The sequence below is a fragment of the Accipiter gentilis genome, chromosome 14 (genome assembly GCF_929443795.1).
Source record: "Accipiter gentilis chromosome 14, bAccGen1.1, whole genome shotgun sequence".
NCBI classification, from domain to species: domain Eukaryota; kingdom Metazoa; phylum Chordata; class Aves; order Accipitriformes; family Accipitridae; genus Astur; species Astur gentilis.
Genome location: NC_064893.1, coordinates 30631733 through 30692680, shown reverse-complemented (window position 1 = coordinate 30692680; position 60948 = coordinate 30631733). Strand labels below are relative to the sequence as shown.

The 60948-nt window shown below is 47.4% G+C and overlaps 1 protein-coding gene across 1 annotated transcript; it reads right to left on the bottom strand.

Annotated features, from left to right (window-relative positions):
- Positions 1-1588: 1588 nt before the first annotated feature.
- Positions 1589-29568, bottom strand: SLCO4A1 (solute carrier organic anion transporter family member 4A1). The gene is made up of 12 exons (XM_049817125.1): positions 29554-29568; positions 15653-16615; positions 14488-14578; positions 13549-13670; positions 13111-13222; positions 8133-8287; positions 7232-7427; positions 6479-6644; positions 5697-5869; positions 5490-5554; positions 4796-4944; positions 1589-3977 (listed from the first exon to the last, which is right to left on the bottom strand). The coding sequence occupies exons 2-12, from the start codon at positions 16458-16460 to the stop codon at positions 3828-3830; spliced, it is 2187 nt and encodes a 728-aa protein (XP_049673082.1). The 5' UTR covers positions 16461-16615; positions 29554-29568; the 3' UTR covers positions 1589-3827.
- Between the last annotated feature and the right edge of the window lie 31380 nt (positions 29569-60948).

Below are 60948 nucleotides of genomic sequence, written 5' to 3'. Positions count from 1 at the left end.
GGGCAGGGAGCATGGGAAGCCAAAGTGGGGAGGGACAGGGAGGTATCAAGGCTCTTCTGCACACCTGGGCATAGAAGAGAGGCCAGAGCAGCAGGAAAAGGGTAGGAAGCTCTGCAAAATCATCTGTGTATCATAGATCGGTTTGGGTTGGAAGGGACCTTAAAGATCATTTAGTTCCAACCCCCCTGCCCTGGGCAGGGACACCTTCCACTAGACCAGGTTGCTCAAAGCCCCATCCAGCCTGGCCTGGAACAATTCCAGGGATGGGGCAGCCACAGCCTCTCTGGGCAACCTCTTCCAGGGTCTCACCACCTTCACAAGGCAATCCCAGGCACAAATACAGGCTGGGTGGAGAATGGACTGAGAGCAGCCCTGAGGAGAAGGACTTGGGGGTGTTGGTTGACGAGAAGCTTAACATGACCCGGCAACATGTGCTTGCAGCCCAGAAAGCCAACCGTACCCTGGGCTGCATCAAGAGAAGCACGACCAGCAGGTCGAGGGAGGGGATTCCCCCCCTCTACTCCGCCGTCATGAGACCCCACGTGCAGTACTGCGTTCAGCTCTGGGGGCCCCCACCATGAGAAGGACGTGGACCTGTTGGAGCGAGTCCAGAGGAGGCACACCAGGGTGATCAGAGGGCTGGAGCACCTCTCCTGTGAAGGCAGGCTGAGAGAGTTGGGGTTGTTCAGCCTGGAGAAGAGAAGGCTCCGGGGAGACCTTCCAGCAGCCTGCCAGTACCTAAAGGGGGCCTGCAGGAAAGCTGGAGAGGGACTTTTTACAAGGGCATGTAGTGATAGGGCAAGGGGTAATGGCTTTAAACTGAATCACATTCAAAGCTTTTATTTGCTGTAATTTTAAAAACCTCCAGGAAGCTTCCAAACAAACTTCACTAGAGAAAACCGGCTCATTGACTGCCTGGGGTTTTGTCTACAATAAATAATGTTCAGTTCTTCCTGCTTCGACTCCCTCCTGGGTGCTCATTTGTTTTACTTCCCTGTGGCTTTTCCTCAATATCACCCACTGTTTGTATTCTTTAACAGCATGAATCGTCCCTTAAGAAAACCATAGGTGACCTGGGACTTGGACCTTGTTTACATGCTGTATGTCTGGGAGAAACTCCATGGCTTTAACATGGTTGGTCTGTGGATGAAGGAGGGGACCAAAAGTCTTACCTTGCCCATTTCATTCTTCTTCCCCAGCAACGAAAAACCTCATTTTGCCTTCAAAAGCAATTATCCTCCATCTCAAGAGGAGAGGGTAAGTCAGCAGGAGACACCAACCCACAGGGTCTCAGTGTCACCTGCTGTCCCACCAGTCAGACAATGCTGCCTGCAGCCCCCGTATCCGCGAGGGGCTTTCCTACCACTACAGTTTAAGCACAAAGCTAAACCCAAACTCTCCTCCTTGAAGGCACCACGATGAACTGAGGTGAAGCCTGGACCCCTTGGGGTGGTCCTGACCCTGTTAGGTGGAGGTTCTGTGGCACAGGCTTCCCAGGCAGCACAGATCCAGCCCACCCCTGCCAAGAACAGCAGCTGGAAAAGGGCAACAACTGATGAAAATCACACACACACAAGTACCTGTGAAATACTGATTATATTTCTATGCTTTTATAGCAATATAATACTTCATATGAGACTGGGAAACATACTGTCAAACATTTTAAGTTACCTGTACACCTACATAACCTATTTATGGAACAGGAATGCCTTGTTGCTGCTTACTTAATCCATGACTTACCAGTCCCACAGCAACATAATAAATGCCCAGAATCCCACAAGCTTTTCTTTCGCTCTGGAAACAACACACTCTGATAAAGCTCATTTTATAAACACTAGAATTGCATTGCAATATCCATATATATATTAAGAAAAACTTCTACCTTTCATAAATACATCATACATAAAATATGTTCCCAAAATACATTCATGCATTTTCTCCATCTAAGATCCCTGCTTGTACCCAAAGTGTCTGTAAGCTGGGAAGGGCAATTGCTGGGCAAGGCCTGGAGACAGGGTCCTGTTTGCAGGGGGCTCCAAACCCAGGTAGAGGTTGTGAAGAAGCCTTTGGTGTTTGGGTGGTGTTGGGGTTAACTCCTGCATCAGTGGGTCTAATCCTGCTGCCCTGCAGAAACAGGGCTCTCCTGCACGCTGTGCCCTATCAAAGCTGCACCAGCTGCCCACATTTTAGCAGCCAAAAATCCACGCTCCCTCTCAACCCTTAGCACTTCTAGTTTTTCCAGCAGTTACTGGAGATACTCAAGTCTCTCCCAGTGCTTGACAGAGGCTGGGAAAGCAGGGCTTTGGAAGCGGGAAGGTCACTACCTGGCTTTGGTGGAAGGGGATCTGTGAATGGAAGAAGCTGCTTTCTTGACTGCTGTCGACCTGAAGATCGAGAACGCTCGCACCGCTGCCATCCCTGTCTGCAACAGCAACGGCTTCACATCTGCTCTGAGAGTCTTTGCTAACGAAGGAAACAAAGGCCTAGCCCGTGCCCATTTAGGAAAGCATACACAAAATATACAAAAACATCTATGAAGTAATTCCAAGTAGCAGCTGGCTCAAAAGGAGCGCCAGCGTTGCAGCTCAGTAATGCGGGTCCCATGCCCGTGAGCGTGGTTTATACAGTGTAGGACTCCAGGGGCCGGCCACAGCCCTCCCCCGGAGCTGTACCTGGATCGTGTGACTGTGCAAATACGGGCAGACTAAGCACTAACCTCGCCTGATCTGGGTTAAGAGGGAAACGAAACACACGCCCGCCCAAATTCCACTTTTTCCTCCCCTGGTCAATATTGCAAGTGCACATTCAAAGGTCATTTTGGGAATGCTGCCCTCTCTACTTGCAAGCAGGCCAGTTACAAGTCAGCATCCCCTTTCCACAAGGCAGTCTGTCATTAGGGCAAGCTATCCCTTAAGCTTAAGAGACAAATTAAATTCATTCTGACTTTTCTCATCTACCCAAACTCAATGTCTTTACAGAGTAACCAAAGAGAAGCATTGCATAGATCTGTATCTCACGTCTTCCTGCACCCAACAAACAGCAAGAAGTAAGTTCAAGTTTTGCAAAATACATTACAAAAGGCATCAGCTTTAAACAATGCAAGAAAAAAAAAAAAAAAAGAAGTGTCACCACGGTGTAAACTCTGCAATGAAATGAGGCAGTGAACGTACAGTGCTCGGCAGCTCTCGGGGATGGCTGCCTGTAGTGTACTCATGAATTTGCTAGACAAATCTCCTCTCAAACTTATCTCCCATTGCACAGTAATATGAATTTGCATAATTAGATAACCTGCTCCTGAACAAAAGGAGCGATGCTGTGTGTCACAGGAAGGAGGAGGACACTGTTGGGGCCATCTGCTTTGCATACAGTAGTTTACGGGCCAGTCATCCTCTCTGCAATGCAGACTGCAGGATAGCAGGGCTCTTTTCAGGCTTAGGAAGTCTCAACAGAAGTTTTGCTACAGTTGGCTTTACAACTGAGATATTAGGGCCCAGATCCTCTGGTGGTTTAAACCCCACATGCTCCATTGGAGTTACTGGTGCTTATTTCCACAAGTGGAGAATGTGGTCCTTGCTTGTCACAGACAGAGAATAAAGCTATGGTAGCCCTTTCTTAAATAAAATTAAATAACTGCATATGGCATCAGCGCACAATTTTAAATGTGCTTCTGCTGTTAGGAAAATAGCAAGCACACCAGTGGTTAATTAAATTATTTATCTTGAACTAAAAAAAGTGATACTACTATTAATTTAAAAACCCCTAGGGACTGCATAACACCTTCTCATCATATTTTTGAGACTGAGAAAGTCACTTGCACGCATACAACACTATATATCCTCTTCAGCCGGCAGCGAAGGTTTGTGTTCCTGGAGGTCGCAGTTGCCATTTTCAGATGCATCTGAGCTGCCCGGAGCTGACTCTGGTGGCGGGGGTTTGTAGAGTAGACAGGCGACTATAAAGAAGGTTGTCCCAAGCACCTGCAGCCATGAAGACATTCCATTACTCTCTGCTCCCCCCGCAAAACCAGGCACCTAGCCCTCATTTGGGCTGAGATTTGCTGACTAAGTTTTGGGGAAGAGATGATGCTGAAGGCCAGCCTGGGCAGCAGGCCAGCGGCACAGAGTCGGAGAGGGCAAAAATCTGAATTTAGCCAGCCCCATAGCAATGGGACGGTAAGAATTTGGAAAGCTGATCAGCCACCCGCGGACACTTGGAGCACAGTGCTGTGTGGACAGACACTGCCTGAGCCATTTGCTGGAAGGTTTTTGAAAGCCTCTTTATCACAGCAACTGCTAAACACTGCTATCTAGGGCAAGTGTTTGTTTGGGAGCAGTTAAAATGATGGTTTTCAGCTAATAAATAAGAAATATAGAGCTAAGCTCTCTTATTTTCTAGCAGTGATCAGGGAATGGTTATTTACAACCTGTCTACAATGCCATCCCTCACTCTCACTAACACACCGCAGTTGTATATTTTACTCCATTTCTAGAAAAAAAATCACTTTGGTAACTGTTGGGAGAAAAGGAGATATTTCAAATAGCGCAACAGAAGCTGTAAGCCTAGAAAGTAATGGGAATTTAAGAGAATTATGGTGCCTGGAGCTCCATTACCTGGCAAGAAGTGAATGGAGCTTTTGCCTTCCCTGAGAACATTTCTTGTGTGAAGGTCTAATTTGGGCTGGGGTGAGAAGCCCATCAGGACAACCCAATTTTGTAAAATTCTCTCCCAGAGCAAAACGCTGTCTGCTAAAGACCTGCTCACTTTATCAGAGAGTGAAGTTAACAGGCAGCATCACCTTGTAGACCAGTCCAGCGATGAGGGTGTATCGGCTCATGGCTGAGTTCTGGTAAACGTAGCAAGAACCTTGCTCGCCACACTGGTCCTGCCAGAGCAGGCAGGATTTATCAATCATGGACCCAAAGGCGATGGGGCCAGGGATGCCTCCTGCGGGAAGAGAGAGTGGACCTTCAGTTTGGGCAGCACATATGCATCAGCCTTGCAAGACGCAAGGTGCTTGCAGAAAAGCATCAGGCTCTGCTGCTACCGTGACTAAGCAGACTCATCCTGCAACATCTGTGCCCAGAGCCATAAGATACCCAAAATACACTGAATTTCAAGATCTAAGAGTCCAGCATGTCTTTTGACCATCCTGACCTACACGTTGCACAAGAGTCAAGAGACAAACACAGGAGCTTCAATGCCTCTGCTCCTTTTTTCTTAAAATAAGGACACATTGCACAAACGTTGCTCTAAGACTCCACCTGCGATACGTTACAGAATCCTTCATTCAGTTTGCAAACCCTACACAAAGGGAATTAGTTTTTTCTGAATGACAGCAAACAAAAGAAAACATCCTCCTTTCAACAGCATGTGTCCTACCCCCTTCCTTTTTTTCCAACCCAACGTGTTTTATTCTTAGGCAACAGCTTGGCGCACGCTCCACAAAGCCAACGGACCACACTGATGCCCAAATTCACTCTGTTCCATACCTAGCGTTCGTACCACAATCCACTGGATCCCGAGTGCGAATGACCTTTGCCTGTCGGAGACACACCTGGGGAACAAAAGGGGACTGTTTAAAAATGCTGCCAGGCTGCACGGCACCTCCCCACGGCTTGAGCCAGTAGGATAAAGCAGAGAGGTGGATATCAGGGCTTCTTGCAGCGCTGGTGGAGGATGAGGAGATCCGTGCTTACCGCAGAGTGGCAGTCAGGGCAGGAATGCTGCTCAGGAAGGTGAAGAGGATCACCACAAACATGAAGAGGAGGAGCAGGGGCCTTTTCGCACAAGAGGAGGTGCATTTCCCTGCCTCTGCGTTGCCAGGGCTGGGAAGGAAGGTTTTCTCAACGCAGCTACACTCGTGATAGACCTGGGAAACAAAGGCTGGTGGGTGCTTTGCCAAGGAGAGGACAGTGATAGACGAACCTCTAAAAAGAAAGATATTCAGGGAGGGCAGAAACCAGCCGGTTTCACTCCCAGAGCAGAGTGAAGCAGAAAGCAAGCTGCGTTCTTGACGCATCTCTGTTTCAAACCAGGTTATTAAATAAAAGACATTAACCTTGCCAGGCAGCCCTTGAACACTGAATGTCATCATTACCCTTCTTAAGCCTTTGTCGGTCTCTACGACCAACATGCTGGAAGGATGAGGAGATGCATCATGTTCACTGAAGACCCAAACTAAGGATTGGGGCAGGAATTAGGTGCCTACCGAGCTCCCTGCCTGCCTGGGTGATTTACTACAGTGAGTTTGATCCAGACTGAGACAAAAACGGTTGGACACATTGAGAGAAGGAAAGCAGGGCGGCCTCAGGGCACCTTCTGCCTTCATCCCAGGTGGTGCCCGAGAGCATCCATCCTTCATTGGGCTTTTACTTTGATTTGCAGCAAAGTTCAAACCTGTCAATGCTTTTGCAGAGCCAGCCAAATCACTCCAAAGGTGTGCCACCACCTTGTTAAGACACAGCTCTTTCAGACATACCTTCTTGCCGTTCCTGAGGTTTTCAGACACTTTTTTGCACCCGGCGTGGCAGGGAGAGTAATACATAATGCCATCACTCCCACAGACAGGGCTGTAGGTCTCCTGTAGGCAGCCACACTCGGCGTTGCAGGCTGCTGTCAGGTTTAGGTGGCCACCAGGCAAAGCACTAAGGGAAACATGGGAGCAGTCAGGGGGGAGACACTAAACAGTATTTTCCAGGAGGAAATGGGTAGAGCAAGAGAAGGAGAAGGTGGGACAGTAGGAAATGCGGTGGATCCCCAAGTAGCATAAAGCCAGGCTTGGGAAGGGTTTCATCTCACTCAATTTTAACCATGAACAGGAATCAATCATGCCCTGGAGTTGTCTCTTTCCCACAGCTACCAAGGGAGTTTAAGTGACCCACTCACAGGGAGACATCTCCATTTGGAGAGGAGATTCCCCCTTTTAGTCCAGTTTATCCCACTGGCTAGAGACGTGATGCCCTGTGAAGGCAACTGAAGAGCAGAGTATCTCACACTCTGGCACTGCTGATCTCCCCTCCCTCACTAAAGAGGAAGCCTCAACCAGATGCAAAAATTAGGACATCTATATTCTGGGTCTCACCCTCAGTATCTGCCTGCAAGACTGACAGGACATCATCTTGCATCACCAACACATTCACACACAACTACCACCAGCCCCACGTATTTGCAGTTATCCTTCTATTCTGACCAGGGCCACACAGCACAAGACAGATGGGATAATTGTTATTACCTTCCATCGTACATCTGGGTTACTCCTGCCATTGGCATGTTAGGGCAGTGAATAAAAAAAATGAATATAGCCAGCAGACTTGACACTGTGCAAAGTAAACATAACTTGATGATTCCTGAACAGCGGAGTTTAAATTTATTCACAAGGAATCCTCCCAGGAACGTGCCTCCCCCTCCGGCTGGCACAACCAGATAACCTGGAAAAAAAAAAAAAAAGAAAAAAAAAAAAGGAAAAAAAACCCCACAAGCAAGTTTAGAAATGTCAGGCAGGAGTTTTCATGTCTGAATACATTAACTGCAGTGTGTCTGCATGAGAATAACCCCTTGGTTGCTGTGTGGCTTCTTGGTGGGAGTTCAGTGGACTTCGCTACACTAGGTGGTCCTCCATAACAGCTCAGGTAATGTGACATGAGCTTAGTAAGGCAGCTTTTCCTGGCCAGAGATCTTAAAACAGACCCTTTGAGGAGCACATCATGAGCATTGATGCGTGTTGGACATCACTTCCTCAGTCTACGATATGGCAGCTAAGTGAGGATCTTCCCACTTTCAGGATGCTGACAAAATAAGTCCCCCAGTTCAGACAGTCCTCGTTAGAGAAAACATTTAATTAATGTTTTCTGGCAATGCACTAGAAGGAACAGACTACAGTTATTTTGCCTTCCTCTAGAGGGTAACAGATGGCTACAGAAGTGACACATTTCTTCCTGTTGTCAGTAGATAGAGCTCTGAAAATGCACTTGGTACAGATGTGCTGACGGGAAACGATCCTATCTAATAGCTGAAGATGATAACTACTCTGTAAACAAATTGCAAAGACCATTTGTCTCCATTCTAAATGAGCTACAGTGCTCTTATATTTGTAAGCAAAATGGGAAAACATTGCAAAAAACTGGTTTTCTTACCAAAAAAGGTAGCAGCTTCAGAGGCACTTAAACTAAACTGAGACTCCAAGAACTTGGGTCCAAATGTGGACATCCCAGCAATAAGGGTGGCTTCGGTCGCTCCTGCTAAGCAGAGGAAGATGAAGGTGGGGTTCTTCAGAAGCAGCAGTACTGACCTGGGAAGGACAAATATACTGGAATAGAATCACTGTGGCACATTTTGATTTTAGGTCTGTCCCCTAACTTCAAGTCAGAATGACCACATGTAAGATGAGGCAGCATCCCACCAAGCTGCATCTCTTCGAAAGAAAAAAACAAAAGGGAACTAATTGGAGTTTGAAAGAGCAGCAAGTTTCTCCACTCACACTTATCGAGTCCCACCAGCCAAGGAAGGATGCTGAGGACACCCTCGCTTCTCCCTATGTACCTGCACAGAGTAGATATTGGTGGTCTGGGGGAGATAAGTCTCCATTGCAGGTGAGGATCAACAGTTTGTCCTTAAAATCTGCTTTTATATATAAAGTCTCTCATGCACCAACTTGCTCTGGCTCTTGTTCCTACTGGGTGTTGTCCTGACTATCTTCAGGTATGCAACAGATGTGCTTACCATGGCCATCTTTTATAGCCCCGTTGGCTACAGCCAACCACCAAGGAAATCTGAGGAACATCAGCCAAACACCTAAAGCAGGAGGGAATAATCTGGGACTCTTCTCTGTGGACCTCATGAGGGCACCAGCTGGGCCTATTTATCTCATGTGCATGTTCAAAATGGAGATCACTTCAATGGTCAATCATTTCAAGGTTTTATTAGTCCCTGATGGCAGTTACTCCTGACTCAAACAACCAAAAGCAGGGAACAAAGTTGTGTTACATCCTCCCGTATGCACATGCTACTCATGGGCACCCACATCCTCATGAGAATAACAATCTCTGATAACCATGGACGTTTTGCAGCTTGGGGGAAATACCAAGCAAGCCTTTCTATATGGAGGAAGCACCTCGGAGACACCTTATATCCCACTGGGAAATAGAAAGCAATCTATCTCCCACAATCTAAGCACAGTTCTACTTTAAGCTTAATGTATAAGTTGAGCAAATACATTTTCTTTTCAACCCACTGGGATTTAGTAGAGAGCCATAGATATGCCTGAAAAATTGCCACGTGTCATTTATATGCAGAAAGATGATCCAGCAATGATTCCATCTTGGAGACACAGAAACGCCCTCGGGCACATGGGATGGTCTCAATTATCTCTCGCTATCTCGGATATTGGACTAAGAGGGTTGACACTGCTTTGCAGGGAGCGTTTTGTAACACACTTGAAGTTCTGCCACACGACTTTCCCCAAGCCTAGCCCGGACCAGTACCACAGATCATCTCTTTTCCGAGACGGGCACAACTCTGTCATCCCACAGTGACGGCAGTGACAGGGATACTGCGGGATGCTCGCTGAATTGAAAGGCAGTCACTTACCACCTACTGCTCTGGAGAAAATGTGAAATCAGAGAAAACCTACTGTAGTACAACTGAGTGAGAGACGTGCTGAGGCTCAGCATCAGATTTATGCAACTTTATCCACATAAAGTGGAGAATTTCATTATACCAGAAGAACAAAGAAGCTGAAAGACAGAAATACCACACATTCCTACACCTTGATTACAGGGGGCTTTATACCAACCATTGTCTAGTTGTTGGGATTAGTTTAATTTACTAAACTATTTTCCAGGAATGATCTTTTCAATTATGCTTTATTTGGAAGCACAAAGCCTAATCTCTCAGTAAGAAAACACTTCTTGTGGACCTCGTGGCTGATGTAGAAATGGTACAATGCCTTCACCTTTTTACAATTCAAGAGAAAAGAGAGAAGTTGAACCCTGGCGGTAATGTGACTTTGTGTCTGTTCGCCAAAGGTTACAGGCTAGACCTGCAGACAGGAAAATGCAGAGGAACTCCTTTCAGTGCTAAGAGTAAGGATTTACTCACATAACTTAATCTGTCTGTAGACAGAAGATGTAGTTGTGAGGAGCCACGGCATATAAAACCTTACCAAATTCAACACAGACCTTTTCATTACTATCAGTAGGATTTTAAACACACCCAGAAACCACCTAACTCTCGAATAGTCTCGACTGTCCTCAGTTCTTGCAGCCAAGGGGATCTCAGGATGCTCAGCACGGCCAAGAGAAGAATCCCACCAACTATAAAAGCCTGATCCTGTAAGTCTTTACTGATATGGGCACATATAAGTACTCTTTCCCTATGTAATGGTCCTGCTGAGTAGTCTGGACCACCTGTACAATCAGAGCCTGCTCCTCTGAGGAACACTTGCATGCCCAGGACACCCCAGACTGCAACAGAGTCCAGCCACAAGCTAATGAGCCATTACGGATAGAGAGATATTTATGCAATCTTAGAGCGTGTCAATGGGCACTTTTCCAGCACAAAACGACACCGACTGTCACGACCACTGAGGGGACGGACTAGAGCACATACATCCTGCAGGAATGTAAACCAACCTCCCTTTACAATGCACGGAAGCTGCCGTAAAGCCATGAGACAAACCAAAGTAGCCCCCTGCCAACTAATACAAGAGGGATGAGTGAAATATAGACGGTAGCTTCTCGTGTTGAAGATCAGGCCTTGACAGACCACTGAGTGATCCTCACAAACTCCATCCCATAGCTCGCTAGGACAAAGCCTCCTCTCCTGGCACAGCTCTGCGTGTCTTCTGTTTGAATCCCTCTACGCTGACAGCAGGGGTTATTTCATGAGAGCAATCATATGGAACCAGAGAAAGGAAAATGCTATTTTATCAGGCCTTTTCAACCCAAGAATTACAACAGAAGTCTCTTCAGGGCAGAGGATTAAGCTGCACGGGCTGCATTCCTGTAAGCTCCTGCTCTTAGGCAGCACTGTGAATACAGCAATTCATTAACGCTTAGAAAGGACATGATGGCATGGAATAGTATTTTATTTCATCAGTATTTCTGCTTATCTTTGTGAGACTCTTACTGTCCATACTGTGAGAAACTGCGTAGCACCCGATCCCTTATTAAAACAAAAGCAACAGTGTCCTTTGGCCTCACTCTCCAGCCTGGTCCATGTGCCCCCAAGAGTTGCACGTACAGATGTGATCTCCTCTTTAATGCAAGTTTCCAGAATAGCAAGCCTTTAAGGCACTTCCCTTTTATTAATCAAAAGCAGGGAACACAAAAGTCAGTTGGGTTTTTGTTTTCAAACGAAAACCACACTAAGGTCTGGACTGATCTGAATTGTTTGATGAGTTGCCCACCTTTGGGTATTTGTGCTTCAGCAACAAGGGGTGAAAGAAGATGCTCCCGGAGGAGAACTGCCTCCATACCTGCTGTCAGACAGCCTTCACCGAGAAACAGCGGGAGCTTTGTTCCAGATAAGCAAGAAAAGCATCAACCACTGAATTTCATCCCTCTCTGCTACCCTGTTTGTGTTGGTTTTAGTCATAACCTTATCATTATTTAAATGCAGGTTTTGAATTTAATTTCCGTGCAGAGAGTAAGCCATGACCTCGGAAAATGGCACCCAGTCAAGAATGCCATTTAATAACAGTATTGAAATCTGTTCAATGTAATATTCTTCATAAAACTGCCTTAACCCCTGGTAAACTTCCTATGAAGTCTCCAAGAACTTCAGACCTATGCGAGTAGTTGCATTGACACAACACAGATTGACTGCTACTGAACACTCCCGTACTGAGCACCTGCTTCGATCCTCCTCTGCCAGCACAAAGGCAAATACCACAACTAAAGTTCAGAAGTAATTGCTAGCAGCGGCACAGCATTTGGCAACATTGAACGTTTGCCTTTGCATGGGGCAGCTGTCACACATGGATGCAAACTCCTCCGTAAGAGCGGTCCTGGGAGAAACACAAAAAAGAAAAACCCACTTATTGACTGCAAGCTCCAAAAGGAATTGATACCCAGGTATCTCTGCAACATCGAGAGCTTGCACACCAGCTAAAGCCAAGCTGTAAATAAAGCAGCACCTCTCCCCCTGCCCTCCATTTATATACAGCTAAAAAAAATAATAAAAAATCCTAAAAGATCTCAAAGTTCCATAGCAAATGTTTCCAGGTTAAAAGACCACATTTTATTTTGGCCACTTGCTTGTTCCCACCCAGGATCCCTTTAAAACATTTCCTACCAAACCTCCTTTGGTGCAAGCGTGCTTGCCCACACCACAGAGCCAAGCAGCAGCCCTGTGATTCAGCGCGCTGCTCTGTCACTGCTTTGCGGGAGACATAAGAAGTAGTAACACATAAAAGGTGGCTGGAAGATGCAAAGGCAAAAGGGAAAAAAACCCAGAAAACTAAGAATAAAAGGGAAAGCGAACTGAAAGCTACAGTACAGGATATCTTGTTCCCTGGATTTGGAATAGAGCTGTAAGAGTCAGGGGTTTTGTCTCCTCTCTTTTCTCATTAAAAGGAAAAAACCGGGGATCTAACACAAGCAAAAACAGAGGAAAGGAAGAAAAGCCCCGAAGGGACGGAGAGGAGGAGACATTGGATGATACCCAGTTGGGCCAGGTGAGACCAGACACCAGCAGACGGGAAATAATAATGCCGCTGGGCAGAGGGAATGAGATGGCAATGCCTGTGCATCTCCCATCACCTCGAGGCTGGCACCAAGCCACTCTCGGTGATACTCGGCACATTGCATATGACTGCAGGTGGATCTTCACACACGGATGTGAGCTTCTGAAAACCACAGACAGGACCAGCCGCTTGTCCCCTGCTCTCCCACGCGATCCTCAGCACAATTTCTAGTTCAGCCCATTTGCTGAGACCCCCCAGCCGCTGACAGGACCCGGCGCTTTGCAATTTTCTCTGCGAGAACGCGTCATTGCTACGTTTGGAGATGGGCAAAACCTTTTAGCTAGCATCGGAGAAAGCAAGCTCAGTTTGGGCCCATTGTTCTTGCTTCTGGGGCTCCCTGAACCTCAGCCGTGGGGTGGTTTTCTCACCGAGGCAGATCTTTAACTGTTTTCCCGAAGTCCGGATCTGACGCTTTTTTGTGGCTGCCATCCTTTAGCTGATGAGCCTCTGACACCCTCATAACGATATACCGCTGGGATCCTGAAAACAAGAGGCAAACGGGAACAAGGAGCATGTGAGACATGGGATGCGGATGCTACCGAAGCGGTGGATTTGCAGGGGGGAAATGCAACGTGACATCCTCCCTCCGCCAACACCTGCAAGGGAGGAGCAGGGAAACAGGCAGCTGGAAAGCCGCAGGGGCAAAATCCATGTAGAAATTACAATTTCAACACTGGAAGCTCTTCCTCTGCCCTGGTGTCCCCAACTACACACATGCATAAGGATGCAAGCCCCAAGGCGAGCGTTGAGTCCTGTGCAGTCCCAGCCCCAATTCCCTCAAGCTGGGATGGGGGTGGTCCACGTACCTGGGAGGCGCTGGGGGTACCCCAGGATGGGGATGGAGATGAGGAGGGAGGCTGCTCCGGCCCCGAGGAAGCCTATCCACCATGCCCCAACCCACAGCGTGTTCTCCGGCGTGATGTCGACCCTGTAAGAAATGAAGCCGAAAGGACACAAGGGAGAGAGGTGGCGGTTTGAAACAGAGCAGGATGGCTCGGCGTGCCTCTAGGGGGGACACGGTGGGGGGACAAAGGAAACTGATGAGCTCTGGCGTCTCCCATGGCAATCTGCTGGGGATGCCACGTCCACCATCCCTCTTGCCATGCCACAGTGCTGCCTGCCTTACCAGAGAGCACGATGCTTAACGAGCCCTGGAAACTACCATTTAATTTTCTCCTTCTCTGGCTTGCATATTCGCTTCTCCCCATTTCATTTGCACTTTGGAGGTTGCTACGATCCTTGTTCCACCCTGGAGCCACCCTTTACAAGAAAGCGGGTGGAAATAATCCATTCCATCCCCTAGAAACCCGTTCCCCCTTTTTAACCTATTCATCTGCCAAAGAGCCTGTAAGGAGATAAGAATAAGTTACAAATACTAGGAAGCAAGGAGGGAGTAAGCATCCTGGCTGGGTGACCAGGAGGACGAGCAGCACTGCTGGTAGCATTGCCTCATCAGGGAACTCATTCAAAAAATTCACCTGCTGCTCATAGCCTCATTAGCGCAGGCAGTGCAGCGTGAGGAAGGATTTAAGCTGACAGGTTTGTCAGCAATTTTCTTCCAGCGACAGCACTAATGCAAGCCACCCCTCCAGCTTCAGCCCCCCCACAGAAACACCGCTGAACACCGTGGGCACGTTTCCACCCAGCCACCAGGTCATTTCTCCAGATTATTATTAATTTTTTTTACCCCAAAGGAAACACATAGCATAAAGGAAAAGGAACAAGATTATTTTTTAGCAACTTACTCTCTGCCAATTTCAGTATAAATATTTAGAAACATTCCTCCTACCAGATAACCCGCTGCAGGCCCAAGGATTGCAGCAGTGTAGAAAACAGCTGAAAGGGAAAACAAGCCGTGTTAGACAAATAGCAGCATTCCAGCCAGGGATGCTGGGGTGCTCAGCATCCCCTGCCCCACTGCAGCAGTCCAATTCCATCCGGGATGCTCAGCCTCCTGCCACCTCACACCCCTTTCCCTAAGCCACTGAGAAACAAAGCCAGTTTTAATACGTTTTCATCTTATGTCCCAGGGCAACTTTTGCATCCAACCTGGGAATTTTTATAGCATGGGGCAGGCAAAATTGGTTCAGTGGAAAGCCATATTTAGCAGGGATGTAGCTGAGCCCCCTGCCACATCCCAACTCCCAGCAGTTTGATGGGCAGTGGTGTTGTCTTCCCACTGACAATACCCAAAGTCTACACTAAATGTGGCACCAGCGGCACTTATTTTGGTTTGCTGCCATGGAAAGACCACCAACTTACTGATGATCTCCTTGTGATCTCCTTCTCTCCCTGCACAGCCTTCTGATACAACAGTATGGGCAGACTGCTACGTTTTGAAATGGCTAAAAGGTCGTCCCTTTTAGCAGTTTCACCAAATGGGACTGGAAGTATTTGGCAATTGCTGAGTGAGTGATCAGCAATCGAGAGCAGAGCGAGCTGAGCTTCTTCTCTTGGCTCTGCTTTGCACCAGCAGTATCTGAGCAGCCCAGCGACCATCTCTGCTGTCCTACGGCAATAAAGGGGTGATGTCCCCTTGCGCGGACAGGGTATGGCCCCATGGTTGTTTGCCAGAGATGCTAATGCCACACACGCACTGGGGCACGCTGGAAGATCTCCCCAGCTGGCCCCATGCCAGGAGCAGGAGCCACCACCTGATCTGCAGGGCATGCGTTGCAGGAGCAAAAATACCCAGCTGCACTTACAGTTCCTGCCTATAAATAATTAAAACCGCCCCATCAGCTGCCACTTCTCTCTGATTACCACCTCGCCCATTATTGGGAACAAAAGACCGGGAGCACCTCTTGTGAAACTGCTCAATGTGGCCCGTTCGGTGCCAAGGTTGATGGACTGGTTCTCCCTCTCATCACCCGACTGGTGGGTCCGGGCTGCCCCTCCGGCTCTACTCACCAATGTACACGGGAGAGTAGTTAGTCTTGACGTTTTCATCTAAATAGGTGACGCCGAGCGTGTAGAGCGGCGTGGCTCCCATCCCGTGCAGGAACTGCCCCAGCATGAAGACGAACCTGTAGCCGGAGAGGCTGGAGGCAACCTGGGCGCAGGGCAGGCTCTGGTTCCCCCCGCAGACACCCACCTCGGCCGCCGAACGCGTCTCATACCGTCCCGTGGTGAAGTGGGGCAAAGCAAAGAGCAGGGAACCCAAGCCCATGACCAGTACACCCCAACCCAGCCATCGCGGTTTGTGGCCGTTCCCCCCAAAATAGCTGACGAAGGTCAAGCAGACACATGCCGCGATGTCGTAGGAGCTGGCGATCAGCCCGCTCTGGTAGCTGCGGAGGTCAAAGCGTCGCTCGATGGAGGTGATGACCGTGTTGATGAAGCCGTTCACCGTCATGCCTTGCAAGAAGGAGGCCACGCAGAGGAAGAACAAGACGCCCTTGGACGTGTTAAAAAACTGTAAGCACCCAGGGGTGAACCCCCCCCAGCCACACGCCAGTTCCTCCCCGTCGGCCGACACGTATTTAATCCCTTTGCCAAATTGGGTGTCCTCCTCTCCGGGGGTGGCGGAGCAGAGGGGCTCGGCGCACGAGTCGGAGGATGCCGTGCCGTTGCTCAGCGGGGTCCCGCACGCCTCTCGCCCGCTCAGGGCATCGAAGGTCCGGCCGGCCTCGCCGGGAGGAGGAGAGGGGCGAGAGAAGTCGAGCGTCTGAGCGAAACAAAAGCCATTTTCTCCGGTCGAGTTCTGGGGCATTGCCATGAATGGGAACGCAGGATCAAGCGGCAGGTCGAGGTGGGCCTGGTGGCCGGGCTGGCTTCGCGGGGTGGCGAGGACTTGTCTATCCGGGAGGTGCAATTTTTTGGCACTTACATCAGTAGGGAGATGGCAAAGGTCTGAGCCAAGACCATTCTGATCTGTGAAGAGAGAACTTTTACACATACCTTTATACAAAACCATGCTCAAAACCCTCAAATATTGTTCCTTTCTTTTTTTTTTTTTTTTAAATAAGTATTAGCATTTCACTGGGCAGTTCAGCTGGATGTGTGCCCTCCACCACGGGGTCTGTTGGTCCCTCAGGTATCAGGGCACCATCAACATTACAGAAAAGAACAAAACATTCAAGAGCATTAAAAAAAAAAGCACCTTTAAAGACAGTCTTCCCGCTGGCTGAAGCCCCTTATCCCTCCTCCCAAAAAGACCCTGCTTAGACACCAGACCCTCACAACCTCTGTCCCTCTCCTTCCCCCTGCGGAGAACGGTGTGCACAGCTACAAGTTTCCCACTGTTAAAAGTCCTTTGGTCTCTCTTTCACACTCTGCCAATAACAGTTTATAATTATCCTGAAAAGTTTCCACAGTCAGACTGATTTTATTCCAAGCCCTCAGATCTGTTTACAACTATTCAGTAAAATCCTTTCTATAACTAATTAGACTACATGCCATTTCAGAGAGAGCTGGAGGGCAGAGGCAGCTGACTCTAACCTGATTACCGATGCAGACTGCCTTCTTTCAACCGGTTCCTGTGCATCGCAGCACCTGATCATGCCAGCGACCAAGAGTATTTTTTCTTAAACACCTTGGCTGAACTGTAAATGATGAAAACAATACGGTTCTCCCTTGAATACTGGCCTTAAGTGCTCGACAAATGCTAGGCAAGAACAGTTTTGTTCATAGAGAATCTTCAAAGCATCCAGTATTTCCCAATTATTTTGCCAATATCTGTTCGAGAGGTTCCTATAAAAATGTTCCTCGAGATGGCAATCAGCCTCGTCAGCAGGGAAAAGGAAAAAAGGGCATTTGTTTCCCCAATAAAATGAACCATGTTCAGATCACGGTAACCTGGGAACATCGCAAACTTTGATGAAGGAATTAACACTCATCTGCATGTTGCTGGAAAAACTTACTGACATTTGCCTGGTAGATCACGGCGTGCATGAGCACCGATGTGGTTGCCTGTACCGGCAGTTCCTGCAGGCACCGGGGCAGGAGGACTCGGCAGAATGTGATGCTTGGAGCAGCATCAAGGTCCTGCTCCCAGCCCAGAAGGGCAGAGGATAGACCACGTAGGCAACCAAATTTTAAACATCCAGGTCAGTAGTGCTACAACAGGTCTGGTCCTTAAGGTAACTTAAACAAACGAGATCCGCCTTTCATTGACAAATAATTCCATCTTAATTACCCTGTCTGGGGAGCAGAGTGCACAGAATATTTTGGGGTCCAGATTTTAGTAGGAATTTGATGATAGCACAGGGGCAGGGTGAGCTTGGTATCCAGAAGGGCACTGCTTTTCAGGTCCACGCTAGACCCCTCTGGGTAACTTCTACTTTAGCTGGCCGAGCGCAGTGCAGGAGAACTTTGATGTGGAACGTGTACATGCAAACAACTAACTGCAGGCATTGAAATTTTGCTGCAGAGACAGACTGTTGTAATGTGTTGGCACAAAAAGATAATGCCTTGGATGCAAGGCTATATTTTTTCACCTTTTCGTCCCTCCAACGTTCTTATGACTTTTACAGCTCTAAATCTGTTTTCTCATCTTTGGATGCAATATTGGAAACAATAAATAAGAGTGCTTTAGCACTCTAACTTTATTAAAGCCAGAAGTGATTATTGGGTACTGCATAAGGCTCTAAGGGGCGGAACTGCTCCTGTTACCCCGGTGTAAATCAAACGTGCCTCCTGCACAGCAGCCGGCTGACTTCAGCTGCACGCTTCCCATCTCAAACATAAGTCTGACGTTACATTTGACTGCACTTGTAAAGGAGGTTGTTTGGCTAGGGATTGATTTTGCTACCACTGGTTTCAGTACATAGAAAAAGCCCACCTCTGTTAGCTGGCTGATGCCAAGCGCTCCCAAACTGGCACACCTTCATCCTGGAGGAAACACTCCTACTGCCTCTTTACCAGCACTGGCCTATCTCCTTTGACACTTCATGAATATATATTGACATTTTGATATTTCGTGAGTCAGGAAAGAGATTACAGCCTTTCATTAAAGTTTCCTTTTCCTTGAAGTAGCAGGAGTCTGGGCCACCAGCCCCAGCTGACCACATCACCCTCCCCTTCAACTCTGGTTACCCTTAGTTCTAATTAACAGTAAACACAGGGTGAAACATTTCCAGGGAAGGAACCAGTCTTTCCTCCAAGCAGCAGATGTTTCCCCCACCCCAGAAGCCTTCTCTGCCCCCAAAGCTCCCGTCCTGGCCATCTCCCGAGGGACCTGGGCTAATGACTTGTACCCAGGTGCTGCGGGCTAGAAGCCCGTTCCTGCTCGGTGCTGTCCACCAAGCTGCTTTTTATCTCTTAAAGTATTTATAAACTGGCAGTGACATATTCACTGGGAATATTAGCTTTCATAGGAGCCATATGCCACTTTAGAGGACAAAATATAATCTTGAGGGGAAAAAAATCCCAACCAACTTCACGCACTTCCTAATCATTCTTATTCATCTCAGCCATCCATTTATTGCTTCCCATTCATCTCTGTTTTTAATGACGCAGCTGGTGATTTCTTGCTTACATTGAATCAGTCCCAATGCTATTATCTCGCAGCTATAGATTTACTCATTTCGCTGCAAGATTTTAACTTGGTTTTTTTTCAGCTGTACAGCTGGTTCCAGACTGCCCACATTATCAAGTCAACACAACAAAAGTAGCAAGGCAATGAAAGCATATGATTTGTATTTCGTGATGAAATCTGTAAAGACTTCCTCTGCTAATATTTAGCATTAAATCAATAGTAAAACTTACAAGCTTTTCATCAGGTGATCATTGAAAAAGTCACAGGACCAATTAAAAACATTTTGTGTCTCTGCCGAGGACTGCGATTAGATTAATGTAACAAATTAACTCATAACTGACATGCAAAATAATCCCATTTGCTGAAGCATGCCCAATAATAGTTAATCTTCCCTTTCACTCTATGGTTTTTGACTTTTATAGGGTATTATTGTGGCAAATAACATCTATTCATAACTTCTGCTTTCCATAGCTGAGCACAGTTTACGGTTTATGAGCAGACTTAATCATTTTTTCAATTCTATGGCATACATGGAGATATTTGCTAAGGAAGGGGAATGGGGGATTAAAAAATGATCAGAAAATGTACTGTAAACCAGGGAGAAGCAGCCCCAGGCAATGCTCGGTGGCTGCGCCGGGCGGTCTCAGTTATTCTCCCCGACGTGCGAGTGAGCCTGACCTTGCTAAACAGATACTTTGACTTTGGGAAAGTCCACATCCAAGTACCAAGCTCACGTTACTCCAGAAAGGGACAAATTCATCTGGGTTTGTACATTTAATTTCTCTTGGTAACACACACTGAATTTTTCTCAGATAGTTCAGCTTCAGAGGATTATCAGTATTACTTCTGTCATGGCTGATAAACACCATATGGATCAAGCGTAATCCACTCACTGGTTTAGGAATGGGGAGGCCGCCCAGAAGCGAAATAAATCCACGTCCCAGTCCTGTGAACGGGGCTTGCCCTCAGAGCGCTGGTTCAGTTAAAAGGAGATAAAAGAAAGCATGGAGTGATTGGGTTGTTCATGTGCAACACTGAACTGTTTTCCTGGCAGCTGAGGAACTTTACCCAGCTCACATGAAGTGTGAGCCTTGCATTTTTTAGCATGCTTTTAAAAAGCAACCCTTTGGTTTAGCGATACAGAGGATGCTGCTATTGCCGGGAGCGGCATCGGGACCAGCCTGTAGCTTTTCGTAAGCAATTCCTACAGGAACAGCATCGTCCTGCACACCCAGAAACATTTCAGGAATGAGAAACACACCTAAAGAGCAGGCAGCTGACCATATATCCAACGCTGTGCCCACCGTCAGTGCTGCAGGGACAGCTGAAGTGCAGGGGAGGAGGTATCTAGAAGCGGAGAGCGATAGGAATACCTTGGTTCATCCCTCATGTCAGAGATTTGTTTTTACATATTAGTCCCACCAGAGTCTGAAGAATGGAAGGGAGCTGTAGAAACTGGCTTTAAATTATCACATGAGCAAGGACACATTTATAATTAAATACATTCCAAATAGTAAAGCTTAGCACTCATAAATCCTTTGTATGTTTTCCAAGCACCTTCCATTCGCTGGCAAATTAATACAATAATATGCAAGAAACGAGGAAGGTGGCTTGGATAATTTTCAATTAGCTGCTTGAAAATGCTTTGAAGACAAATCTAGCCAGATTCTCTGACCTTACTTACTTGTTCCAGCTTATCTGTGCAAACACAATTGGCTGCAGCTGCCTTAGACCATCTTTAAAAACTTGCAGTGCCAATGCACAGAGCACATTTAACTGGGCCGCTATATTTTGCGATAGCAAAGATTAGCCAGACAAAAGATTCTTTTATGCTGTAATACCTAACTCCCTTTCCCTAATGTCACTCTTGCTTTAATATCTTTTTCCTACCCATGAGTTCAGTCAACGATGAGAAAGTTTTCATGCTGGCACAGTACTCCAGCCACCGTCACTGCCCATAGAGCTGGGTGTCTCCCTGGCTCCTCCAACGCACACACACCACCAGCATTTTCCCCAATATCTAGCCCTGCCCACAGCAGGGCATTGTTTTCCATCATTTGGATCCTTACGACCCATTTGAGGATGTTCAATATTCAGGATAATGTTTCTGCATGAGCCATTAGTCAGCTTTTCCCAATGATTACCAGTTAGTTCCTATAGGTATCCCCTCTTTGTTTCCATACAGAAGACGTAGATTCAGGCAAACTCTTTAAGATATAAGAATTGAAACAAAATGAGCAAAACCCAAATGAAGAATGTGAAACACGATTCTTTGCTGCTTCTAAAAATAAAAAAGATATAATATTTGCAATAAAAATGCAAAAAAAAAATGCAACATCCTGTATTACGCAGTGCAAGGATGCTGAGTACAGGATAAATATACTAGAATAATGCTGACACCTACTCTTTTTCACCCCCTGGTTTGATCACTATGAAGGCAAAAACAAAAAGGGAAAACCAGAGGAAATCATACCATGAAACTTTGTGGAAGCCATACCATAATATTGTACAGAATTATTGCATCCTCCTCCTAAACAGAGGGCAACAGTCATTGCTAGAGTATCAAAGTCTTTCCATAGGCTTTTTTCTTACATCGCTGCTGGATAACAGCCTTTTCATTGAGCTGTCTCCTTCATCTGGCTGCTTTTTTTCCACTGAATGATCAATTCATGTATTACACCAAGCTGCACGCCTCTTGCAGGGTATCGGGAATCTATTTTTGGCTTGATCGTAAAAGCAAAAGGAGAAACACAATCATGCTTGGGGCCAGAACTATTTATACCCTAACTCAGACCACTACCTTCCTTTCCACTGTCAACTATTCAAAAAACCTAGAGAAATTTGCACATTTCCACAACTGGTTTTTTTCCTCAGAACACCCACCATGCCTGTGCTACTGCGGACCGTGAGCAAGGAGCTGTTAGAAGTGGGTTTCACATGAACCCTCGCTGTTGAAGAACCATTCCTCCATGGAGTCTTAACGCCTTTTTCCTTTCAAATGGATCAAATAGATCAAAAATTGGAGGTGAAATACAAATCTTACATCCCTGATTTCTGCTGCAGCATGGGAAGAAATCTGTGTGAAATCCTGGAGCGTTACGCAGTGCTGGAAAAGGGAAAGGTCTGGCACGGGGCACAGCCTCCATGCTGTCCCTGGACAAAGGGGATTGGAGGTCAACTTCCAAATTACCTAGTACTTCACTTTTTCCTGAGACAAGATGGCCTTCCAACCCCTCTTCTCCATAGTAAGTGGACTTTCTGGGGAAAATCATCTACCACGAGGTCATATTGCTCTACCAGCCAACGACAGTCTTTAGCTTGAGCTTTCCATGACAAGTTCTCCAGCTCAACCCCATGTTGGTGGGCTGGATGCTCACCCGTTCCTCTCTCAAACTGGACAACGCAGAGCCGAAAGGGAGCACATTAGAAGAGCCAATGCATCCCAGAAAAAGAAATTTTCTGATGCTGATTGTCAGCGTCCCCTGCAACAGTCGCCATCCTTGGCAAGCGCAAGAGCATGCGAGTCCACAAGACGGGCAGAGGGTGGAAACCCTGCGTCAAGTGGGAGCACGAGAGAGACAGAAACTACAGGAAGGATTCAGCTGAGGGAAAAGTATTTCCCACACAAGCCCATGTTTTTTCCAGATCAGCAAGTAACAGCTTCCCCAAACAGCCCCCAGAGCACAAGCTCACTGGTGCACACCGCTTAGCCTGGATCTTGTTTAACATTCAGCGATGCTCTCTAATCCTCTTAGGTATTAGTCTTGAGATTCCTGCCAAGCACGGGAACAGCACAGCCTCCCAGACAGCACTTAAATGAACTCACTGCTTGAAATGGGTGACTCCAGCTGTTCATTTTTGGTTAACCTCAGATTAGCACCTAGAAGTCACTACGGCATGCAAAATGCAAAGTTAAATAACCCCAATTTCTGCGTCTCAGGTGACTCCCTAGGAAGTTGTTCTGCATTAAGACTGGGATTTCTCTCTCTTAATTACTTGTTTAAAGTTAAGTACCTAATTTGAGTTAGGCATTCCTATTGTCTCGCTGTTGCCCACTGCAAGGAGATGATTCCATTCAGGTTATCTACAGCCCTGAAGCCACATCTCCACAATCACTATTTTGTGCGTTACTAAATCACCCATTACTGCAGATACAATCTGGAGCAGGAACAGGCACATAATCATATTTCTGTTGGATTAGCCAAGCATATTACCCCGAGCTTATTCTGGCCTCATGTTGGCTACCACAACACAAACAATATTTGATCTAGCACAAAGCCAGATGGTGCAAAATTAACCCTTTCAGCACAAACCTGACGTGGCACAAGGGAGTTTGGACAAGATCAGCGTGCAGGCTCATGTAGCAGTAGGACTTCTGACCTGGTGTATGCAGCCTCTAAGTTTCCTGACACCAATTACTCCCCATCTGCCCTCCAAAGAGGAGCTAAAAAAAAGCACCATATTTCATCGTATTTCATCCACCTAAAATAAACACAATGTCAGCTTGCAGTTAATTTGCATTTGATCATGCAATACCCTAGATCTTGACACACTATGGTGTACTTGGGGACTTTTTTGAAAAGGGCACATCCCTATTATGTAATCGAGAGGAAATGATGACCACTTTCAAAGGGATGACTTCTCTTCATTCTCTGACTAAAAATCCCAAACCAGTACCATAACCACAAACTACAGCTACAACAACTACGAGTTGAAGGGTAGGAACCCAGACCCAAAGGGGAATGGGACAAAACACTAGATCAGCACACTGGCAGCGTGCAGGGCTGCTGACCACTGCCACCAAGGATGGGCAGAAGCAGCCAACCTGAAATGACACCTTCCTTAGAAACCTCAGATCCGTTTCAACGGCGAGTCCTTGTGCTGCAGGTTCCTACAGCAGCTACAGCAAACGTCTAATGTAGAAAGCACCGAGAATCTCAAGGATGGCCACAAACCACAACAGGTTGCAAACGGGCAGGTATACCTCGGCTGTGCTGTCCTCGGCTGCCTGCTTCTTCCATGTCTGGCTGCATCTCAATAAATAAAAATCCCCGCTGATCGGAAGAGGTGAGACTCCACTGATTCCTTAGAGAGATGCTGGTGGAAAAATGCTGAGCAATACTGTTCTGCATTAACAGGCCTCTCCAAGAAACCCAGCTCAGTATGAAACAGCAATCCCACAGACACACGCGTCAATATGCATACTAAGGTATAGAGAAAGATGCGTACACAGGTGAGCGCACGCTCTCTGCAAGCACCACGTGGTTTGCAAGCTGCCCCTTCGCAGGCTGGCATGTCTTTCATCTCACAACGCTCAATCAGGTCAGTAATTCATTCTTACTGCCAGAGAGCAAATTGCTGCCAAATGGTGTTTCTTCCTGAGATAAAGGAATAAACAGGCATATAATGTTCCCATTGTCAACCCAAAACATCTGCTGGAATTCAGAGGGGTTCGCTGTCCGTGTGCAATGTGGAGACGGCTTCTACTTTGTACCCTCCCTTTTCTCACGCATAAGGAATCGCAGCGTTCGACAGCAGCTGTTGGAGGATAGATTTACTTGGAAATCTGAAAACTGCCTTCAGGGGATCCCTGCTTCCACGCAGCAGCATAGTGGCATTTCCATTTCTGGCTCAGGAGCTTTTTAATTTTATTCGGTTAGGACCTGCTCACATCCTACAGCCCCCACCAAGGTGCTGCGAGAAACGGCCACAGCGGGATAACCTTGTTCTTGGTTATTACCTTGAATAAGGTCATTGAGGACTGATTTTTGATCAGTGTTCCCTAAGAAACAATGGGCCTGATCCTGCCATTGCTGTTTACCTGTGAGCAGTGTTGGCTCACACAAGCCATTCAAGCGGGGTTCCCGACATCACTCACAGAAAGTAAAAGGTAATTCAAGGGAATAAAAATCAGCTGGTTTGTGGCAGTAGGCAAGGAAGTCTTTTTATTGCCTCTTGAAAAAAGGCAATATTTTAAATTTTAAATTATTTTAAAACAAGAATATTGGAGACAGATAATCAGTGTACCACAGGCTGGATACCTACTTTTCACTCCTTTTAATTCAGTTTCTTCAGCGTCTTAAAATACTCTTTTCAAAGTTTTCTGCCAAAGAAGAAGAAAATACTCAACACTAAAGGGATCGCGTTGATCAGGTTACAGGGGGACTCCAGAAAAGACTGATACTGTTGTAACCAAGACCCACATCTGGCTCGAAGGATCTAAATCCTCCTCGAGACTGAATCCGTTCCAGCAATACAAAGAAGACCGTAAAGTTGCTTTGAAAGCACTGTGAGGAAATCCCTTTTTTGGGGGAATTCTTATGCTAACATAGAGCTCCATGGCATCTGCCCTGTCCTTGATTATGCTGAAGCAGTGCAGGATCAGATCGGTCACGGAGGGAAGGCGTTAGCAAGCCCTTCCAGCTAGGGCAAGGTAGAGCAGCCTTGCAGCTGCTCCGACTTGTGGCCAGGACAAGGGCTGAGCTTCTGTTTTCCACGGGGCTTTTAAAGCAAAGGAAATCTTGAATTAAACTTTCAAATCCAATTTCTTTGGAGTATGGTAAGCTAAAAAGATTGGTGCAGGTTTCCAAAGAGAGACTACGTGGGAACAGAAAATCTAAAGAGCTCGTGTCCTTCAGATGTTTTACAGACTTATTTCTGTGTCATGGGTTGGTATCATTTATCAGAACTCTAGAATCTAAACTTATTTTTTTAACTCCTAATGCCATCTCGAAAAATAAACTCCTACCTCATAGCATACCCAAAGCACTTGAATTCACAAATATAAAGCCATAGCTATAAAAATGCCAAAAAGTACTTTTTCTTGGATTTTTTTTCAGCCAGAACATTGCAAAGTCAAAGTATTTTTGGGGAAAAAAAAGTGTTTGGCCTTGCTTTTTCAACATGAAAATGACTCCCTAACTCCTTCAAACCACTGGACGACAGTTAAACAAAACTTGTCAGCATTTCATTCTCTTTTTTGAAGCCACCAAGCCAAGCTCTGAGAATTCAAATGACTGAAGATTATTGATGCCATACAGCAATATACTTTATCCATTAACAATAGCAATCAAATTCAGTTTTAGTGTAATTATACATATGTCAGTGGAATAGCACAAGAGAAGAAATGGGACTAGTGTCTTCACTGCTCCAGGCATTTCAAAATCTGCTGGAAAGGCTCAGCACTTTGCTGAACAAGGCGAACAAGAATAAACAGAGTATTTCCCACTGCTAACATATTCCCATTGCTCAAGCTCATTTACAGTCTAGAAGTGGAATGACATTATTTTTGACAGCAGCAACACAGTAGTACCCCAGATTCAGGGGCACTTCTGCCTAAAGAGAGATTTAAGGTTAGAATAACATTACTCTGTTAACATTAAACACTTCACTGCCTCATCTCATGCTCTCCACTGTACTAACGAGAGGTCTGACGCAAAATCTATTAAAGTTAGTGGCCCTCTCCGAGCGCTTGTCTACAATCACTCATCACAGCTCCCAAAGTAGGATGGATGCTTTTGTCCGGGATTCATAAACCAGATGAAGTCCTTGACCTCTCTCAGAGCATTTTTTTTCCCAGAAAGCGTTTGCAGAAACTCTTTGTTCTCAAATCCCCCAGTTCAGCATCACCACTCGTACGCTGGGAGGTCGCTCAAGGCCAAGACGGAACAAAACTAACTATAATCACGGGGAAGTCTAGCAATAAATCAGTTTTGAAAAGGGAAAGGAGAGTGACTCCAGGATAGAAGCAGCCCTTGCATCGAGAAGGCTGGGAGAGCCAGGGAACCTGCCAAAGCACAGGCACAGGGAGAGCCGTGCTGCCACCGACCCCACGGGCAAAGCCCCTGATCCTGCCGGTGCTGTGGTCTGGGCTACTACTGCTCCCAAATTCTGCTTCTCTGCACAAGGATCAGCCCCCACGGGGCCAAGATAACGCGTTTTTTTAAAGTTACTAGGGAAGCACAATATGCTTTGGGGTGGCCACCGAAATCAAGACCAGAACTCCGATGCATTTCAGGACAGCCCACGTCCCAACCAGCCTGTGCATAGTTAACAAGTCCCGCACATTGCTTTAACACAGGGACCTCGCTTTATTATGCATAAAATCCAAAGGGGGAACCTTTTCCCTGAAATCGTACTCAGCATCTCACTGACCCACCGGCAACAAGCCGTCAGCTCTGCTAAGTGGTTGCAGAGTCTTGCAAGGCTTTTCCACTGTTCACCGTTGCATTAATGGGATTCTGCCGAACACGAACGTCCCAGGCTCAGAATAATCAACTTACAGGCAGCGGCTCAAAGAACCAGGTGAGGAAGACAAGAAACCCAAATGGTAAAGCAGAATATTTGGCAATCTGGCATAACGAGCGCCTTCACCTGTGCGTTGTGACCAAGCCCGTAGGCAAAGGCAGGTTTCTGGGCTTGGTACACTCAATTAAAATAAAGCAAAACAAGCGCTCAGTGATGCTTTTTGGGGTGGACTGAGCAAAATAAGCAGCGTAAAGCAGAGCCATGATTCACTTTTTGTGCTGCTGCAGGGTGTAAAGCCCCAAATCAGGGAGCAGGATCCTCCCCCGCATGCTCCATGCTGTAAAGGCACACACAAAAAAAGATTAAAGCTGCCTTGAGGAGTTTGCAGTCGGAAATCATGAGGCACAGAGCAGCTGGATGCTGATCTCCCTAAGCCGGTGGATATTTCTTTTGTTAGTGGCTGATCCCATCTTCCCCCTTGCCCGCAAATCTCTAATCTTTGTAAAGATTTCTAGTAAGTATTTGCTCAGGTAGTTCTGGTTTTGCTGGCCAAGAACGCCTAACCCTCACAGGAACTGCTCCTTCCCATCTCACTTGTCATCCCAGGGCCACGTTTAATGTTTTTGCCACTGTCACTTTGTGGGTTGGATGCACACGTGCAAGGCAAATTAAGGCAATATCAGCGGAGCGGCTATTTCACAGGGCTTCAGACAACGCCGTCACGCCTGGACACGCTTGTTGCACGCCAGCACACGCTTGTCGCACGCCAGCACGGTTTCGGCCGAGTCGTGGCAGGGCAGGTGGCTGTGGTCTGTCCCTCACAGCCCACCCAGCGCAGAGGGCTGCTGCTTCAGTTTCTGATCATTTTCGGTAGCCTGCAGGCTAGACCTCTTTGCATATAAATAGCAACTTTTTTTTTTTTTTTGTCTTTTCATTTTTTGACTAACCCTCTCTCCCCACTTTTCATCCTCTTTCTCACATTTATAACGGCTCAGAGCATCCTTCTCTAAAGATCTCTTTTGCGTTCGTTCTCCCTCAAATGCTGTTTTGACGTGTGTTTTTACAACCAAGCGGCACTATAGAAAGTAGGAGCGCAGAAATTAAAAAAAAAAGGAGGTGCCAGACTGGGATAACTTCACGTTTGTAGCGTGTTGCCTGGTAAAACCAAACAGCCTATAAAATGGTAATAAAACATTAATGCAACAAACCGATGCGATTAATGCCCACTTGTGCCTTTGGAGCTCTCAGAACTGAAAAGCAGGGTTTTATTATAACAATGCTTTTGATTTATATCACCTGGACAAATAGGTTAGTAAAAGTAATATAGGTCAGGTGACGAAAACGCTCCATTTCGTTTCAGCATGCCGCCTGCTACTTCCTTCTCTAACTTAAGTTACTACCCGCTCGAAATAGGGACCGTTTTGTCATTAACACAGATTTTACTTGCTGTAAGGATCGTTTTGCCCTGCCACTTTACTAGTTTTTCTTATTTTCCGCCTTTTCTCCGCATCTTCTTCCCACAGAAAGGCAAGATTTTGATAAAAAAACCCCAAACCAACCAACCAACCTACCCCAGTGAATCAGTTCTAACGAATTTCAGTGACAAGGTTTTGAAGCATCACCGGCCATCGCTTGCAGACGGAAAATCTCTTCAGTTTCATTATTTCGGTAACTTTTCCCCCCCTCTTTGACACAAGCCGGGCTTTTCCTCATCAAACCACCGATCCCCACACAAAAGCCCGGGGCTGGAGCGCTGCCCTGGGACCGGCCACCAAACACTTTACCTCAAACCCGAGACGACCCCCACCCCCTTCCCTCCCCGGGGGACCCCCGGCAGCCCCATTTCGGGGCTTTTCACCCCGCTGAGGTGGGGGGGGGGGGGGAGCGCCGGATGATCCGCGCCCCTTCCCGCCTCCTCGGGGCTCCCCACAGACACGTGCGGCACCGCCCGGTAGGTCCTACCATGCTGAGGGTTATGGGGGGGGGGGGGGGGGGAGTCGGGGTTCGCCCACCCCTCCCCTGCGCTGCCCGCCCCGCGCCCCTCCATCCTTCCCCCCCCCGGATCCCTTGGTCCCGCCGCCGTTACCTGCCGCCGGGCGCCGCCGCTTGCCCTCTCGCCTCCGCCCCCCCTCCCCGCTCCACAGCCCCCGCCAAGGGGGCGGGCGCCTAGGCGCTGACGGACGGGTGTTTCGCCCAATCGGCGGTGGATGCTGCGAGCGGGCTGGCCAATGGCGGGGAAAAGTGAGGCTAAAGCGAAAGGGGGGGGGGGGGGGGGAAGGGGGGGGGGAGAGGGATGGACGGGAGGAACCGGTGTTTGGGGGGGGAGAAAAGGGGGAGAGGGATGGGGGAGCGAGAAGAAACGGGGTGAAGAGAGAGCGGGGAGGGGGGGGGGCAGGTGCATCTGATGAAAAATGCCCAATTTCCCGCCCTGCTGCGCACCTGGGGGCTCGCAGCCCCCCAGGTAGGGTTCGGGTTAACCCCCTTAACCCCCCCCCCCCCCCGTGGTATCCCAGTCTTCTTGAACCCCCAGGATGATCAGGGAGAAATTAGGGTTATGAGGAAAAACTGTGGTGGAAGGAGCAGCCTGGGTGGCTGTGGTGGCAGGGAGCGATGGGAGGGAATTTAATATTTTTTACCTCCAGCCATCGCAACGAGCTGACCTCGCATAAAAGGCAGGGAAAGCGCGAGAGCAGGGGCACGGGGGTTATTTTAATCTGGGCCTCAAACGCGGGTGTCGTGGCATTATTTTTAGGGGTGCCGCGGAGTGCCAGGCCGGTGGGTTTAATGGTCGCTGGAGGAAGAGCAGCTCGGCTCCAGAACCGAAGGATCTGGGCGGAAAAGCGGTGGAATTATGCCGAAACCCCTCGATTGGCGTTAATGTTTTTGTTCAGGCCTTTTTCTTGGCTCTTTGGGGACTTGCTGTCGCTGCGGTTGGTTCATAGGCGCAGAAAGGGGGGGGGGGGGTCCTTGTGTTGTTACACTGATGAGTCTCCGGACCAGCACCCACATCTGAGCACCCAGCACCCTGCAGGACATAAATCACCTGGGTGGGAAAAATCTCAGCAGATGTGACCCCTGAGTGTGTGAGGGTCTAACCACGCAGCTCTGGCATGCCTACCAGGGCAGCTTTTGCAGCCCCATTTCTTACAAGAGCTGTTTCGCATCACTTGGGAATTTGGCCTGTTTCTGCATGTTCAAAGATAAATAATTCAGGCACTGTATGTTTAGCTCTTCAAAGTGCAATCAGTTCTCCATTATCCAGAGCGCGCGGAATAAGCTGGGTAATGGAAAGCCCCAGCTAACACCGTGCAAGGCGGCGAGGAAGGCAAAAATTTGGCCAGAGGTCTGGCATCCTTGCTGTGCCCCTTGGAGGTGGATGGACATCTTGCAGGTTTTGCTTTCCCTTACTGGGCTAAATTGGGAGCTGTTGAATAAGCTTTTAAAGCAAAACTAAATGTGGGAGAGTCTGCCGTTTGCGACATGCTGCGGTTAGGAAAACCAGGAAGCTTTTGCTCCATGGGCACACGCTGATGTTGGTTTATTATATATGAATCGTTTCCTGTGCGCTGAAGTTAGGGCATTGTTTTGGCTGGTGCTGTACAAGGACTGATGTGTAAGGCCCTGTTTCAAACCGTTTATACTTTAAATAAACAGGGTGGAAAGGACGACAGATGTGCGAAGGTGAAGGGATGCGTCAAAAGCATCCGAGCTGGGGAAGCCCCCCCCCCCGTTTCCCGTTCAACCATGCCAAGCTGCATTCATCGCTGGCTCCAGCTTCAGGGTGATGCATCCCTGCTCCTCAGCTCTGCTCACTTCTCCACATAGGTTTTGGTCCATCCTGCCTTTGGTGAGGTTGTCCTCTTTTACTTAAATTTTGGTGATTTTTTTGTACAGCATCTCAAACTATGTTACCTCTTGGGTGAGGGAAATGTCAAGATATGGAGCTTGTCCTATGGATTTGCATGAGCTAATAGTAACTACGATAACGTGTCTAAGCGAGATGGCATGGCAGGGAAGGACAGAGGTCACCTGGAAGATATCTGTCTCCTACAGAAATCTTTAAAAGATGCTGGGCAGTGGCATGGCAAATCAGTCTTGCCATCTCTGCTGATTCGCTTGTAAATGAAAAGGAGTCTGTCCTGGGGGCAAGTTTGGTTTAAACTCCGTTTTAAAGCACCCCCGGGGCTCATCCTGCGTGGGCCAGTGCACACCTTACTGTGTGAGTGGCAGAAGGCTCCTCCAGAGCCCGGCATCTTCCCAGAACTGGGCTTATCCTAAGGATCTTTGTAGCTGTTTTAAGGGATAGGAGAAGCTGGAGTTAATCTTGGGACCATCTCCTTTTGCTCCCTTGCCCGTCAAGCTCAGCCAGACTGGATATGGAGCTCTGCTAGGGGCTGATGCTGCTGGTGGCTTCCCTTTTAAAATTGAAGGGGATGAGGTTTTTCCTTGGCTGGGGCTTGGTGGTGGGCACAAAGGTTGTTTCTGGAAGGATGGGGCCATCTCTGCCCCCATCCGTCATTAGAGCTGAGAATTATCAGGGCTGTGACGGTAATAAACAATGACAAGGAGACTGGTAATCGTATTAGTAGTATTTTTACTAACATTATAATCATTATATTGTTGTTATTATATGGGTTACTATCTCCTTGGGTTTGGGAGGATCTGAGCTTTTTAGTTTGACTGGAAGCCTGATTTTATGGGTCATGTTAACACTTGCAGATATACCTGCAATGATTTTCATTCAGTATTTCACACCGGGATGGATTTATGATGTGTTGTACCTCTGTCACAAGCTTTGAGAGTGTCAGGAGCTCTGGGCTGCCGTTTTTTATAAATCTCCATAAATCATTAAAACTCTGGTTTTAATGAATGCAAATTTAGTGCCACAGAAGGGAAGTTAGTTGGCTGGAGGCGCTCCCAGAGCTGGAATCGCTCCGACACCAGCAGCTGTTGAAAGATGTTTCTTCAAGTTCAGTCCTGTAAGCCACGTGGGACCTGAGATGATCATGACAATCTTTGGGCTAAATCTCTGCAGACATAAACCTTATTAATGCCCATCAAATGAAACTCATTTTTCCAAGATCCACAGAGCTGACTAGGAAAGAAGGGGAGTTGTTGTATATTCATCATGTAAAGTCCAGTTCTGGGAACGTTTACATTTTTAATATAGTTAAGTGTACATGTATTTACAAGATTAGGTTAACATAGTAATAAACAATTTATTTAAAGACATAATGTCTAATACAGATTTCTGGTGCCTGAATGATCATTTCCTAATATCACTGTTATAAATACTGCCATGATTCACATCTCCTGTTGCAGAACAAGCAACATATCTTGGGGAAGGAAGTACAGAACTGGATTTTTTCCTAAGAGAAGACTTTTTTTAGACTTTTATTATAACTCTAATTTGAGCCAGAAATTCATTCACAGGAAACACATAATAAATAACGAGTAAAGGTGGGATTTTTCGAGAGTGGTGGCTAGTGCTGGCTTGCAGTGGGAAATGCACTCCTGAAAATCCCCCCTGGGATTTTTACCAGACTTTGTGTTATCCTACCTCTGTAAGACCCTGTTGGTTTTGCAAACTGGAGCATCAGAATCCATCCTGCTCAGCACTGCGAGCTGCATTTATTATTACAAGAGCAAAGGATCCTGTAAATGAAAGGATGAGGTAGGAGGTTTAAAGCAAACTCTTGCACAGCTCCTGATTAAACAATGGCAACCGTTGCTGGAGGGCATTGCAGAGCTGAAAGTGTAACTGTTCGAGGAAGGATTAGACAAATTCATGGGTGACACACGCTCTGGCAGCTGTTAAACCCAATAATCTCCGTGCAAACCTCTAGTTCGGGATGGCCCCGAGGTGCTGATGGCCGGCGGCCAGGGGAACATCATGAGAGGCAGCGATCCCTCGCCGTGTGTCCTGCTCTCGCCCTCTTTATAAACCAGCCAGTGACAGCACTGCAATACCGTACCTCTGGGTTATTTGGAAACTGTGTTAGGAACTTTGCTGCTCAGCAGGTACAAAGTGTGATGTGTTAATTTTAAAAGAGGTAAGGGAGAGCTGTAGCTTCTCTTTGAAAGATTTCTGAAGGGTCTGAGCTCTTTTTTCTCAGGTCTTTTCCATTAGGTGATGCGCAGACCCTGCAGCCTTTCTTTCCTAAAATAGAAATAGAAGTGATTTCTTGCACTCCAATCAAGTTTTATTTGAATGAAATATGACATTACACTGGCAAGAATCATGGAAAAGGCCATAGACGGCATCATCCGAAGAGAAGACACGTTGAAGCAGAGTGCAGCAGCCGTGGGTATGTTCCCATAGAGTCTGAACAGTACGTGGTGCCTGGCAGCTCTGAGTTAGCCTCAAGGTCATTTCAACCTTACGACTTAAAAGGGAAATTGTGACTGCGATTATGGCAAGCATAATGTTTTTGTAACTGTTGCTTTTTGGCAGAAAGCAGCCCAGATTAGCAAAGCCACCCCATGGGAGTGTGTGTTCTGGGTGCAGGCGAGGCAGTGCTGTTACCATAAACACCCGTGGCCACACTCCGGTCCGGCTCCGCTTCTCCGGGCAAGCTGTCAGGAGCTTGAGGGGTTCCTTTCTCCATGCCCATGTGCTGCACCGTGCACAGGAGCTCCTGAGCTGGACGTGGGAGTCCTACAGAAATGCAAACAGTAATTAATAATACCAATAATTACAATCCAGATCATTATTACATGGGTCATGCCCAGCTCCAAAATTTAAATTCTTTGAGTGTAACTAACCTGCTAAATTCTTATTTAGGAGGGACTATAAATCGTGGCCTGTCTCCTGAGATGAGGGCTGGAACAAAGCACACTCCGCACCCTACCTTCCTGGTTTGCAGGACCTGAAGCTCCACGCTGGGACGAAGATCCCCACCTCGGAGAGCTGCAGGTGTGGGTGCAGCTGCAGGAATCCCCCGGCTTGCGGAGGGAGCAAGGGCAGAGATGTACCCCAATCCCACTTTTCCTCTAGCTCGATTCACTTGGCGGGGGGGGGGGGGGGAAGCTGTGAAGAATCATCAGAGAAAAACATATAAAACAAGAGCAAATATTTGTGGTGTCGTGACAGCATTGCTCTGTTGTACCAAGCAGCAGTGCAAACAGGAGCGTGGGGAAAACCACCTGTACTGTGGTCTTTGCTCCTTATCCACTTGCTGTGCTTTTGGCACTGTGTCTGATGGGAATATTTACTCTTCATTTAGCTTCAGCACAAACTCCACCGTACCAAGGAAGAGCACGCTGAGCTCTCACAGGGCACAAGTGAGGCGGCAGCATCCCAAATAAGATCCCAGCAATGCCTGTGGTGCGTGGGAAGCGGTGCAGAGCATCAGCACAAGGGTTTGGGCTTTGGCTCCAACTGAGTTGCCATGGTCAACACTGCATGTTTGTACAGCAAGAGGAGATAATATTCATCAGAGCAACACCCTTCCTTTTTACGTGTGTTTTTTGACGTGTAGTCGCCATTGAACTACCCATTTAACACCGCTCTCTCTTGCTAGGACGCTAGAGAAAGAGGTTATTTTCAGTCACCAAAGGTTTTACTATATTTTTTAATAAATCCTGATGAAAAAACAACATTATAGCTGAGGCGTGAACTTTTAATGACTTTATTTCGTAATCTTTTTGAAGATTCCTGTTGAACTAACCGAGTCTTTCAACACTTTTTGTTGTTGGCTTAAAACGCTGGCAAAAATGTTGTTCCAGATCTCACGTACTGTGCTATTTGCTGTGCCCAGTTCCCCCCTGCAGATTTTGGTAAATGTTGCCATTGCAGTGTAATGAAGTGCAGACACTTATTGACAGTGATATCATCTGCCCATATGATCTGGGAGATGGTCACAAGCATCATGTGTTTGTGAAGAATATATTCCAGCATGATATGTAGCATGCTTAGTTAGCCGCATTGGAAAGATTTCCAGATAGCTATTGATTTTCCAGTCCTGTAATTAGTTCAGAGATTACGAACATAGAAAATATTGCTCCAGAAATTGATTTTTTTAATTGTTCATAGCACCAAAACTGTGGCATGACTGCGAAGCATGTCACATGCTTCCTGCAGATAAAGACTTTGAACTTTGGAAAAATATTGCACCTGTAAACCCAGAGGAGAAATCACATGGCTAATTCTGTTGCTATCTCAGGTAAGGCCTGCATCCCACTAATTCTGACTGATTTTGAAAATCCATCCCTATAGTTCCTCTTGCAGGATTCAAGGTCTACAAGAGAGATCGGACTCTGTGTCTGCAAGGCCAGATTGCATCCCGGCTGGGAGCTGCCCCTGCGGGTCAGGATCAGGGGAAGCATCAGCCATCCCCCATGGTGCAGAGCCCTCCATCCAGGGATGCCCCAGTGTCCTGGGGCTGATGTTCACCCTCGTAATAGTTTTCACTTAATCGGTGCTCTGTCCTTACCATCACGCGACTGCCCCTTGCCCCCCCGAAGAGGTCACAGCCCCACGGAGCACATCCCACGTATTTCACCCGCACATGCAGCCCTCTGTGCTCAGCTGCGGGCTCAAAATGCCCCTGAGGAGGAGGTAGACTCTTCTGCCCACTTTCCAAATTCATGGAGCTGCTTTTAATCACCATCACGAGGGTCCGCATGTCTACTGCAAGCTAGCTACCAAAGGGCTCTGGCTGCAACCTGCAGCGACGCAACATTTCCCAGCAAGGCTGCCTTTTACTAATCCGCTGGTCCATTCTGGTCTCTGTATCTATGCTTTATAAGTTTGAGCTTTACGCTCTATATTGCTGCTGGAGCTGCCTACTAGTGCAGTAAATGCCGTGTGCGCACACATGTTGCGCCAGACTCTGCCCCAAGCATTCGTCAGGGCTGATGTTTCACGGCTAGCTGAGCTCTCCTGAAACACGTCCTGTGGACCACAGCTTGGGCCATGCTCAAATCCTTTTTGCTTTCCTCCCCCTGGTCCTGCAGCAGCAGGAATTCAAGGCTCAGCCTCACATACTGGAAAGGTTCACAAGATACAGCTTTAACTTGGTGACTGCCACGTGTTTCTCGTCTGAAGCGACACTTGCACGTGCCGTTTCCTTGTTATAATTAAAAGAGAAACTTAATCAGCTCGACTTCTCCTCGCTGAAGCAGGCCTGACTTTGCGTTTGGTGTGCTGAAAGCCATTAGACCGCGACAAGCCACAGCAGCTCCTGCAGTCAGCAGGGGCCAGAAGTCGGTCTCTGGTGTCCTTGTCCCTCCAGTCCTGTGTCATCGCAAGGGTGCACCGTCCCACCGGTCGCTTTGTAGCTCCTCTCGCCAGTTAGTGCTTTTTCTGGTTTGTAATTCTCTTCTAGGACTGTGAAGGGAGAGATAAGAGAGGAAAGGGATATAAAGACTGGGAGCATAGCGAAGCAAATCAGAGTTACTGCAGTGGTCCCGAGTATTTCAGATTTATTTTTTTCCACTTGCTTACCCAGCGTTTGACATCCGAGGAGGACAGGGAGCAGCAGGCAGTTGGCTGAGGGCAGTAGCTTCTCCCACGAATGTCCACAGCCAGAAGCAGATATACGATTAACCATCTATTGGAGATGCCCTACGGCTGCTCTGACCTTCATCCCCGCACGTCCCAGATCCGTGCATGGACAGAGTGAGGTGGAACCCCAGCCCTGGCCCCCGCTGCGGCAGGAGATGTTCCCACCCGGGGCTGTCCCCAGCAGTTGGAAGCTCCATTTGCACAAGCAAACGTGCCCTGGACCTGCCAGGTCTGGAATGTCTATTTTTTTTTTTTTTCCATTGCTTCCAGGCAACATTTTTTCATCTGTAATTATCCACTGAAGAAAGACGTCTCTTCTTTGAAGGGGATTTTTGGGTCTTCCCCAGCAAGGTGCACGAGCCGGTTAGTGCTTCGCACTGGTGACTCAGTGGCCTCGTTGCACACACAGGATGGGGCGGCTGTTGCTTACGGAAAATAGGAGTAGTTATGTCCAGTAAAAATCACAAACTTCCTCTCCAAAGAAGCTGTTATTTCTAACAGTATAATGACAGATATTTTCTGTGGAGGCAAAGCCAGGAGACTGCAGCAGATGCAATAAGAGCACTGCAGTTAGGGTGGTTATTGGAATTATTTCATCTCATTGCCCAACTGTGCCTGGCATTAAACAAATCAGTTGGGTCACTTCTCTAAAAAGCTTGCAAATTAGGAAGGTGGGGCAGACCACAAAATCCCCCAGAAAGATAATTTCCAAGTTACAGGGATTACATATTCTGCCATAGTCACACAGGCAGTCAGAGAATTTGGCTACTATGGGATTTCTTCCAGAACTTGTGAAATCTCAGGAAGGAAGAAGACTTGTTTATTTTTAAAAGCCCCAAACCTTACAATAATAAAAATAGTCAAACTGGGCAATGTGGATTTGGTTGAGAAAGTGCTTCTGCAACTATATAATTCCCAAGCATACCCAGTCCCAGCAAGACCTTGGGAAGCACCTCGGGGAATGGGAAGTGCTGCAGTGAAAGTAAATTTAATAAGACATTAACGAACCGGGCACCCTCCCCTCCCTCGCCCACAGCAGCTCCCGAGGCAAGTGGCATCAGACCAGGGCACAAATTCTCCTCCTGCATGTGCAGTCATTGCACCAGCCCACTTTTAATCTTTGCAGGAAAATGGTATTGCTGGGAGTCTCATTACATAAGAATCCTATAGGAGAAAGGTGTGGAAGGAAAGGAGGAGAAAATACTGCTTTATTCTTTACCTCCCAAAGCAATTATTGGGGTCAACCGGCTTCCTGGGAAGCAGGATTTGGGGCATGGATGAGAAGGGAATTGCAAGCACTTTCCCCACCTCCCTCTGCTCTAGGACAGGTGGATAGGAAGAAAAATGAAGTATATCACCCTAAGAATATGTCTAGCCTTTGTGTAAGTGAATCCCCCTTGCCTGAGGGCGGAGTGGCCACTGCTGGGATTGACGGAAAGCACCAGGCAAGCATCAGTCCCCCCAAACCAGGCAGTTTGGGGGCTAGGCAATACCTAGGCATTTGGGGGGTTACCCACTGTCTCCCCGAGTTGGGAGGATTTGCAGGATGACCTGCGGGCATTTCTCAGTTCTCAACACCTCTCGGAATTCCTACCGGGATAAGGTCGGGAGCAGCTGAGTTAGCCTAGTCTCACTCTCCCATCTAGTGGTAAAACAAGGAAAGGTGGTCCAGGCAGAAAGACAGACATTTATTTTAGCTTTCTGGGGCTTTTGGAGAGGGTATCATAGTGGGTTCAGTTAAATTCATCTTCCCCAGCATGCTGGGGATTGGGAATGTCACCGACCTGATCCAGAGGGAAACGCAGCAAGATGCAAAGGTTGCTGTGGGTCGTTCCCCAGGTCTAGCGGGATTTGAGGGACCTCTTCTCCCAGAATAACTCACAAAGGAGAGACATCTGCACACTGATGAATACACCCCAGGTAAACCAGTGTGGCTCTAAAAGCATGCAATTCTTAAGCAAAATGATGTCTCCTAAACCCCTCGTGGCAAGTGGGAGGCAAAAAGCTGTAGAGCAGCACGAGAACCGCAGCGTCCCATAAATAACCTCTTACCTTCAACTAGCCCTCTCCGCTGCTCCGGCCCCGATACAGACACAGCTTTGCAGTTTCCCCCCCAGCCCACCCCACACGCAAACCTCACAGCCACCGCTCTGCCTTCCTGGAAAGGCTTCCGAGGTCCCACGAAAATAAGCACGGGGAGGCACAACCTGCAAAGGCTGATTGTACGGATGAGATTAGGTACCCGCAAGCATCACGCTCAGAAAACGCGCTGTCGGAAACGTGGGCTGTGCTCACCGAGCGTGGCATGCAGAGCCTGAAATTTCAGCAGTGCAACAGTCTTTAAGACCTCTTTAAGGAGGTGGCTAGGGGAGGCTGAAGCAGGGCAAGCTGTAAAGCTGTGTTTTATTTCAGCCAGACCCACAGAGCTGCATGAGAAGGGTTTCATCTCTCCCACAAAGCTTTAAGACGCTTAAGCTGATTCAGGCTCAAGAAATCCCAATTTTTTCCATGAGGAACTGGTGCAGAATGAGCTGTCAGTGACTAGCCCCATGGGGATGTCACTCCCCAGGCTGGAGAGGTGCAGGGCTCAGGTCCTGCTGTCCCATATTCATGATGCTGCAATTCCCACTCCAGTGCCCAGAACTCTGTTCCAGAGACCCGAGATGCAGAACGGATGCACTCTTACAGAAGATTCATGTTGTCATGTCAAATCGAAGAATCATGGTATTTCCTGGAAGGTTAGATGATGTTTCATTTTCAGCAAATAAGGTCAAAAGCACAAGGGAAAAAAAAGTAATCTCTCATAGATCAGCTGTTTACAAACCCCAGAGGTGCAAGTGCTTGGCTCACATTGCTGTTCATAAAAAAAATTGCCTTCCTGGAGCAGCACACTGCTAAACTTGGCTTTCCCAGGGTGTCACCCACATAGTCTGCAGCGTGAATAGACTCAGCTAGAAAATGATAACTCAGATGAGTACGGTACTCACTCCCACACTGTTGGAATATAAAACCAAAAATAAAACAAAAAGTGCTGGGCAGGTTTGGGAGGGCAGGAATCAGGTAAAATGGAAATCTTCTGCAGGAGGAAAGCAGTGCTCTGGGTGGTTTCTCAAACAGCACCCACACGCTGCTGGAGGGGGGACGCAGGTTGGACCCATCGTGGGCAGGAGCCGGTGATGGGGCCAGATCACCTCGGGGGATGCTTGAGGCCGTGTTGGTGTGTGCTTATTGGGATGGGACATCGTTGGGCTGTGCCCAGCGTGGCTGGGACCGAGGTGGGTGCTGGCTGAGGGTGCTGGGCCCCCTGTGCTGGTGGGGTGCAAGCTCAACCACCGCATCCCTCGGATACTCTGCGTGTCGGGAGAGGGCAGCCTTCACCGCAGACGGATGCGGCCGGGAGGGCGAAAGGCATCCGCAACCAACTGGTCCAGCACAGCAGGAGCCGTGGCTTTTAAGAAAAGCTTCAATTAGAAAGTTTAAACCATGCCCAGTGCGGAATAGGGGGTTATGCAGATAAAGAAGGCACCTTTCTCTCCTGAAGACTCTGATGTTGCCAGGAGTTAAGCGCTTTCCCATCTGCATCCTCAAGGATGTCCTGAGATGTGATTCACGTGGCCAAGCTGGTAGAGCAAAAGGGCCCCTGGAGCAAGGCTGGCCGTGACCTGCTGCTCCAAGAGCCCCTCTCCAGCAGACTTATAGATATACATCAGGTTTCCCTTCTTCACTGCAAGCTCATCTACATGCGGCACAGACCATCAGGCTCATCCGTTTGGCTGCATGTGCCACAGCCTGGGGACCCGGGTGGGACATCCTGGGCTTGCATCTCCGGCAATGCAAACCCTCCCTGGAAAGCGTGTTTGCTGCTACAGCAATAAAAAAAGGTTAATGAAAAGACAAGCTGGAAACGTGGAAGCACAGTTAATGCTACGGCTGTGATGCTTCATTTGCGCTGCAAAGAGGAGATAAGTTCTGCCTCCCACTAGAAGTGTCACCAGGGAAAATTATTCCTTCCTTCTGTAAATGGCATCACATTGTTTTTTCTTTTCAGCTTGCTGCCAACTTGGTGTCACGGTCTATTTTTTCATGAAAATAATCTGGTTACCTGGCAGTGGTGGTACCCGCCATCCAGCCTCCCACCCCCCAGACAAGATCAGTACAAAAGATATTCAAAAATAGATTCACCTAGGAAGGAAGACTAAATAAGGACGGCTCTTAGCTTGTGAATAGCTAATGAAGACCCACTTAGCAGTCTTGGCATCTTCATCAGCTTCAGCGGATGATCGTTGATTGTGTGTCTGCAGCTACTTTATTCTTCTTTGCTCATTATACCCAGGTCAAATGAAACACACACAAAACCGTGGCAGAAATGATAAGAGCCGATGGAGATGGCCGTAGTGGTGACCCATCGAACTGGAAAATTACCAGTTAGGGTTTTTTTTTATAGCCTGTTACATGGAGCTATTTCATCTATCAGCAAGAGGTAGGTCACTTCTCATCACCAGGGGTGAAATCCAACTCATCACCTTGTCCTGCGTCTCTCATTAACAAGGGATGAATCTGAACAGTCCCGCCTGGGGGACCCCTTGGAGAAGCACCAGCCACGTATTTTGGGGGCTGTTTAGGATTCACCACCACACTAACATGCTGGTATTGCCCAAAGGACTTGGGGCTGTCTGCACCAACCTGGGTGCAAAGGCTGTGGGTGAGGATTGAAGAGGGTGGCAGGGCTGCTTGGCACCCGGCTCTCACCCTCACTGGTCCCTGCACCGCTCTCCTCATCCCAGAAAGACTTTTCCCTCTTAGCAAGAGGTTTTTCAACTGTTAGAGCCTAGTGAAACTTATAGTGAATAACCTACATCAATACACTATCATATAAACATAGTGAATCCTCTAACAGGATTTTCTTCTTAAGTAACTTAGGACACTGATTTCTCCCTTTCCCAAAACCAAGCCTGAAGGGCTCAGGGGCTGCAAGGTGAATGATGTTTTAATACTATATTTGCTAATAACCTGGGAAAGAAAAAAGGGAACGAAAGAGTAAAAAAGAAAGAGAGCCAGCCAGATCCTGCCTCGCCACAGGTACCCATGTCTTGATTAGTTTGCCACAAAACTTGCGGCAATGGATAAATATGGAAGAGGGGTGCTGTAACATGAAGTGCCTTTGCCGGAGAACTCGGCTACAATGTGGATTACCCTGCTATAAAATCTGCTCTATTTCTACTTGTCTGATCCAGCCCCAAGACCTCATTGACGGTGATTACTCCCAGACTCTTCAGTCTCCGCTTCTTTCTGTTCCTAACCCAGCAAACCATGCTCTTCTCAACAGTTCTGGGTCAGAGGAAAATGTTGGTATTAGGCTACCTCTATTTTATGGTCTTTTAATTATTTCCACCTCTGTGATTACACTAATTAGCTAACTGGTTTCTAATGGCTATACAGTAGCTCCCATTACACTTTCATTAATCATGGTGTTAGCTAGTCTCGTTAAGAGTCCCTGATTTTTTGCATTATGATTTGAAATTATTCAGTGTAAAAGTAATCTGAAGGGGGGAAAGAATTAAATAGGAATTGACACCATCTTTGCCAGCAGCTTGGCAGAGAGCCTTTTTGATATATTTAGAAATGTTATGATTTACAAGAGCCCGCCAACCATTTACTTAGTGTCTATAAAAAAAAAGGGTAAGCTTGAAGTTTCCAAATCACAACTATTAAAGGCTCCTTCCCACTTTCTTTGATTCAAGGCTGTTGACGGACACATTCAAACGGGATCAAAACCAAAACAACTGACAACACATCTCCTTCAGCCTGATAGCTGTAACCGAGCACTTACCACAGCTACACCATCTCTTCATCACATGGCAAACGCAGGACAACACAGAAATAAAGATCTAAGAGGAGGTTAAGTTTTTGCCACTGGAAAAACATTACTCTGACAGCTCTCAAGACCTTCCTATAAATCCTCATCCATGGAGACTATTTGATGTGCTAAAGGACTTCTTAAAATAATCAAAATTAAGAACAAAGCGGCCCACATTGGGTAGCTTAAATACATGCACAGGGGAACGTTTGCCACTGTGGTTACAATGGGGGAAAAAAAATTAATACCTACTTAAGAGGAGAAATTCAAACACAGATCAATTAATCCTGCCAGCCTGCTGTGTCTTGGGCAGGGGAAGGACGATGGGTGAGAAGACCCAGAGATCTGCAAACTGCCCGCAGAGGAGGCCGAGCTGGAGTCACCCCTCGCAGACAGCGCTGCCCGTCCACGCGAGCCCTGCCCGGGCAAGAGCCGTTTGCTTTGCTTCTACTTCCAAGTGCGATCCCGCAGCTTCCCTTTTCCCTCCACTGCAGCCACTCTGGGATTCCCTGGAAGACACCCCTGCCTGCACCACCACCATCACAAAAAATCCTCCAAGGAGAGGCGTGCGGGCAGGCACGGTTCTGTCCATCGGAGCTCACCCCCCTCCCAAACCCTTTGAAAGGCAACAAAGGCACAAATTAGAAAGAAAACAAAAGTGGGTTCTTGTACATCAGACCTATTTCAGCTATCCGAGAGCTGAAAATTGATCACGTTCTCTCCCGCTAGAGATGCTACAGATGCATGTCACCAGCGATTCTCGCTCCCTTTCCCCATCCTGGACCAATCCTGCACATCGACCCTTTCTCAGGAAAGCAACCTTCACCTGCACAGCATCCCGCAGCCTCTCCAAGTCACGGCCCACAGAGAATCACACGCACCAGGGCAACAAACTGGCCTGAAAAAGCCATTCCCAAAAGAAAGGGTGCAGGTAACAAGCCAGAGCAAACACAGGAGGCTACCTTGCTAAATAACGGCACTTAAATACTGTTCTCCAGGCAGGAATTAGCACTTTGCTCAGCTGTTTGTGACCTTCGTCAGCACCTTCAGCACAGGTGCTGCTGATACCTTCAGCGAGAGCCTCTTCACCTGCAGTTATCCCATGCTGGTTTTTGGAACAGGACAAACTTTGCTCATCCTGCTCGCTCCCAGAGAGGACAGGATAACAGCACTGCACGGGGATTACTAACTAAACCAGACCTTGAGCAGCAACTGCAGCATTTCAGCTACTGCAGAAGGGTAACCATTGGCTCCTGTGGGTTTTTTTTATAGCAGCAACCTCTCTATTTAGTTATTTTGGATCTCTGACCAGTAGTCTTCATCCGCTGCAAAGCTGAGCTCTGAAGAAAGATGCCTGGTCCGGCTGCAGTGTGGGGCCCTTCCCCTGGGCATGTCAACCTGGGCGCTGCGTGTTGATGAAGAGGGTGGCCAAGCCCCAGTTCAACGAGGTGCTTCAGTACATCATAATTTTAGTGAGCGTTAAGTAAAACATTTTTAGCAGAAGGGACAAGGATGACGTTGCTCTTGCCTACCAGGGCTGGCTTTGAAAAGGAGGGAGAAGCAGGGATCCTTCATTTCCTGAAACTAAGAGGCTGAAGAGCCCCCCTGACAAGCAAACCATTAAAAAGAAAAAGTAACAATAATACTGAGCAAAATATTGCTTCAGGGAAAAATTTCTGCTTGGTTTTAGCACAGATGTTGATATTGCACACTCAGAAATGGCTGCGTGGAAACACATTCACAGTGTGCTATTAGATGGTGCACGAAAGCAAAGAGCTGTGCTTGCATGGGAGAAATTAAAGCATTTAAAAATTAAAAGACATTTAAAAGATGGTTTCTGAAAGGCATTTTCTTCTCTGATAGAGAAGTTATGAGTAGAGAGACTGCGCTTCCCCAAACCACAGCCCCTTAAAGCCAGAGCCTGGGACTGCCTCGAAGCACTTGTCCAACCCTTCACTTCTCTGCTTCCACAGAAGGGAGCTCTGGCAGGAACCAGCCGTCGCCTCTGCAAATTCCCGTGGGAGCTCCTCTGCTCGCGGCGAAGACTGTGCCAGGCTCGCCCCTGCAAACCAGCCTCGGCTGGGGGCTCCTGCCCACGGCAACCTGCATCGCCTCGTTTGCAGACGTGCGTTCGTGCGCTCGGGAGCAAATCTGGAGCGGGGGGATCTGCAACGTGCCAAATTTCCCCCGGGTGAGCCCTTCTCACGCTGGGAGCAGGCACCCATCCTGCCTGACGCCTGCACTGCTGGAGGTGCTCTGCGTGTAAATTCAAAAGAAAGCTTATCCGTACAGCACCCTTACTACCTCCACAGGCAGATCCCACAAAACATAAAGGGATGCTTTTCAAATATCATCGTTTCAAAACCTGAAGCCCTTGGGAGGAGGGAATCCTGAGACCCATGGGATGAGGGAGTCGCAGGCTGAGGCTGAGCGGAGTTTTTCGGGCATCGTGCACCTGAAGGAGCAGCAAGGCTCATGCACAGAGGTGATTTCTCTACACTTTGCATATTCCCTCTGTGCGCCGGGCTGGGATTTTTCATTTCATCCATAATTCATATCTTGCTGCAGCGATTCTACGGAGGCAGTACAGGACCTCAGCACCATTGATAACAGGGAAAAGAGAGAGATGCTTTTCGTGGCCAGACAGCAAACTGTAGAGCTTGGGTCCAACAAGCACCTCCACTTTATCCCAATTGCCCTGTAGGCAAAGATGCAAATAGACAGTGAAATAAAGGCTGCGGCTGGGTTCAGCGAAGGATGAGCTGCCTTGCGTGTACAGCGTGCTAAAGGGTGCAAGAAAAACCTCCGCATCGCGGGAGGGCCAGCCCGGCTCGGAGCTGAGCATCCTTTGCTCTTGAGTCGCTGGCAGCCGAGGCTGATGATGGCAACTGCAAACCCCCCGTTCAAACCCCCCGTCTTGGCTCTCTTTGTAGCCAGGAGTGACTGCGCACGACAGCCGGCAGCACAGGGCTGCTTATTCCTCCAACCCCGACCTGTTTTACACAGGCAAATGCCATCGCTAACCAAACTCAGATGCCCGTGCACCATTACCTTTTGGGACCAAGTTGCTTTTCTTTTTCACCTGGCTCCAGCAGCGCTGAAGGGTGACAATCTTTGCTGTCACCGTGCTGCTCCGGCCGTATCACGTATACGAAACAGGCTGCGCTCGCTCCCAGGGCTATAAAGCTTCCTCCTGTAACCCCGCTGCCTTTCCTCTCCACAACACACAGACTGAAAAACCCAGTTTGTCAGAAACCAAAGTGTTTTGTGAGATTAAAATGTAAATGTCGCGCTCAGCTTTTCAGAGGGGGTTTGGTATTTTACTTGTGACTCTGCGAGGAAATAGATTTCTGATAACTCTGCGGAACTGCTGCTGCCCAGCCGCTGCTGCAAACAGCCAAAACCTTAATAAATAAATCCTCTGTCAGCCAGCTCTGAAAACCAACTTGCTGGTGGTTTGGAGAAATATTGGGAATTTCAAAGCAGCTTTGCACAAGGGGACCTCTAATTACAGCAGCGTCTCCTACGCTGCCTGGTTTTCCTTGGGTTTGGGAGGAGAGGGTGACTGCAGAATACCCTCTTTGACAGTGCTGGCAATAAACACTGTATAATAACTTTTTACTATTTTATTGACTTGAAAATATGGGGAAAGGGCCATGTCACATCTCATGCTTCGCACTAATTGTCACCCATGAATACCAGGATAGGACGTAGAAAGGGAGCGTGAAAATAATTCACATGAAATTCATGCCTGGCTTGGCTCCGTTTTGCAGGCTCATCTCCGAAGGACACCTGCAAAAAGGTCTGGCTGAACCCCAAACTAGGTCCTTCCTAAGGCAAACTTTTTTCTTATCTTTCCATGACGGGTCCAGGTCTCTTTTCTCTGGACTCTCCGACTCTGCAGAAACTTGCATCGCGCTCAGCATTCACTGCCATGCACGGCTTTGGCTACGTGCTGACAAATACATGGCACCGTGGTCTGTGAACTGTCCAGGCACCTTGTTCATCCAGGCTGCTGTAAACACCGATAAACTTAAGGAAAAAATAATCGGGAGGAGTTTGTTGACTTTCTGCTGACCACCAAAGCTCTCGGCCGCCCGCCAGCGTGGTCAGAAGTGAATTGCTGGGATTTTTGCATCCCCAGTTCTCACATCTTTAGCACGCCAAGGTTGCACCTTGGTATAAGAAGCTCTTGGCTTATGGCTCTCCGTTGAAAACTATGACCAACATTAATATTTACAGCTTTATTACCAAAAAGCATCATGAGTTTAATCTTTCTTGCATAATACGTGTAATAACCTAAATACGACTGCTGCACAACTTGACCAGCAGCACTCGGAAATGATCAGTAAGTCAGGCATTACTCACAGGATTAATTTGGAAAATAATTTCAAACAATTGAGATGTATATGAAAATGAACAGACCACACAGTAATAGAGCTTGAGCCTGATCTGTAAACTTAGCTACTCACTTTTTATCCCTTAAGTAAACTGGGAAGAGTAATGTATTTATAGCCTCTTGACGTAAGTAGCCTTGCTGAAATATTGTATGTAATAAATATTCTGCCATCTCCGACAGCCTATAGGACAAAGCGCTACCAAGGTACTGCAGAGGCAAACTCTACGTGGTTAACGAGTCCTGGTGAGCTGCCAGCCAGCTGAAAACATCGCAAATGAGAGAAAGCAATGAAAATATAGCCTTACTGTTAACGTAGGACAGAGTTTTATTGACACAGCCGCAGTGCAAGGTCATTGGAAAAGGTCTTTCAGCCTTTCAGCTTTGCATGGCACCTTTAAACGTCCCTTCCCACCATCACCTTGGAGTTTGGTCAGCTTTATCCCAACGTCTATTGTTTGTCGATTATTTTCTCCACTGTTTTTTTCCCTTTCTGATGTAAAGAAAGATCATAAGATCTCGTCCCTTTTTCCCTGACCCGTGCTGCCAGCATTGCTTTTTATGGAATTACAAATTACACAGTGCATCCGCATTAAAACAAAATGTGTTCATCACCGTTTTTAAATAAGGATGTCATTTGTAAATGCTTTATTCATAATTAATGGAATTATTACTGGGTGCAGCCGCATTCTTCATCCATGTACTGTAAGATATGTTGTAAAGTGCATTAGTAAAAAGCTTTATAGATGAGGATATGACAACCCGACTGTGAAGCACATTATGTGATGTACTGTAGCTATTGTAACAATCTTTATGCAAGATTTTAAGCTATCAGTCAGCCAGGGGCTGATTGATAGTGTAAATGTTAATAATTAATAATAGGATAATGTTGATAACTAATTAATAGTAAATGATGAGTATGGATTTTTTTTAGTTAGTATTATGCTAATATGCATTATTCACTCAATCATAAAATCATGTTAGAGATGAGAAAGTCTCTCTAGCTTTCTCCGTCCGTATCACTGATGAGTCAATGCTGCTCTTTCCTCTCATTTCCGAAACAGCTCTTTTCATCTGGCTTCCTGCATGAAATCTATTTGTTAAGAAGTATGTTTTAAAACAAATTTATAGCTCTGTATATGTGTGTACCAGAGCGATGTGTAAAATCGTGGCCTTCGGGACACGAGTGCAAGAAACCTGCCTGCTGTAGGCGTGGGAGACCCACGATCTGAGGGACCCTTCGCTACGTTTACAAGGGAATAGTTTAAAATGAAGGAATTGCCAGGGCAGGTTTCTTTCACTTACGTGTGGCATCCTCCAGCAATTTAAAGGCATCAGCTACGGGAAGGTCCTTGGGCCGATGAACAACCCATAACGCAGGGAGGGTGTAAGGATGGAGACACAGAAGAGAGAAGCGAAGACCTGTAAGATGGCTCAATCAACGGTCACGTCATTTTTTTTTCTGCTGACATTATCTTTTTTTATATATGCTAGACAGGATGAAAGCGGACATTACGTCATGTCGGGTGAAGTCAATGTCTGTTTGCCGCCGGGCACCGACTGCTCAGAAGACGTGAGATGCCAATAGCGACCTCCAAAATCAGGATTTGGAAGCGGATACTGTGTAATGGCCCCTGGGACGCGCTGGATTCGAACGCTCCCAGCAGGGAGATCTCCCTTTCTCCACCCCAGCAGCGGCTGTCTCCATCGCCCAGCTCACAGCTGCCCTCGCCGGACCAGATATATAATTTTGCCTTCTCCGGTTTCAAAGACTAAGATGCAGGAGAGCTCCTTCCTGGTACTCAGCGGGTTTGTGGATAACCTAAGCCGAAGGCATCAAATATACCGAGCTCGCTGGCATTTTCCCGTCGGCACGGTCTCCGACGAAGAGGGGTGCACTCCACGCACCCCCGTAATGACGTTTTAATTCCTTAAACCATGCTAATACCCACCCAGCTCACTGGCAATGCACGAACACAGCTCATTGACTAGTGCGAGGGCAGTGTTTAGGGAGAGCTAAAAAGTGCTAGTTAGTGCAAGAATTCTCTTGTTAAGGAAATTAATAGTGGCAGCTTTTTCTTAGAGACATGAGAGTCCTCGGAGCTGATCCACAGATTACCTTTCTTAGCCCTTTTCCCTCCCCGCCTCTCAGATTTTATGTTTGCCTTTTCAACGTTTTTATTTGAGACAAATCCGCAAGCGTATTTTCGGGTGGATGTCACCAGGATCCACTTCCTCCTGGCCCACAGACAGTCTGTCTCTTATCTCACTTACATTAGTATCAATTATTTACAGCAGGAATGCTAAATCATGAAAACGAAGTTGCAGCAAAGCTCTGCCTTGGCTAAGTACCCCACAGTGTTTGCAGCTGCCCAAGCCCCTGTGCTATTTGCACTTAGCCTTGCAAAGCAATGGCCACGAATTTTTTTCCCCCTTTCACAGTCACAGATAAAGGCAGTGTCTGGGCACCCACAGCCCATGTTCTTCGTGGGGGTAAAACTCATACAGGGAATGCACTCAGCAACTTGTCTATAGGGAAATCTTTTCTATAGGTTTTGGAGCAGCACAGCTCCTTTGTGTACTTGCCAGAAGGTTTCCTTTGCTTCCCCCCCCCCCCCCCCTCATTCCACAGAGGTTTTGTGACACTGGAAACTAATGTTTGGAGGAAGGAGACCATCTGCCTGCCCGTGCAGCCCACGGGTGATGGAGCTGACACCCCAAAGCAGGGTGCAGCCAACCTGCCTGGGGGCTCGCCATCGCTTTGCGGCACTGCACCGGTATTTTTGCCGTTTCCCTCCTCCTCCTTCCCACGGGTATGATCTCTCTTCTGGGACCCCATAATTTGGGGGAAGAAGCTCCTTCCCCACTCGTGGCAGCCAGTGCCATGAGGTTGGAATGGGGCTGTCGCGCTGGCACGCAGTCACGGATGAGCTCCTTAAACAGCCGAGTGCCTAAAGGATTTTTTTTTTTTTATGAATAGTATTTAAAAATGAATAACTAAAATCGCAGTTAAATGGGGATGTTATACAGCTTAGGACAGTATAAATACAAATGTCTGAGCTCTGCTCACGTTTTTACTCTTCGGATCCAGAACAGCAGAAGTACTTTACCTCTGTTGGTAAGTGCACCACTAAGTGAGGTGATGCTTACACCCTTGACCTTGGAACAGTGCCTACGTTTAAATTTCCAGTAATTCTCAATATTTTTCAGATAAATCCCTGCTTGCACTGGAGAAGCTGTCCTTTCCTAGTTTGGGTTCAACTGCTGACCCAGCACAATCCCACTCTGCTAGCTACAACTGTGAAAAGAAAGCCTGAGAAAATAAAAAGAACAAATAAACCTTTTGAAACTTGGTTGTAGAGAGTATTCAGAGAGAGAGGAGACCCCCCGAGTGCAGACCAGAGCCCGCAGACGCTGAGCAAGCTGGTCTTGACCTGCCGTGGGCTAGCAAGGGGCTTACTCCAGGAGACCCGAGCTAGCCCTGAGGTTGCAAAGCTCCAAGCCTACAACACAGCTCCCTAAAGGGAGTCTCCAACCACCGGTGGCCAATTCAGCCCTGGAGGGGGAATTTTGGGCACCTTTGAGCCTCCCCGGCAGCGTGCAGCGGTTGTGGTCCGCGCCGTGGTCATGGCGAGGAGTTGAAGGGCAGGGCTTGCCTTGGCTGGAGGTTTCCATGGCTCAGTGGATGCTGCTGGAGATGGAAACCTTCAGCCAAAGCGAGTCCTTCCCCCAGCCCCGAACGAGCTGGCTCGACCCTTAGCTGGTGCTTTGCTGTCACCCACGCGTGTGATTTTGGGCAGATGCAGGAGTCGCTTGTGGAGGAGAGGTATGCAAGGGAGGACGGAGAAAAGGAAGGGTGTTTTAATTTTAACCTGCTGTGAGTCACTTCATTAGCCCTGACCCTCTTTGACCCTTTTACTGTTATATCAGCCTAACTGTTTATTTTCCTCATAAAACTAAAACTAGATCGATTGCCTTTGTCTCAAAGCCCTTTATGTGTCTTGGCGCCCAGGAACAGCCCTGCCATTAGCAACAGGCCTAATGCAAATTGAATCTTTGGGAAACAGGGACGGTTTGAAGCAGACACCAAGCCGACCTCCCCATCTTCCTCCTTTTTCCTGCTTAAGCTTCATCTATTGCATTTAAAAGAGAAACCGTATCTATTTATTTTATAAATAAATGCACAATGCTATCGATATATATGTGCATGGTGTGTCTCTGTTGTATACGCATCTATACAATCAATAACCATGTCTTGCTGGGGATTTAAGTATTAGTCCTCAAAATCCAGTTCTAGACCACCAGATTTATTTGTATGAAAATATACCCTTTCTTGCATAAAGAAGGATATTAATTATAGATGCAAACCCATAAATCTTCTGGCTTTAGCTGAGATATTTGCTGGATTATAAATATGAATTGGAGATGAGGGTCCTGCTCTTCCTATTATTACTATTATTACTTACTGGTTATTATTTTCTATATGATCAGTATCTTCAGGTGGGTCAAACATTACTGGGGAACGGGGAGCTAAGCCTTCAAAGGGTGCGCACATGTTGAATTCATTAAAAGGTTTTCTATCCCAGCCCTGCTCTCCGCTGCATTTCGCAGTCCGGTGAGTCATTAAACACCCTGTTCAGGTCTCTTCCCCTCCTCTCCATCCCGCTTTTGGTACCTCATTTCATTGTACTGCTTTCGCCAGATCATATCAAGCTCCCTAATGTTTATTAATGAAGTCCTGTGCATCCTATTGACAATGCGCTATTGTTTCCGAGGTTCTGCTTCAACACCGGTCTTGGAAAGCAGCCAAACCAGGAGCCACCGGGACCCCAATATCACCCAGGGCTTTGTCACAGGTGACAATTTTCTTCTCCACCATTTATTATGGCAGATCTGGGAAAATCAGTAATAAGCCACAAGGGCTTGGGCGTCCAAGGAGCTGAGCACCCAGAATACCAAGTGGAGGATTTGCTTCAGGCAGGGTGTGACAACTTTGATGTGACAACTTTGATGTGACAACTGTGGACAGTCCTGATGCTGCTCAGCACCTCCCGGGGCAGGGCTGGAGGACCTTCACCATACATCACCCCAGAGCTGAAGAATTGAGTGTCGCTAGTTAATTCAATATAAACCGAGACAGCAGTACATTGCAGTGGATCTCCCAGATCACTTTATCAAGTGCTCCAGAGCGAGGAACACCAATTAACGAGAGCTAAATTGAAGACTTCATTGAGGACCTCAGGGCACGCTATATTTGCCGCTGTATCCCTGCTGATCTCTGCTGCTCCAGCCGTGCTGGTTGCTCTGCGGTCCATCAAGGACCAAACAAAGCCTGATGCCAAACGCAAAGGGCTAGATGCTCCCAAGCATTAGTAGAAGCAAAAGGCATGGAGCTGGGCTCCCACGGAGGGATTTCTGAAGGTAGCTCTGGCAGATGCAGCAATGCAGCAGGTTGCTGACCAAAGGAAAGCACGTAGTTGCATCTCAGACTAAATTCATATAACACCCTACCCTGAAATTAATAGGACCTTCTAAGCCAGGACTGTAAAGACGGGGCTCTGTGTAAGGTCTGTGTTTTTGAATTAGAATCCTGTGCTTAAATAAATTAAGTGAGCTGTCAGTATATTAAAAGATTTAATGCCGCCTTTGGTTTTGCAGTAGAATCCTAATGAAAATACTCTTCAATATAAAATGCCGAATAAATTAAATGGTGAAGTGTTCTAATAAACGGTCTGTTGTTACAGTGAACCACATTAAGGTAGTGTTTATCTCTATGGTAAAGATGTTGCCCTGGCTTTAAAAGAGTTTCTGCTGGTTCAGGCTTTTTTCTGACAAAACATAAGCGTTGTGCTTAAGTTGTTCAGTTCAAAAGCATCTGCGCAGTTCCTGGGCCAAAACCTGAAATCAATGGAAATCTTGTTGGCTGGCTAACCCGGAGCTGGATTAAATGGCATTTGGAGCAGAGGGCTCTTGCAGACTGAATTGGAGCTGCTGAAGAAGCTGCTGCCTGATGCCCTCTGCCCCGAGCAGGAGATACAGAAGTGTGTGGGTTTAGCTACAGCCATCAGCAGCATCCTACGGTGCTGCCTCCTCCCCACTAATTAATAATCTGGATTATCAGCTGTGAGTCTCGGGTGCTGGTCACAGCAGCAAAGAGGTGGCAGGCGGTGGGGACAGCAGCGATGGCTTGAATCGTGCCAGAGCTAAATCCAGCACAGCTCAGGACCCGGAGTCCTTGGTGGTGCTCAGCACGGGCAGCTAGCTCCGTGGTGTGGGCAGCAGGGATGAGACAAGGTCCCAGCCTCCCAACTTCAGCGATGAGGCCCTAAATTTACAGCTGGGTAGATTTCGCTATTGAAGAACCACAGTGAAATCACAAATAAGCTGAGGAGGGGCTTAAAAGTATTTTTTTGCTGTTCTCATTACAAGTTAAGATAACAAATTACATCTCTTTTAGATTCTTTATATAAGGTAAAGACCTGCTTTTAAAGGTAAAGACCTTGCCAGAAGATAAAGTCCCTTACATATAAATCAATTATGAAACAACTTTAATTGTCCCACTTTTGGATATCAGTTCTTATCTAACGACCTCCACCCCTCACAGTATTTCTTTGGAAGGAAATTTTTTTCCTGACATTGTTTTCAGAGCGTGAAAACCCAGAAATTATGTCCCAGTACCCAAAGAAAAAGAAATAATCTAAATTATATAGATATACCTGTTCGGTCCCCAGAGTATCTGGTTGCACAGTAAGATGTCACAGAAAGCCAACCGTACCCTGGGCTGCATCAAGAGAAGCACGACCAGCAGGTCGAGGGAGGTGATTCTCCCCCTCTACTCCACCCTCGTGAGACCCCACGTGCAGTACTGCGTTCAGCTCTGGGGGCCCCCACCATGAGAAGGACGTGGACCTGTTGGAGCGAGTCCAGAGGAGGCACACCAGGATGATCAGAGGGCTGGAGCACCTCTCCTGTGAAGGCAGGCTGAGAGAGTTGGGGTTGTTCAGCCTGGAGAAGAGAAGGCTCCGGGGAGACCTTCCAGCAGCCTGCCAGTACCTAAAGGGGGCCTGCAGGAAAGCTGGAGAGGGACTTTTTACAAGGGCATGTAGCGATAGGGCAAGGGGTAACGGCTTTAAACTGAAAGAGGTGGATTTAGATTAGATGTAAGGAAGAAGTTCTTCGCTGCGAGGATGGTGAGACCCTGGAAGAGGTTGCCCAGAGAGGCTGTGGCTGCCCCGTCCCTGGAATTGTTCCAGGCCAGGCTGGATGGGGCTTGGAGCAACCTGGTCTAGTGGAAGGTGTCCCTGCCCAGGGCAGGGGAGTGGGAACCAGATGATCCTTAATGTCCTTTCCAACCCAAACCATTCTATGATTTTTGGTTCTATGAGATTCTATGATTCTATGTCAGCTGGGTCTTGCAGACCAGTCCCAGAAGAAGTCAATGGGTGGCTCCTGGAACTGCCCTAGTGAGGGGTCTGCAGCCGGCGCTCCTGCTGAAGAATTTCCAGGAAAGGAGAAATTTCAGCAGCTCCCAGAGAGCAGAGACGTGGCAGAGCTCCTGCAGAAAGCCCCACTGTGTGAGATCATGGTGCTCTTTCATTCTGTGATTTCCTGGGCGTGGATGAGTGTGTTATTAAACCATGCATTTTTACTCACAGTTTTAGCAACTTTTAAGGAATACAGATGTGTAACTTCCCTATCAAACTAAGTCTATCAAACGAAAGCAGCAGATGGAGATCAACAGCATTTAACCGAACCACTGGAACACAGGTCCTTCATGTACTTGCTTTGAGCTGCTCCCTTTGGCACTGCATTTGGTTTTTTTTTTTATAGCAGAGGGATGTAGGCTGGGTTCATTTCATTTGGGTTTATAGTACTTTTCCAGCCTTTCCACTGGCAAAGATGAAGTACTAATACCACTGAGGTGTCTGCGTGAGTCTCCACCAAGGCCAGACCAATAACTCTGAGAAAGGGAATTGTCCCACTCAGTGCTCGGGGATGATGACTTCAATACTCATTATTAGGAACATTATAAAACCGAAGAAGGACCGCCTCATCCATGTGGTGTGTGCGTCTGTGTGTCAATTCACAGTGATCTTTGGTGGATCCAGGATATGGCTTTAAACAAAAAAAACCCAAACCAGCGTGATTTTGAAATGGCCAGTGATGATGAAATCATCTGTTGGGAAGTTGTTCTGATGTTACGTCTCCCCATTTAAAAAGCACAGCCTTCCCAGTTTGAATTTAACAGTGTCAGCTTCCAGTCACTGGCTCTTTTTATAGCTCTGTCTATTAGATTGAAGAGCTCTCCCTTTCTGCATTTCTGTACCCTGTCTGAATACATTTGGATTGTCATTAAGCCATCCCTTAACCTTCTCTTTGTTAAGCTAAGCGTATTGGGGTCCTTGAATCTGTCACTATAAGGCATGTTTTGCAACGCTTCAGTCATTCTCGTGTGCCCTCTCCCATTCATCACCATCGTTCTTGAGTTGCAGACACCAGAAATAGCTGCAGTGTCCCACTAGATGTTACACTGGAGATATTTCACTCCGCTATTTTATCAACTTTCCAGCGCTGTGTAATAGGATCCCTCCTCCCTGTGGTGAAAACCTGGTTCCTAGAAGTGTGGCTTCATGTGTGCCCACGTTAAACTGGTGTTTGCTTTATCTGGTTCACGAAAGTTGCAGGTCTGAGGAAGAGACCGATCCACATACTGACCGTGGTCCTACTCCAAATCTCATCAGCAAACTTTGATTGTAATGAGTTTTGATTTTCTACCATTTGCTAGAAGTGATGAACTGAAACACAGCCACTTGGGATGATTCTCTGATATGTTTAAACATATCAGCGGGGTTTTCATCCATTTAGCACATGCCATGTTGATTTTACATTGTTTTAGCTTCCTAATAAATGAGACAACATTAAGTTAAATGCCTCACAGAAGTCAAACGTAACAGTGTTGATGAAACGTACTAAATCAATCAAATCTGTAATCACGTTCTTGAAAAATTATATCAATTTCATTTAATAAGATCTATTTTCCATTAACTCATGTTGATTGTAATTAGTTATTCTCCTTAAATTGTTATTAATCAAGTCCCTTATCAGCTCTTCCATTATTTTTCACAAAATCAACATCAAACAATCAGATTTATAATTACGCAAGTCATCCTCCTCATCGACGTTTATGCATTGGCACAAAGTCAGCGCTGCTTCGGTCTTCTGGAAAACTCCTCTCCTTGCAGAGACACTGCCGGCCTGGGGCACTCCTGGGACAGATTTTAAAACTCTCAGGCACTGAATACTGAGGGCTGCTGATCAAAAAAATCCTCTAGCTGTAGTAGCAGCTGTTTAACATCCTGAGTTGGAACTGAAGATATTTCACATCATCGTATTACATTGCTACTTCACTTGGCTTTTTTTTCCCCCCAAATAGAGAAATTAAATATTTAGTGTCTGCCTTTTATACACTTTTTTTTAATGTCTGCTATTCTGTCTAGACAACTACTTTTAGTCTCTTATATCTAAAGAGCACTTCTCTATTGCCCTCAGCTCTGCTCACCATAAGTTTCACCTAACAGCCTCCTGCTTGGGGCTGGGTCATTATTAGTCACTCTCCCTTCCTTCCTTTCTGTGAATTTAGACGTACTCTCACTCCCCTTTGAACTTCTGTTTTTAACCAGAATAACCTTCTCTTTCCTAACACTGAGATTTTGCTGGATTCCCTAGGAGCCTGAGTGCCTTTAAACAACAAGTTGCCAAATATCATTCACATTTTCTCTTTAAAATCCTCCAGGTGACCTGGCTTAGAACACTGAAAAGCAAAGGGACCTACTGCTGGCTCAGGCTTTCTTCTGTGTGTGCCCAGCACGTACGATTGAAATGGGGTCACCTCTGTGCTGGCTGTGGCTAGTTTTTGGATCTGCGATCAGTCCTACAGCTGTCAAGATGATCCCGTCGAGGATCCTTCTGGTTTTGGTTTGGAAACGCTCTTCTACGACATTTAGAAAATCCAAATACCAGCAGCGCAAGCCCTCCAGCTCACGTCATTCAAGTTGAGGTTCCCCAGGACAGCGTAGGGAAATTTTCTTAAATATTATAGATATGTGACTAAGCAGCCAGTAGTCCCTGTTTTCTAGTGGGAGTTGATGGTCTGGAGAAGTGTCTTCTGATGTTTATTTGTATCTGAGGTCACTTTCTCTTAAGTTTCTAGTGGTGCTTGGAACACAGCAATGTCACTTCTGATATTGATCGTCCCTCCTGCACCTTCTTTGCCCACGCAATTCTTTCTAAATAGGTTACAACTATTGATTTTAATATTCCAGGCACATGGATTTTCTTCCGAACTTTAAGTCATGCTCTCCATATACAATCTGTACTCATAAATTAGTCGTTCCCTCTTTTTTTTATTGCTCAGGCTCGCTGCACTTCTGTACAGGCAATTAATGTTCTTCTCTTCCCTAGGTGTTTTCATTAGCCCTTTTCTCAGCAGCTTCATTTTCTTCCTTGGCCCAGGGATGGGGATGGACGCCGAAGGATTTCTGTGCTTCTTCATGCTCCCCAGTGCCAGTTCCTTCTCATCCAGCCCCAGTGTCCCTCTTTCCAGAAAGGCCACCAGCCCAAACAGCTGGCAGGAGAAACACAGTAGAAGGGAAAACCTCAGCCCAAGCACCGCCAGTCGCAGCACAGATGGATTTCAGGGTCATCATGGCAGTGGATGCAGAATGACTCAAAAAACAATCTGCCAGGTGTCTGCTTCAGACGGTCTCCAACCTCTTGATTTCTTCTGGCAGCCGCTTCCCACGTTCAGCTCAACCTGCTGTGACTGTTCCCCAGGCACACGCAAGCGCTTTTACTGGGCTACCACAAAACCATCACATTTGGGGAATAATCTCACTTGCCTCTTGGTCCCCAGAGGTTTTCCAGAGATTTTTGTGAACCCCGGTGATAGGAGGGCTAAGCCAAGAGAGAGAAAGTACTGGGCTTAGGGCACCTGCACGTACGGCTTGAGATCTGAAGGTTTCTTCTCACCTCCTCACCTCCTGCCTTTGGAATGTGCTGCAAGGTTGTGTTGCCTTGAATCCAGCCCAGGCCAAGCCGTGCTGACCGCCGAACGCACCTCTGCTCCTTTACCTGGTTCTGCTGGAAAGCGAGAAAAACCCCAACCAGCTCTGTTCTTGCAGCTCCTAAACAGTTTGCAGCTGAGGGCTGGAACAGAGAGTTCTGATGGTTTTGAAAAGTCTCCTGTCTGGGTGATTTTATTTACAGCTGGTACACGTTAATGTATTATGGTTAGAGAATCGCTGTTTCAGAGCAAAACCAAACCACAGCACTTCTCCAGATTCGGCCCTTGCTGGGCTCAGTGACTGGGGACGTGCCTGTCCTTGCTCTTGAAAATACCCCCCTCCATCTTCTTGAATCCAGCAGGGTATTTAGGGGCACTTCTGCGAGTAGAGAAGTGGAGAAGTACGAGAGAAGAGAGCAGAAAGTCTGTAAAATAAACAAGCTACAAAATGCCTCCAGGTTGCTGTAAATTATGCATCCTTCCTGTTGGGACATGTTCAAGGTTGTCTTTTTCTTTGAATGGCTCTCCTCCTGGATGCTCGTCTTCATTTTCTGGGATGCCTCTGCTGTGGGTTTATGGTTACTTTTCCTCCCCTTTTGCTGCCTTTTAAACAGTTTCTTTGCTACCTTTTAAAATCCAGAACAAGATGAGGGAGGTCCCCCTTCGGCTGAGTGATGGGGGAATGGGAAGGGGATAAATGGTCTCCAGTACGATGTCGGTGCCGGCTGCAGGGCAAAAATCATCACAAACCCCTCGTGGAGGTTTTCCCCCGTTTGAACCCAGGACAGACGGACGGTGCAGTGTCGGCAGGGACCCTGCACAGCCCCCTCTTGCTCACAGCCATGGTCCATCGCTTTTGCAGAGCCAGGAGCTTCACTGGGACAAACTGGAGCTCCTTGCCTCTTGCCAAAAAACTGTTCTGGGGGGGGCTGTTCTGGGAAAAAGCCTGAGCCGCTCGTTTCCTTAATGTGATTGGTGCTGGGTTCAGTTATGAAATTCATTTTTAAATTGTAACTTCTCCTTTTTTTTTTTTTTATTTTATTATTAAACCCTCTAAATTTCATTAGTTTGCACTTACAAAAATAAACCTGGCATCAACTAGTGAGCTCTCCTGAGATTGTGTCATCAATTTACCCCGCCACCGAAGCAGCCCCGTGTCATGCCTGGCACGGTGACAGCACCCAACTTCAATACTGCGGCTGCCTGCAGTCACCTGCCCTGCCTGGAAGCAAAGAGGTACTTTCATGGACTTTTCTGATTAGGAACTTTGGTTTCAAGGTTTCGGAGCGGGGGTGGCGTGGGGGGAGGAAGTTGATAATAAATTTAATTCCTGCATCTTAGTCATTTCTGAGCCATGGGTCATTAAGCACACATTAGTACTGCTAGCCATTTTTCATAGGGGCTGCACCAGCGACACAGAGCACGGTTGCTGCATCCTGGAGCATCCTGCCTGCGACCCGTGGGCATTTTGGGGTGGCGGGGGGCACCCACCCACTGTGGGCTTGACAGTTTTTTACCAGGCAAATGCTAGAGGAGAGCCAGAACGGTGGCAGTCCTGAGTGTGAGCGTGACTGATAACACATAAACGTCCTGGAGTGGTGACCTCTCCGTATTTTACATTAAAACACCTCCTTGTCTTAGAAAATATCCCAGCTCCATTTCTTCTCCTCTCCCCATGCTCCTGTTCATTTTTAACCCTTGCAGCTAGGTGAAGGTTAAACAGCTCCAGGCTTCAGGCATTTGGTCAAGGACTCGTCCAGCCCCAACAAAACAAGCGCTATTTGATGCCAGCGTAAACTGAGGTTTTCTTTTAATGAAAAAGTCGCCTGTGTCTTGCAGCGTGAAAGATAAATCTGTGAGCGTGTGAAAGACCCGTCCCGAGACGTGCTGCGCTGCCCGTGCTCAGCACCAGCCAGAGTCACCCCAAAGCTCGCGATGTCAGTCTGTCCGCAGGCTTGACAAACAGCCCGAGGAAGCTGGCTCTTTTAATAGGCTTCAGGGGTTTATTTATAGCCCCTTTGAATAAGTGCAGCTGATACTTAAGATCGGCAGATTTAATGACAGTGAGCTGGCGAAAGGCCAGGTCTGCAAATAGTGCCACTAAAAGTCTTCTCCGCCATAAAATTTGTTTAATGTAAGAAATCATATCGTGCAGGGTTTTGCCTGCCATTTTTATAATTAGCGGGAGAAATCTCCATTCCGTTCCTAAGAGCAGCCAGCGCTTTATGGGACGAGGCTGTCTTTCGGTGGTGGCTTTGAAATTTATCTCCACGGTTGGAGGGACTCCTGTGCTCTCGGTCCCACGGGTAGGGGACTTTACCCACCCCACATCTCCTCGTGCTTCCCCAGAGACATGGGGAACAGAAAAGAGCAGCAGAACCTGTGCCAGGTCCATGCGGTGGCTGATCCTGAAGGAGGAGGAGGAGGAGGAAGAGGAGGAGGAGGAGAAGGAGGAGGAGGATGGCACCCTGTATGTGCCAGCCCCCAGGACCGAATCCTTGCCAAGGAGCCGCCAGCCGGTGCAGTGACATCCCTCTTGAGATTTGACCAAAACCCCATCAAACTAACCAGAAAAGCAGCTTCCAGGCGGGGCAGATGGGAGTGGGGCAGTTTGTGATCTGTAGACATGCAAAATGCATTGAAACGACCACACTTTGT

Bases quoted from the DNA above. Each gene is read 5' to 3' on its own strand.
- SLCO4A1 (XM_049817125.1), bottom strand. From the start codon at position 16,460: ATGGCAATGCCCCAGAACTCGACCGGAGAAAATGGCTTTTGTTTCGCT. The intron at 13,223-13,548 runs GTACGTGGACCA...TCTTGTTTTCAG, and splicing joins GTACCCCCAGCGCCTCCCAG to GATCCCAGCGGTATATCGTT. The intron at 7,428-8,132 runs GTAAGAAAACCA...TTTTTTTTCCAG, and splicing joins TGAAGCTGCTACCTTTTTTG to GTTATCTGGTTGTGCCAGCC.